General features: G+C 32.1%; 1 protein-coding gene across 8 annotated transcripts; it reads left to right on the forward strand.

Moving 5' to 3' along the window:
- Positions 1-13,024: 13,024 nt before the first annotated feature.
- Positions 13,025-53,766, forward strand: LOC110619352 (DNA repair protein REV1). 8 transcript variants are annotated; one of them, XM_043958005.1, is made up of 24 exons: positions 13,025-13,367; positions 13,590-13,734; positions 14,002-14,117; positions 14,203-14,279; positions 20,979-21,409; positions 22,635-22,781; positions 24,570-24,702; positions 24,783-24,871; positions 25,002-25,052; positions 25,136-25,339; positions 26,131-26,250; positions 27,369-27,461; positions 27,582-27,641; positions 27,738-27,824; positions 28,033-28,116; positions 28,268-28,340; positions 34,659-34,727; positions 35,008-35,109; positions 35,279-35,452; positions 35,522-35,592; positions 36,438-37,036; positions 37,286-37,346; positions 52,290-52,636; positions 52,754-53,766. In XM_043958005.1, exons 1-23 carry the CDS (start codon positions 13,162-13,164, stop codon positions 52,338-52,340), a joined length of 3,243 nt encoding a protein of 1,080 aa, XP_043813940.1. In that variant the 5' UTR covers positions 13,025-13,161; the 3' UTR covers positions 52,341-52,636; positions 52,754-53,766. The 8 variants fall into 8 exon arrangements, with proteins under 8 accessions (XP_043813940.1, XP_043813936.1, XP_043813937.1 ...); XM_043958001.1 differs by lacking the exon at positions 37,286-37,346 and having other exon boundaries at positions 52,754-52,848; positions 52,971-53,766; XM_043958002.1 differs by lacking the exon at positions 37,286-37,346 and having other exon boundaries at positions 52,754-52,848; positions 53,012-53,766.
- Positions 53,767-72,089: the final 18,323 nt, after the last annotated feature.

The following is a 72,089-nucleotide window of genomic DNA, read 5'->3' on the forward strand; positions in this document are numbered from 1 at the left end:
TAATAAATTAAAAATGAGAGTCTCAAACGTAACGATCTTTAAATTTTAAAAATGATGGTAAAAATTACTTTTAATTTGTGAAAGTACAATATGACTAATAAGTTAGACAAGAGAGCTTCCTTGTAGAGAAAGCATTTCGGAAGCCATGGGAAAAAAATTTTAACCAAAAAATATTATTTAAATTGACATTTTCTTCCTTTGACATTTTCTTCTTTTTTTTATGATAGGATAATTTGTTATGAAAACACTAATTCTATTCTTATTTTATAATACATGAAATTATTAAATAGTTTTAATTATACATCAAAAATCTTAAAAATCTAAAATTTATCATTTTAAGGTGGGAATTGTAAAATAAAATAAGTAAAAAACAAAATATAAAAATAAGAAAATTTTGAAGGAAAAAATATAATTACACTGAGTATACATATTCATTCGAGTTATAATAATAAATTGTATAAGAATATAATAAAACATATTTAAAATTAAAACATATTAATTTTTTAATTAATTAATTTAATGTATAACTAAATTATAGCGGAAAGGATTTTCCATATTCATTTTGAATTTACTAACCCTCTATACTTAAAATGATTTTTTTTTAAGAATAGTACATTAAAACACTTTAATGTCCTTTATACGGTAGAAAGGTCTTTAAAGTGAAAGAAAATAATTTCTCTCAACTTTATTTGAGTGTTATTCTCTTAGCTATAATAGTAGAGAATTAATATATAGAAAGCTCTTTCTGTTTGTTGTTTTTCTCATGATATATGTTTACAAATATCTAGCAAAAGCAAATATGTGGCAACTTATTATTATCCTGTTAGTTTAAAAATATTTTAAAAAAGAATATATTTATATACTGCTTTTTTTTAACAATACTCATATTTAGTACAGAAATAAAGAGGGCTTAACCAAATCCACCTCCAAATAGAGCCTAAATGAGAAAATAAGCCCACGCCTACCACCGATACCCACCAACTGCACCCATGCTAACATAGTCTCTGAGACGTCAATCACATCACTCGAAACATTAAAAATACAGAATAAAAAAACTCAACTACTATAATGATGACAACTCATTCCAGTATTGTAGTAGCAACCAAGGATAAGAGAATCACATCACTAAAGGCATGCATGCAATCCAAGTCGAAAAGGTAAAAGATTTTCAGTTAGACCAAAGTAGCTCAAAAGAAAACCAACACAACAGGAGACGGCACAATAGAGCTTAAGCTTCTAAATGGCCAATAGGAATGTGACTTATCCGATGAAGCGATGCGGTCCTAAGATGCAGCGTCACATGGCAAGGAGACCTCTCAAAACCATAAAGTCAAACTAACTAACCATCTTCAAAAATAGATCCAGAAATAGCCCTCAATATCAAAGACTTGCAAAAACAAAGAAAATAAAACTAAAAAAAAAAAAAAACCATTTCTCAATCTTGGGTGAGGGAAACCTAAAGACAGAGGTGGAATCCCTACTCAAAGACAGGAAAAAGACCAAAAAGCAAAAAAAATAACAAAATAAAAGAGACCAAACATAACCTTTGACCTAGAAAATCAGCAAAAACAATCAACACTGACTACTTAGAGCTTTCCCTTTTATACAACCTTTTCTCTCCCTTTTTCTTTCTATCACCCTTTCCTTCTCTGTCTCTCCCTCTCCCTAGGAGTCTTTCTTCTTCTTCTTTTTTTATGTTTATATATTATTTAAACAATATATAAATATGAAAATGTTATCTGATAGTCTAACTTGGGCTGAATGTATAATTTTTATTTATCTTGTTAGATTGTACATGGGTCTACATGTACCTATTTTTTTCATAGCATATATTAATATTATCTTATATTGAGTTTTGGTTCTTTTTTCGTATTTATATATTGTTCAAATAATAAATAAGTACATCATTAAAGAAAATGTTATCTGATATAGAAACTATTGTTTTTTCTCCACAAAAATCAATTGAATTCATAAAAGACCAAAACTCAATGGAAAATAATATTAATATACGCTACCAAAAAAATAGGTACAAGTAGACCCATGTACAGTCTAACAAAATAAATAAAAAGTATATATTCAGCCTAAATTAGACTATCCATGTCCATGTCCAACTAAATTCTTCGTAAAAGTCTAGATGAAAATAGAAGATCCTATTTGTCAAGATATTGGACCAATGCTTAAGGAGGATACTACAGCATCCAAATGGCAGATCTTCATACATAATCATCCTTAGGGGCATGCAATTCAAGATCTCACACACTGATAGGAAAAAGTGAGCATAACCTATTGTTGGAAAAATAGGATAAAATAATAAAACCTGAGTCGTGTTGGATACTATCCTTAAGGATTTATTTTGTAATCCTCCAGGATTAAACAGGTTCTGAATTTAGTTTTCAGGATCAGGACAACAAGGATTTATCTCTAATTTATAACCCAATAGAAAATATAGAGAATAGAAAGAATAAAATAGAAAAAAATGAGAGTGCATTTCTTTGTAAAGATGTAGGCTATTTATAGTAGAAAAAATGGTCATTTTAAGCGGTTATAAAAATTTTGAGATAATATAATAAAATCATAACGGTCAGATTTAATATTAGATTTAAATATCAAATCTGCAACAACAAAAAAAATCTTACAAAAAAAATCTTCAATGACCATAAAATCTTTTGAAATCTAAACTAATTTTACAACAATCCTCCACATTTCAAAAGATTTTTCATTGTTGGATTTAAAAATTTAGTGTATATGTTTCGAATTTGGTGTCTTTTTTATTATGAACCAGATCTAAATTAATAAGACTTAACATATAGAATAATGAGTGAAACTTTTGTTTCTATGAACCAAAAACTCTTTTTTGTATGCTAATATCCCATCAATCTCATAACACTACACAAATTTTGTTGTCAATGTTGTTTTGCGCTAATAGGCCATGCGTGCACCTGGTAGTTCATAAGTGCTCTAGAGATTATGTCACAATCTCATAGAAGCAGTCTCACTCCACACTTATATAGGTGATATAATCAAGTGTATACTGCAATTTATACACTACCCATAAGGGATATGAATATCATTAAGAGTTTTCATCTCATCCTCTCATTAATGCAGTTTAACATTTCTCACACCATAGGAAGGGACAACGACAAATAGTACTAGCAGAATTAACAAGTGACTTGTTATTATCTATATGAACCTTTTTCATGGGATCTCCAATCACAAAAGTAGGGTTTCTATCACTGTTAATTTCAAATTGGCTCAAGTCACATTCCCCTTGATGTTTTATCTATTAGTTTTCTCCCTAAAAGTTTAGTTAGATGATTGGCCAAATTCACTTCTGACTTTATATAATCAATGGAAATAGTTTCATCTTTCAGCAGCTGCTTAATAACATTATATCTCAAACGAATATGTCTATTCTTACCATTGAAAGTTTTATTCTTTGCAATGGCTATTGTCGCTTGGCAATCACAACACATTGATACAGATGGTGTTGGTTTATTCCTAACGGAATATTTGCTAAGAAGTTTCTTAGCCACTCAGCTTCAGATCCAGCAAATTTCAGAGCAATAAACTCTGACTCCATAGTGGATTTAGCAATGATATTTTGTTTAGTTGATTTTCATGTAATTGCACTACCTCTTAGAGTGAATACATAACCACTAGTGAATTTTATCTCATCTGAATATGAAATCCAGTTAGCATCACTGTATCCTTCTAATACAGCTGAAAATTCACTATATAAAATATTATAGTTCATGGTATCTCTCAAATATTTCATTAGTCTAACTAATGCAGTTCAATGATCGTCATTGGGAATATGTGTATATCTACCCAATCTATATACAGCATAAACTACATCAAGCCGTGAAAAATTCATTAAATGCAATAGACTCCTAATGATCTATACATATTCAGATTGAGCAATAAAGTCACATCTATTTTGCTTTACTTGACAATTAGGATCATAAGAGGTACTCACTGGTTTGATATTGAAATGTCCAAACTTCCTTAGAAGTTTCTCAACATAATACTCTTGTGATAGCATTAGACTATCATTCTTCCTTATGATTCTAACTTCCAGAATCATATTTGTCTCTCCCATATCTTTCATATCAAATTTAGAGGCGATGAAAGTTTTTTATTTATAAACTATATCGTAACTCGTACAAAAAATAAGCATATCATCCACATGTAAACAAATAATCACATATTCATCATTTATACGTTTTGTATATACACTTATCAACTTCAACAGAGGTAAAACCATCATTCAATAAAACTTGGTCAAATTTCTCATTTCACTGTTTGAGACTTGTTTTAAACCATATAAGGATTTAAGAAGTTTGCAAACTTTGTTTTCTTGACAAAAAATAATACAACTATCAAGTTGTACCATATAAATTTCTTCTTTCAAGTCTCTATTTAAAAAAGCTGTTTTAACATATATTTGATTAATAACAAGTTTATATATAGAAACTAAAGCAATTAATACTCTAATAGAAGAAATTCTACTTACAGGAGCAAAGGTGTCAAAATAATTTATATTTTATTTTCGAGAAAAACCTTTTGCTATTAGTCTTGTTTTATACTTTTCAATTGACCCATCTGGGTTATATTTTCCTTTGAAAATCCATTTACAATCAATAGTTTTAGCTCCTGAAGGCAAGTCTACTAAAATTCAGGTACCATTTTGAGTAATAAAATAAATTTCAACTTTAATCGCTTCTTTCCAAAAAAGAGTTTCGGAAGATTTAATAGTTTCAGAAAAACTTAAAGGTTCATTTTTAACAAGATAAATGTAAAATTCATTTCTAAAAGAAGTCTTTTTTCTTTGTCTTTTACTTCCTCTTAAATCTTAATTATTATTTCCAAAATCATTTTCATAAATATTTTCATTAGGTACATAGGAAATTTTCTCAACTTTTAAAGGAAAAATATGTTCAAAAAACTCAACATTTTTGGTCTCAATTATAATGTTACAATCAAGCACATCACTTTTCAAAACAAGAAAATCGATATACAGCACTATATTCAGCATAATCTATAAACATGCAATCAAAAGTTTTTGAACCTATTTTTTATTTTTTAGGATCAAGAAGCATTACTTTAACAAGACACTCCTATATTTTTAAATATTTTAAGTTAGATGTATAAGCTTTCTAAAGTTCTCAGGGTGTTTTATCAGCTTTTTTATAGGGTATCATATTTTATAGATGATAAGCAGATAATAGGTTTTGGGTCTCGGTCAGCCCAGCCTACTTTAGTTGCGGGTTGGGTGGTGTGTTGATGGGTACTTTGGGCCTGTCTCTTTCTCTAGAACTTGACCTCAATTTGGGTACCAGAGGCCCAGCGGTCATCAAGATGAATTGCGTATTCTTTTAGTCACTTAACCAAGTCAAACTAGACAATCAAATATTTAATTCATATATTATTAATTTTTTTGAATTTCAATCTAAATATTAGTATAATTTAGAAAAAAAAATGGTGGATTAATATTATACATAAAAGTTAAAAAATAATTTTAAAAAATTATTATATTATTTTTAATATTTTCAAACTGAATCATGTTAAATGTTATTTCAAACTATGTTTTAATACTTCATAACTAAAATATTTAATAAGATTATTTTTCTAACAATAGTTTTAAAAGTAATGCTAAATAGTAAGCATATTAGATAAATTTAAGAAAAACCATTTGATAATGATTTTAGTCAAAATAAAATCAACATAAATTATTATTATAAAATTATCGATAAAAATTAAAAAAATAAATAATAATATAAATAGTAATTTTTAAATATATTTAATAATGAAAAAAAATAACTTAATAATTTTATAAATTTTCAACAATATAAATAACGGTAGAATGTATTTGGTCAGACATTAAAATAATAGAGTTTAATTGACAAAAAATATAAAAGTATATAGTGAAATTATAATAAAAATAAAATACAGAATTTTTTAACGATTAATTTTAAATTTCGCTGATGTAGCGTTGTGACGTGATGTTGATGTGGCAATTCCATTAGCTTTTTAACTGCATAAATAATGGCAAAATATAATTGGAGTAACTATAAAATATCAAATTTTAATTGATAAAAAAAATACAGAATATAATTACAATAAAATTAATTGACAAAAAAAATACAAAATATAATTGCAATAAAATTAAAAGTGTTGACTTTTTTTTCCATAACTTTTATTTTAATTTAAACTTTTGTTGATAATTTTATTTGATTTTTTAAATTTTATTGACACACTGAAACTTATTTTTTTAGAATTTTTTTTTATAAAAAATTCTGAAAAGATATATATATTTTAAGTGTTTTTAGTTAGACTTCAAAGTCTTTAACACTGTGGTTCATTTTTGAAGACTTGTTTTTAGTTCTCTTTTTTGTAGACATTATAGTTTTCTCAGCCTACTATTAAGAGGGAGAGATTCTCCCCTTCTACACAATTATGGATTTGTTCTCATACTTCAAGAGTTTTTATTCTCTTCCATAGCTTAAGATCTTTTACCAACCAATTATATTATTCACGACTTTAAAGGATACAAAACTAAAATCGAGTTATATCCGCAAATTAAGGAGATTGATATGAATTTTTTTATATTTTAAGGCTCAAACAACATTCAGTCCGTTAAATTTTAAAATAAATTGAATCTAATTAGAAAAGTTGAGAAATCAAATTACTTATAAACTTAAATCAAATAAAAACAGATATTTAAAGAAAATTTGAACCAAACACATCAATTTAATCCAATGTAATTTAGTGGGAATTGAAATACAGCACAAAAAGTCTGGTAGTCACTGTACCACACAATGAAAAGCTTAAAGTACAGACAAATGTAAGAATGTAACAACATTACTCAAAACAAATATATATATATATTTATTTATTTATTAATATTATATAATGTTATATCACTAATATTATATAATGTTATATCACTTTTAAATATAATATAAAATTATATTATAAAAAATAGAGTCAATGAGAAAAAAACTTAATACTTTTGATTTTATTATAATGACACTCTATTTTTTTTATTAACTAAAATCTGGACTTTTTTAAATTGTTTCAATTATACTCTATCGGTATAAATTATTGCAATTACACTCTATTTTTTTTATCAAGTAAAATATGACTTTTTAAAATTATTTCAATTGTATTCTACCATTATTTTTAACGATTATTTCAATTGTACTCTACCATTATTTTTAACGTTAAAAATTAACGTAATTGTCACGTGAATTCACATCATTAAATTTTGGAGTAAAATAATTTAAAAATTTAAGATAAAATTACAATAAATCTAAAAGTATAGGATCTTTTAATAACTATTTATTTACAAAGAATGAAACTAAATTTATAATTTGAGATTAATTATATATTTTTTAACCACTTAATCAAGTTAAAATAGACAATCAAATACTTAATTCATATATTATTAATTTTTTTAAATTTACTCTAAATATTAATATAATTTAGAAAAAAGTGATAGATTAGTATTATACTTGAGAGTTAAAAAAATAATTTTAAAAAAGTATTCTAAAAAATTATTTTATTATTTTTAATATTTTCAAATTAAATCATATTAAATATTATTTTAAATTATTTTTTAATATTTCATAACTAATATATTTAATAATGTTATTTTTTAACGATAGTTTTAAATGTAATACTAAATAGTAAGTATATTAGACAGATTTAAGAAAAATTAGTTGATAATGATTTTAGTTAAAATAAGATTAAAATAAATTATTATTATAAATTTTTTGATAAAAATTAAAAAAATTGAATAATAATATAAATAGTAATTTTTAAATATATTTAGTGGTAAAAAAATAGCCTTGATAATTTTATAAGTCTCTAACTATACAAGTAATAGTAGGATGTATTTAGTCAGACATTAAAATGATAAAGTTTAATTAGTAAAAAATAAAAGTATAGTGTGAAATTGCAATAAAAATATAGTATAAATATTTTTAGGATTAATTTTAAAATTTGTTAAAATGGTGCAGTGACATGGCGTTAACTTGGTAATTCTGTTAGTTATTTAAGGGCACAAGTAATGACAGATATAATTGGAGTAACTCTAAAAATTTATGTTTTAATTGGTAAAAAACATACGAACGTAATTGTAACAAAATTAAAAGTATGTATTTTTTTTAATCATTAGCTCTATATACAATTGTACCATTTAAGTTGATTATACTTATATTAATATTTTTATTTTATATAATATTTTATATTTCTATTATATGTATAATATTTTTTGTATAATAAAAAATAATTTGATATAAATCATATATTTGAATTAAAATTAAATAATAATATATGAATAATTAAATAATAATATATTAGTAATCAATAATTAATAAATTTAGTATAAATATGTCTATTGGTATTAACAATAAAATTGTATAGTTTTATAATTTAAATAAAAACTCACTCTCTTTCATGTAGATAGACTATTCATATATAAATTTATATGTTTATTATATATACTTTAATTAATTTTGATAAAATTTAATATAAATATTTAAATAAATAATTATTGAACTCGATAATATATTAAATGTCCTTTATGTAATTAATTAAAGATAATATTTAATAAAAAATAATATTTAAAATTATAAATAAATAAATAAATAAATTTTAAAATATTTAATATATTATTATATAATATTTTTTAAAACTAAATAGTAAGAAAATAAAAGAATAAAAACACATTTTAGATGTGGGGATTCAAATACCAACCACTAACCAAAACATAAAGTAACCATATGTTAACAACAAAATTATAGGGCAAATTTTGACTATTAGCGTACGTCACATAAATGTGTAGTATAAGAAACTATTAGCTACCTAAACCATCACAAATTGAAAATTTATAAAAATAGGAGGGTAGAGTTAGGGATGGCAACGGGTAGGGTACCCGCGAAATTCAGGGTATCCAAATCCGAACCCGATTATATTTACAGAACCCGATTATATTTACAAAATCCGAACCCGTCCCAAATCCGTTTAATATTTTATTTTTACTATTCGAATCCGTCCCGAACCCGTTTAACAATACCCGCATAATACCCGAACCCGATTTTTTTAATTCAATTCGATGAGAAAAACTGCCAAATAAACTACACCTAACAGTTGCACAACCCAGCAGACCCAGCAGTGTGTTCAATAACAAGAACCAGCAACTCAGCAACTCAGTAACCCAGCAAATAATGATTTATAATCATATAATCAGATTAATTCCATAAATTCTAAAAATCAACCGTATTACATTAATCAAATAGCAAATAATTAGATTTTTTAATAGTATCCAAATAATTAGATAAATAGTTCCTAAATTCTAAAAATCTTTAATAGCAACTAAAAATTTTTCAAGAACATACACACAAAAGATCTTGATTATCAAAAAATTTAATTGTAAACCTGAAAAGAGTTCCAGGAGATGTCGCCGACGCCGATTGAGGAGGGGAAGGGTTGTCTCTAGCATCAGTGAAGTGGAGGAGAGATGCGTCAATTGAAAAGAGTAGATGTCACCGACTGGAGAGAGAGAAGGAGATATCGCCGATGCCGACCGGGGAGAGAGGGAAGAGTTGTCTCCAACTGGGAAGTCGGAGATGTCGCCGCTGGAGAGAGAGAAGGAGATATCGCTGACTGGGGAGATCGCTGACTGGGGAGAGAAAGGAGACGTCGCCGGTGCCGATTGGGCTGTCGGCAGTGGTCAGTGAAGTGGGGGAGAGGCGTGACTGAGAACTATGGGAAGGGAAGCGAGGGAGAGAGGCGCCGACGAAGAGAGGAAAGCAGAGTAAAATGAAAAAAGGAATTAGGGATTATGGTTACTTCACTTAGTTTTGTTAATATAGCTAATCGGGTTCGGGTAACGGGTATCCGAGCACCTATTCCCGAACCCTACCCGAATCCGAGACGGGTAGCATTTTTCAAATCCGAACCCGCCCAAATCCGTTTTGTAAAAACCCAAATCCGTCCTAATAGGGTTTGGGCGGATCGGATACCCGCGAAAACCCGCCCGACTGACATCCCTAGGTAGAGTAGGGGTGAGCAGTATTCGGTTCAAACCGAAAAACCCGATTGAACCGAACTGATTTAAAAATTTGGTTCGGTTTTTTATATATTTCGGTTCGGTTCGGTTTTTAATTTCAGAAATTTCGGTTATTTCGATTCGGTTCGGTTTTAATCAGAAAAAAATCGAAAAAACCGAACTGAACCGATTAGTGATAATAATATATTTTTTCAATAATATAGAGAAATTAAATCATATTAAGATTAAAATATTTTAATTAAATTTTAAAATACTAAAAATAAAGTGTAAAAAATAAAAAAATTATTAAAAATTGAAAACCGATCAAACCGAACCAAATCGAACCGAATCAGACCGGTTCGGTTCGATTCAGTTTCTGACCAAAATCGGTTGGGTTCGATTTTCATAAACACTAGAATTTCGATTTTCGGTTTATTTGGTTCGGTTCGATTTTAAACCGAACCGACCAAATGCTCACCCCTAGGGTAGAGTTTCTCTGTGCATAAAAATTCTCTCTCATTCAAATTAAGATTTTGACTATATAAGACTTTTAATAAATAAAATATTTTATTTAAAGTCTATTTAGTTCAAATTTAAAAATTTAAATTAGATAGATTTAAGTTTAAAGAGTTTGTTAACCACTTGAATTTGAATTTGAGCTCAAACTTGTTTAAATAATAAATGAGCTCGTTATGAATTGAGTTTGAACCGAACTCAAAAAATAAAGTTCGAGTCGAGTTCAAACTTGACTCAAGCTTTGATATTTTTTTATTAATTGAAATTGAGTTTTTTAAAACTTTACTCGATTTGGTTCACGCCTTTAATTCTTGAGGAGAAATGATTTTTCTCAAATCTAGTTTTTTTTCAGGGATTGGCAACTCTACTTTGAAAATTAGGTAGGTTTTCTTTCTATTTGACGCTGGTGGCTTGAGATATAGTATTGTTTTCCTATTTGTTTCGTTTTCATCTTTTTTTACGTTGGTAGTTCTCCTACGAGCTTCCTTGTTTTTGTTTAGTATGCATGGTTTGTCTTCTTCTTCCTAGTTGATTGCCTATTGATTTGGTGGATATTTGTCATTGGTACTCTATTGCTTGTGGACTGCGATAAGAGGTGTTTTGACAGAATCATGTATTCACTAGATTGGTTAATATGGGATCTCTGAATCTTTTTAAATTGAGTTTGTGAGTTATTTTATTGGGAAAATTATTTCTTAGTCCCTCAGGTTTAACGTAATTAATACTTCTGTCCCTCTATTTTGGCGACCCAACACTTAAGTCCCTCACTTTCTCTTCCGTCCAAATTCGTAGTCCTTCCGTCCATTTAAACCGTTTGGTCAAAGAGTCAAAAGTGAGAGGTGATAATTTTTTCCAGAAATACCCTTCTCTTAATGTGAAATTCCTTTTTTTTTTTTTTCTCTTTCATGCTTTCTCTCGTTGAAGGAGAAGGAGAAGGAGAAGGAGAAGGAGAAGGAGAAGGAGAAGGAGAAGGAGAAGGAGAAGGAGAAGAAGAAGAAGAAGAAGAAGAAGAAAAAGAAGAATAAGAAGTTGCAGAAAAGAGGGTAGGAAGAAGAAGAAGAAGAAGAAGAAAGAAGAAGAAGAAGAAGAAGAAGAAGAAGAAGAAGAAGAAGAAGAAGAAGAAGAAGAAGAAAGAAGAAGAAGAAGAAGAAGAAGAAGAAGAAGAAGAAGAAGAAGAAGAAGAAGAAGAAGAAGAAGAAAAAAAAGAATAAGAAGTTGCAGAAAAGAGGGTAGGAAGAAGAAAGAAGAAGAAGAAGAAGAAGAAGAAGAAGAAGAAGAAGAAGAAGAAGAAGAAGAAGAATGGGTATTTGGGTCAATTCACGTGTCCCAAACGGCTATTTTGGACGGAAGGACTGCGAATTTGGACGGAAGAGAAAGTGAGGGACTTAAGTGTTGGGTCGCCAAAATAGAGGGACAGAAGTGTTAATTACGTTAAACGTCAGGGACTAAAAAGTAATTTTCCCTATTTTATTCGTTTTTTGATGGACTGTTATTATATTTTAATTTTATAAGTTGTACTCACACTCTTTATTTAGTATTGTAATTAGCTAACTTTAACGGCAAAAAATATAAGTTATTGCATTGTTAAAAAAAGTGTACAATTTTTTAAAATTTTTAAAATTTTATGATAACTAAATAATTCTAATGTTTAAATTATAATTATAATATATAATTATAAATTATTAAAAATTAATAGAAAATTTGAGAGGTCAATTAAAAAAAAAATCTTCATTTAAGACTTTGTAATCAAAATTTTGAGAGATTAGTGAATAAAAAATGAATTCCAATAACCTATTTTTAAAAATATTTAAGGTACTAAATCTCATAACATAGTAGTATATTATCTTTTAAATTCATGATTTGCAAGTCCATAAATGTCATTAAAGGAAGTGATTACAAAGAGATGAATATAAAATAAAGTCAAAGTAAAAAATTTAAAGAATGTAGTTAAATTGATTTTTTTTATATAAATTTAAACAATTTAGTTAAACTCAAAAACTTTTTTATTCGACTATTAAATTAAATTTTGAGTGTGTAAATAAACCTCTTAATTTAATTAAAATACTTTATATGTTCTATAATTTTTATCCTTTTTTATTTTTGTATATTTCAAAATATTATTTACTTTTTATATTATAATTAATATATAAATAAACTATTATAATTTTATATTATTTATTACATAATTTCTCAATAATTGTATATTTTTTAAATAAAAATTCAAATTATTTCTTATTATTAAATTTAAATAAGATATTATTAATAATGATTTTATTGTCAATAAAATTTAATGTCCTTATGTTATATAAAAAATTGTATATAATTAAAAGTTAATAGAAAAAATTCATTCTCAAACAAAAATAATGTATGTGAGAAATTAGGGTAGAAAAAAAATAAAATGAATCAGAGCCGAGTATAAAATAAAGTCCAGATTCTCGACACTTGCTGGCACAGAGTAGAGAGAGGGAATACTAAATGGGCCTCCCGGATATTCTACCGGCCTATAAAAGAGGTTCAATTTTGCCGCTTCATTTGAAACAAGAGACACAAAGCTGAGCCTCGGTCTTCCTTCCTCTGCACTCTTTCTGAAAATGAGTCGTGAATCCTCTCGCTCGGCTAATTCAGGTCAAAGATCAAAGCGGAGCTTTAACAATTCCAGTTATTCAAACAATAGTAATAGCAGTAACAAGAAGACCAAAACCACCAATCAGAAAACCCTAGGAATGGCCTGGGGCGCCAATTCACTCTCCTCCTCCCGTTCCTCCTTCCGCACTTCTCCTTTCTCTGATTTTGGCAGGTTCTCTCTCTCTCTCTCTCTCTCTCTCTCTCTCTCTCAATTTGTCCGTTCTCTTTTCTAAATGATTTTTTTGTCGATTTTCTTTGGTAATTTACTTAGATTATGATAATTTAGAAGTTGATCTAACGGAACTATTGAATTTCATTTGTAATTGGAATATTGTTGTGTTTTAATTGGTACTTAGATGGTTTCAATTTGATCTTTTTGGTGATTTGGGTGCAGTTATATGGTGGAGAAGAACAGGAAACTTCAAAACCAGTTCAATGCAGAGGCTTCAAGTTCTTCTCATGGTGGTTCCAGTTCTGAGAAGCCGATATTTGATGGGGTTTCCATATTCGTTGATGGTTTCACAATTCCTTCGAGCCAGGTTCAATTTTTTGATAATTTCTTGGCATCTTGTTATCCTCTGGATGCTTGTTGAGAATATGGATAAAATGAATGAGAAGGGAATGCAAACTAATGTTTATTCTTGGTTCACAGTACAAAGGACATGATTGATATTTTTGTGTTGGGTTAATACTTATTTATTGTTAGCAGTGAAAAATGTAAGGTTGCAGTTTTCTTTTATTTCAAATTATTGCCTTTGAGAGATGATGTTGTTAAAATTGGTGTTTGACATTTTAAATTGCTTCAGGCACTGCGTGGTTACATGTTGAAGTATGGTGGGCGATTTGAGAATTACTTTTCCAGGCATCGTGTTACACATATCATCTGCTGCAATCTTCCTAATAGCAAAATCAAGAACCTGAGGTTCATAATGGTTTATTCTTCTTCTTCTCTAAGCCTAAACTGATAGATGTGTATTTTTATTTTATTGTTCATGATTGCAATGCAGGTCTTTCAGTGGTGGACTGCCAGTAGTTAAACCTGCATGGATTTTGGATTCTGTTGCTGCTAGCAAACTTTTGAGTTGTAAGTTCATGCATTTTGTTGATGTAATGATATCAGATCCAGGACCAGAAATGGAAAATAAGCGAAGTTACAGAAGTTAGTAAAAGAAAATGTAATGCATAGAAAATGGAATATTTTAGGGAAACAGTAAGATTTGGAGTTTTTTAATGTTTCTTCTACCTATAATGTTGCTTTGAAATTAAGGGTCTATTTGGTTTAGCTATTAGATATAAGTGTTGGCTGTTACCAATAGCCGGTAGCGGATAGTTGATTGTAACCAGTAACTGATTCTAGCCGATGTAATTTGGGTTTTTGGTAAATTAGATTATTATTGGCATATAAATGATTAATAAGGGTATACATCAATTTATTCTGTCAGTAAAATAAATATGAAAATACTAATTTATTATACAATACATATAATAATTAAAAAAAAATTTAAAATATTATTATTTTTTGTTGACATGTATAATTTTTAGGCAAAAGGCCTCTTTAAACTCTTGACCAATCTTTAAAAATTTTCTTAAACCCTTGATAAAATTTTTGGTCCATTAAACCGCTTAATTAAATAATATTGATTAATTAAACCATAAATTAACTGAAAAAGATCAACTTAAGCATAAATAGATCACATGCATCATATGTGGCTAACAGACATTAATGGACATCCAGTCTCTATCGTACTCTCTCTCTTGCAAGGTTGATGATAATGAAAGCCTCACAAGTCAAATCCGGTATACAACTTCAATATCAACATTGTTGGATTTTGTTTATTGATGTTAATGAAAAACTAAAACCAAAATAGTATATATTTTTTGACAGTATCCCTTGTTCTATATTACTTCATATGGTATAATTTTGCCTTTTTTTTGTCTTGTTATAGTGGATTATTCTCACTAGAAAAGTGTTGAGATATTTTCTGTAAATAACTTAGATTTGTAGTGATTGTGTGCATAATTAGGGATATGATTGTGTGATATGATTATACTATAATTATGGAATTAATTTATTCTTATAAGTAGTATATATATCCCAATTGACTTGAGGGGAATAATTAAGAATCTTTCTCTCAAAATCTCTTTCTCTCTTTCTTTTTTCGTCATTGTTTCATGGTATCAGAGCTAAGCGGCTTGGCCTATATGTGAGTGGCAGATTTGCCACCTTCATTTGGAGGTTTTTTGGAAGTTAGTTAATCTCACCACCCACCAGCCTCACCATTCTTAGATCGGCACCTCCCTGAAGCGTCGTCACCAGAGACGCCGCCACGTGCCTCCACACGTCGTCACTTTGTTTCTGCATCTGGTACACGCGCCAATGCGTGACCCCTATTCCGGCGACCTTTTCATGCTAACAACCCTTTCCCAGACTTGCGCCGGTGACTCCAGACCACTAGGTCCGGTCACCTGCCCAGCTCTCCTTCACCCATCCTTTGTGAACAGTACCTTCGGGACTGTTGGTCACGTCTTGAAGTAGGTTCCTTTCTTCAAACTCTCTCTCTCAACATGTCTCAAAAGCAGATAACCCTAAATACAATTCATATGGCCTAATCAAATAGAGTAGATTCACGTTTCAAACTGAATTCAGTCATTCTAAATGAAGCAGAGTACATAGATATCTATAGTTCCGAGCTACTCAGCAACATTCTTCTTCGAACTGCTCATTCTGGTAACTCTTTTGCTTATCTAACCAAGTCTTTACCTATCGATTCATGGATCCTCGACTCTAGTACTTCTGATCATACCTCTGGTAATTCCAATTTTTTCTCTACTTTTATTTCGCCTTCTACACCATCTAAACTCACATTAGCTAATGGTTCACAAACTCAAGTTAAAGGGATAGGTAATTTATATCTCCTTCTATTCCCTTGACTAATGTTTTATTCACCCCTCAATGTCCATACAACCTAATTTTTGTTAGCAAATTGACTAAAGATCTTCACTGTTTAATCATTTTTACGGCTGAATCTATGGTTGTGCAGGACCGAAGTATTGGGAAGATGATCGGAGCAGGATATGAGTTGCACGGATTATACTATTTTTCCACGTCTAACCCTCTAAGTGCTTTTGTGTCTACCACCTCTGCTGAACTCATTTATAGCCGTTGGGAACTCCCAAGTCTGAACAAGTTACAAAAATTGGTTCCTAGTCTCTTTTTCTTGCCTCCTTTAGAATGTGAGTCTTGTCAACTTGGGAAGCAAACTCGAGCTTCTTTTCCCAACCGGGTCAATAATAGGGTTACTTCTATGCTTGACATTGTTCATTTAGATATTTGGGGTCCAAGTCGGGTTAGTACAACTCTGGAATTTCAATATTTTGTTACTTTTATTGATGACTATTTTCGTTGCACTTGGCTTTTTCTGATGAAGAATCGTTCTAAGTTCTCTATTTTTCAAAAATTTTATGCTGAAATCTATAATCAATTTGGTGTTCACATTAAGGTATTGCGAAGTGACAATGTAAGAGAATATTTGTCTTTCTCATTCACTCATTTCTTATCTACTCAGGGTATTACTCATCAGACTTCTTATTCTCATACCCTATAACAAAATGGGGTTGCCGAATGAAAAAATCAGTGTTTGATTGAAACAGCCTGCACCTTACTCCTACATCATAATATTCCGTTGCGTTTTTGGGGAGGAAGCTGTCTTTACTGCCTATTACTTGATTAACCGAATGCCTTTCTCTATTTTGTAGCATCAAAGTCCTCATTTTGTTCTATTTCCTAATCAGAATTCCACCCAGTTATCTCTTTGTGTTTTCTGATGTATATGCTTTGTTCATGATCATACTCCTGGCAAAGACAAACTCCAGCCCAAATCGGTTAAATGTGTCTTTATCGGCTATTCACGGCTTCAAAAAGGTTACAAATGCTATGACCCCACTACTAACGGATATTTTGTGTCTACAGATGTCACCTTTTTTGAAATCTCTCCTTACTTTTCTTCGAGTCCAGCACATAAAACCTTTGTTCCTAGAGCTTTGCCTATACCTTCGACTCTTATCTCTCCTTTGCCTCAACTGTGTCCATCTCCCACATATATGCCATCTCTTGAGGTCTACACAAGTCGGCCTCACCCATCTGGTAATAACAATGATATTTCTCTCCCTAATGCAGGTACTTCTAATGACTCACCTTTCGTTCTATCATCACTACTTTGGTCATGCCTTCAGCAGCAATAACTACTCCTCTTGCTCTTCGAAAAAGTATTCGTTCTTTTTGAAATCCTCATCTTATTTATAATTTAGTAAGTTACCATCGTTTGTCTCCTTATTATACTTTTATTTCTGCTGTGTCTGCTGTTTCTATACCCAAGACAGTTAGAGAAGTATTGGATCATTCTGATTGGTGTAATGCTATGGTTGAGGAAATGATTGCTCTTCATAACAATAGAACTTGGGAACTAGTATTCTTTCCGCCTGGTAAATCTACTGTTGGTTGTCGATGGGTTTACACGGTTAAGGTGGGATTTGATGGCAAAATTGATCGCCTTAAAGTTTGCCTTGTAGCTAAAGGTTACACACAGATCTTTGGACTTGATTACAGTGATACTTTATCTCCAGCAGCCAAGATAGCTTCTGTTCGCCTCTTTATCTCATTGGCTGCAATTAATCACTGAACCCTTTATCAACTAGGTATTAAAAATGCCTTTCTTCATGGAGAGCTCGCCGAAGAGGTTTACATGGAGCAATCTCCAGGATTTGTTGCTCAAGGGGAGGCAGACTTTGTGTGTCGTCTTCGACGCTCTTTATATGGACTAAAATAGTCTCCAAGAGCATGGTTTGGACGCTTCAGCACTGTAGTTCAACAGTTTGGAATGTCTCGAAGTAATTGTGATCATTCCGTATCTTTTCGTCATAATGGTGATAGATGCATTTATTTGGTGGTTTATATTGATGATATTGTCATTACAGGAAATGATCATGATGGAATCTCTTAGCTTAAGCAACATTTATTCAGTCATTTTCAAACAAAAGACCTAAGGAAATTGAAGTATTTCTTGGGGATTAAAGTGACACAGTCAAAAATAGGTATTGCGATTTCTCAACGGAAATATGCTTTGAATATATTTGAAGAAATAGGTATGTTAGGCTGTAGACATGTGGACATTCCCATGGATCCAAATGTCAAACTTGTTTCTGAACAGGGGGAGCCACTTAAAGATCCTGTTAGATACAGAAGATTAGCCGGCAAACTCAATTATCTCACTATTACACGATCAAATATTTCCTTTACTATAAGTGTGGTTAGTCAATTTCTTCAAATCCCCTACAGTGGTCACTGAAATGCAGTCATTCGCATTCTTAGATATATCAAAGGAAGTTCAGGACAGAGTCTACTCTATGAGGATAAAGGTCACTCACAATTATTGGCTACTCTGATGCAGATTGGGCAGGTTCTCCTTTAGATAGACGATCTACTTCAGAATATTGTATTATGATTAGAGGGAATCTTATATCTTGGAAAAGTAAAAAAACAGGGTGTGGTTGCAAGATCAAGTGCAGAAGCAGAATATCGAGCTATGGCTCTAGCAATATGTGAACTCATTTGGTTAAAGCAACTCCTTAAGGAATTGAAATATGGTGATAGTAGCCAAATGAAGCTGATATGTAATAATCAAGCTGCTCTCCATATTGCATCAAATCCAGTTTTTCATGAGAGGATGAAGTATATAGAGGTGGATTGCCATTTTATTAGACAAAAGATTGAATTGGGATGCATTTCTACTAGCTTTGTCAATTCAAATGACCAACTAGCTGATATTTTCCCAAAATCTCTTTGGGGTTCACGAATCGAATATATTTGTAACAAGTTTGGAGCATATGACATGTACGCTGCTCCAGCTTGAGGGGGAGTGTTGAGATACTTTCTGTAAATAGTTTAGATTTATAGTGATTGTGTGCATAATTAGGGATATAATTGTGTGATATGATTGAGATATGATTAGGCTATAATTAGGGAATTAATTTACTCTTGTAAGTAGTATATATACCCCAATTGGTTTGAGAGGAATAATTAAGAATCTTTTTCTCAAAATCTCTTTCTCTCTTTCTTTTTTCATCACTGTTTCAAAAAGCATGCAGAGATTTGTAGTTCTTAAAATGAAGCTCTTTATCCATGGGCTAGAATTACTAATTTCCTCATAGATTACAAAATTATTATATTAAGCTTTTTTCTTCAATAATAGTTTTCCACTTCAGATAGTCGATCGCAATTCCCTAAGTTCTATTATTAATTGAGATCTGTCAAAAATTGAGAAAGAAAGTGAAAGAAAAACATAAAGAGAAAAAAAAATAGAACCTCAGCCTTTTTCCCTTTAGATCCCTTGTTCCTAAATCTATGAATGCTCTGTGAGAAAATCTTGGGAAGATGAGGTGGGAATTTAAGGAAAGAAAAAGAGTCTGGTGGTGAGGAAAAGCGCAAGAGTCAATGGGAAGAGAGTTGTGTGGATTACCATTCAATGGGAAAAATGGATTCTGCTTTTTCTGGATAAAGCATCTGCTGCATACATGGCAAGAATTTGGGGTGAAACGAGACGAATAGATTTGGTGGCTTGAATGAGATAACAATGCCATCAAGGGCACAAAGCTGGGAAGGAGAGACAAAATATTAGAATATTAAGAACTGAAGTTTTCATCTCTTTTTATTTCCTCAAGATCAAGAACAAGCTACCCTTAGAAAATTTCTATCCATTTAATGGGAAGAGTGAATGAAAGTTAACTTTTTGAGTTAATTGATCAATATTATTTAATTAAGGAGTTCGATGGATCAAAAATTTTATCAAGGGCTTAAGTGAACTTTTCATAATTTGTTAGGGGGTTTAAACATGCCTTTTGCCTAATTTTTATCATATAATACTGAATATTGTAACTAGTTTCATTATTATTTATAGTATTTTTAATTTATGTATTATGTATTGTAATTTTAAATAATTTATTAGTGTAAAAATTTTAATTTAAAAAAAATTATAATTAATAAATTATAAAAGGTAATATAGTCTAATTAAAAAATAAAATCAAGATAGCTACCAGCTGATTGGGAACAACTCTAAAATTAGATCTGATTCGAAATGCAGCTTATAGACCTCATATCAGTTGCCTATTAGCTATCCTTTGGCTTTTTGAAAATTTACCAACACAATTTGTTTAGTTGTTTGAATGTTTATCAACTGCATCCTATTATTAAACCAAACACCCTTAATACAGCAAGAACTGTTTTTTTTTCTTAAATTTTTAATTTCTTATAATGTGGTGGGCGCTTAGAATGAAATTGGAATGATTTCAAAGGTTTGTATTGGATGTGTGCTTGAGTTCATGCATGCCCTATGTATAACACAAACTATTACTTAACCAAAATGAAATTACCATTTATTATTTGGTTATTATAGATAACAAGTCTTAACTGCATTTTAAACATGAATTTTTTGATAATGGGAATTTTTTCAACATATCCCGCAATGTTTCAAAGATACTCAAAGTTTTCTATTATTTTGCAACCATTTAGAAAATTTAGGGGAACAATGAGATAAATGCAAGTAAATTCCCAATTGAGTTCCAATTTTCTTTCTGGTTTGAAATAAAGAGGTGGAGGCCTGGTGGGCTGTAGATAGTCTTCCAGTCCTCCTGGCTGGGAGTGAGTAAGCTGTGCTTGCTTCTCCTTTTCTTTTTTGAGAGTTAATATACTGGATCTTGATTATTATGGATTTTATTTTCCTGTTTCTAGGGGTTCCTTACCAACTTGAGCAGCTTGCTAATAACCAACCAAAGGTGTCGGCCTTCTTTGCTGCGCAAAACAGACTAGTTGCTGAGGATGCTCTGAATATTATGGACCCATCTTTGAAAGGTGGCACCTTGGCAGGTGTTCCTGTGAAAGATGGAGAGCAAATCAATAGACAATTTGAGGACCGTGATTGTCAGATTGAGGAGCCAAGTAGCAGTAGTGGAAAATCTTCTGAAGTGAGGATGGCAGAACCTATTAATACAGAAGATGGAAGCAGCATAAGCAATGAACTTCCATCTAGTCCCAGTCAATTCTCTGTGTCAGTCAAGGATAATCAAAATGAGAGTAAATCACCAGCCCCATCAATTGCTGGGCCTTCTAATCCACATCATTCAACTATTGAGGATCCCAATTTTGTGGAGAATTACTTTAAGGTACCGATGCAGAAAGATAACTATGTTGCTAATAAGCTCAATGCTTTTTACCTTTTTAGTCCCTATTTTTTATTCTTTGTTGACTGGCTATTTCTCTCTCACTCAATCTCTTTTATTTCAACTTCTTAAAACTATTTGTCTTGTTTTTATTTATTTATTTCTTCCCCTGTACTTGTTACACCTTCTAAATGAAGGCTCATTTGACATGATATTAGACTTTAGGCATAGTCTCTTTAACAGTGTATTGTCTTTGGCTGCTTTTGTAATTTAAGAATTTAAGCATTTATTATAAGTTATGTTGAATCCCACATCGATTGTGGAAAAGGGTGATGTGCCCCTTATATGAGCCATGGGCACTCCTCCCCCTTGAGCTAGCTTTTGGGGTCAGTTAGACCTGACTCAAATTTAACATGATATTAGAGTCTCCCCTCCGATGTTGAGTCTCCTATAAAATATGTCACACCAGTAAAATTCTGGGCGTGAAGAGGGTGTGTTGAATCCTACATCGGTTGTGGAAAGGGGCAACGTGCCCCTTATATGAGCTATAGGCACTCCTCCCTCTTGAGCTAGCTTTTGGGTGAGTTAGGCCTGACCCAAATTTAACAAGTTATAATGGTTTCCATTTTATTTTTTATACTCGTAGTTTTCAGGTGACTTATGAAGTCTTTGAAGATGATGAACGACTGTTAATTTCTTAGATTTCAGTTTATAGCATATGGCCTATTTTATTACTTATTTAAAACTGATAAGCTGTATAGGTGGTTGTCATTTTCTGATATTGACTATGTTAAATGCAATGCTTTCAAACTCTAAGATCTTGGAAAGAGAATATTGCCCAGAATCAAGCCTTCTAGAGTTGTATCCAGTTTAAAGCCAAATTTTAAATGCTTATACCTATTTCAGTGTAATTGTCTTCTTCACAATCTAGGTTCTATGCAGGAGTGATTATTTGTACCATATGTTCACTTAAAGTAACAATTTATGGACGTATGTATCTTGTTCCATAAACTAATGTGCTAAATTCAAATTCAATTACATGCGTGCTAAGAATTTACTAGTATTTCCTAAGAAGTTAATGTTATTAAATTGTGAATTTTCTTGATGGGTTGTCTTGTCACTTGATTATTGGTTAATAGTGAGGCATTATGCAAGTATTACATTACCATATATTATCAATAAAACTACCCTGTTTGGTGTTATGCCGACTAACCATTGGTTTGTGCAGAGCTCAAGATTGCACTTTATAGGAACCTGGAGAAATCGGTACCGCAAGCGTTTTTGCCACTTACCTAATGAGTTTAGTTGTAGAAGCGTTTCTACTGCTAATGCTTCTGATAATTCCCAGAAGACTACTATCATCCATGTTGACATGGTATTATCATTGAACATAATCATAACTTGATTACTTTAATGTAAGGTAGTTTGATATCCATGTTCTACGTAATTTGGAATCAGATGTCTAAACTTAACAACCAACTTTTACAGCAACTGTTAAAAGAAATAAAAGAAGAAAAGAGCACAAAAAGAGGAAAGATTAAAGAAATAGCGAATTTCTTTTCATAATAATGAAATTGGAGAAACAAACCTTTTGAGGATTATTGAACCCAGTACAAAATATCTTTAGTTGAAATTATTAGTCTAGCAAGGTAAAGGAGAGAAAAATGTGCAGTCAATTTCCAATTTTGAGAAACAACTTTCAAAATTATAAAAATTAAGAAAAAGAAATGAAGGAAAGAAAAAGACAACACAATTACTTATCCTAACATTTAGCATGAAAAGTATGAGTATGAAAAATATCTGAGTCCTTATTGTTTAAAATATGCACACTTGTAGCTTGTTGACAGCAGAGTACACACTTCCTTGAGTTACTAATAAAATGGTATGAAACTTTTACCATACTTTAATCCTCAGGTTCTAGAATTTTACTGTATATTAGTCTCTTATTTCTAAATTTCATTAAACCTTAGTCCTTGAGTTTCATTCCTACAAATGCTTCGGCCTCTCAAATGCTTAAGTTTTTTATTGATGGTATTGTAAGAATTAAACTGCATATTTTTAAGCTTGCTTACACTTTATTCCTTGAGTTTGAATATTACAAAGTACTCTTGTCTCTCTAACTTCCAAGTTTCAATTGACAATAGTTATTATAGGACTAAACTGCATGTTCTTGAAATACCAAGAGCTCAAGTGTTATTTCTGCAAAACCTCAAGGTTGTTTTGTAACTAGTCCCAAAAAATGAATAATGAAAACTATGAAACATGATAATCTTAAGCTGTTATTTTGTAACTATGAGCAGGAGCTTTAGGCATGCTATTTTTATATTTCTTAAAAATATTCCCATTTTTTTTCTGCAAAGGTTGTTCTATAAAAAACTTTGGGACAATTTGAGAGGCGATATTTCTAAATGTTGACAACGCATTAGTCATGTATTGTATACCACACAATAAGATGCATTTTGAAACATAAACGCACTTAATTGTTTAAGTGGTAGAGGAATGACTGAAATGAAATATTCAAGTTTTTCAGACTTGGCCAGACCTTTGAACTGGTGAGGTGAAGGCTGAGAGTTATAGGCCAAAGGTTCAACTGGAGTGACTTTGGGATTGAACAGGAGTTTGCGCACACACATAGATACACACACATAAAAGCAAATTAAATGATATGCAAAATTAAGAAATCCTATAAGTGAATTTTATGCAAAATTAAGAAATCCTATAAGTGAATTTTAAAATAATTGTAATTACATTTCAGTAAACAAATTCTCTTATAGTAGATATTTTGAAAATTTTATTAGAAAAAGTAATATTTTATAATAGGAGAAATATTTAGAATAAAGGTTTACATGAAAATGAAGATATTAATTATGATGAAAAATAAAACGGGAGTATGTTAATATGTTTTATGTATAATAAACAATGTAAATGTAATTTTTTATGTTATATAAATAAATGTAATAAGGATTTAAATGATTTTTCTAGGACATTAGGTAAAAAGAATTAAACAGTAATGCACATCAAAATGAATAGTCTGGCTAGAGAAGTTGCTTTCTATGTTTGATTTTCAATCTATGAGATTAGATGTATTTTCTGGATATATTGCATGAGTATCTTCCCCAATTTTTCCCATTAAGCAGTCAAAGGACACTAATTTCATGGACAGGACTGCTTTTTTGTCTCGGTAGTCATCAGGAACGATCCTGAGTTGCATGATAAGCCTGTTGCTGTATGTCATTCAGACAACCCAAAAGGAACAGCTGAAATTTCCTCTGCAAACTACCCCGCCCGAGAATATGGTTTGTTTTGTCTTGACTTATTTCTCTTTCAGCATTTTATCTTGTTAGAGTGTGTTTATTTTGTAAAATGATGTATTCAGGAGTTAAGGCTGGAATTTTTGTTAGAGATGCCAAGGCTATTTGTCCACACCTTATCATTTTTCCATACAACTTTCAAGCTTATGAAGAGGTAGTTTATACATCTAAGCATTCAACTATTAGTTGACTTGCAAATTGATTGAGAAGAAAATTTATCAAAAAAAAATTCCTACTCCTTTGCATTTTTGTTGGGACCATATAATATGTTGCCTAATTTACAGGTAGCTGATCAGTTTTATAATGTCTTACACAAACATTGCAACAAAGTCCAGGTCTGCTCTTGAAGCAAATTCTTAGAATTCATACAATTATTTCAGTTGCATTCTTATTGATGTTTCTGCTGATTTAATCCCAGGCAGTAAGCTGCGATGAAGCATTTGTGGATATCACAGATTTGGGAGAAAAAGATCCTGAGGTTTTAGCTTCAACAATAAGGAAAGAAATTTTTGAGACTACAGGATGCAAAGCAAGTGCTGGAATAGCTGGGAATATGCTTATGGCTCGCCTAGCTACTAGAACTGCTAAACCTGATGGTCAATGTTATGTCCCACCTGAAAGGGTAATGCTTGTGGATTGCTGCATTAACTTAAATTTTCACTTCTTATCATGGGTTTTACGTATTAGTTGACTATTGAACTTATAGGCTCTTACATGTTGGATAGTTCTTACAGTTACATTACAATGATTTTGAATTTGCTTCTGAATGTTTTGGTCATCTTTTAATGGAAAATTAATTTACCTCTGATTTTTAGCATGATATTGTTGAGATTTTGAGTTCTGTGAATCAGAACTACTTTGTTCTCAAATTTTTAAAGAAAATTTATCCTGCTAAGTGTTTGGAAAAAAAAAAAAGATAACAATGGCAGTGTCTGAATGGTCTATTTCAGTCCCATTCTATCACACTTTCGTATATCGAATCTATCATTGAAAATTTGTTCTTGATTTTGAAATTTGGACAATTGTATACATGGACTAATAATTTTTTTGGGATTCAATGTCCTTTGCTTCTTAGTGACCTGGCAATTATTGATTTTATATGGTAGATGACATGTATTTTATTTATTGTTAATTTTTGTTTGCGATAGCTAATTGGAAGATGACTTAAAATACTTCCCTCTTCTAAATCTACTGATGTCTTTTGAATTTGCATACCTAGGATGTTGATCTTATTCATTTTCTCAGCTTGCATGCAAGTTTTAACATTTTCGGACTACTGGGTGAATATATGAATTTTTTATGCTTATGTGGTTTGATTATTTAATTTTGTTAGACAAAAGTGGTATTCCATCAAGGTATGTATATTCTGTATGGTTGCCATTTCATTAATTACAGTATTTTTGTTTATTTTAGGTGGATGAATATTTACAGGAACTTCCAATTAAGGCACTTCCAGGAATAGGGTATGTTTTAGAGGAGAAGTTGAAAAAGAAAAATATTTCAACTTGTGGGCAACTGCGCCTAATTTCTAAGGTTAGAATTAGCAGAAACATTATTTTCTTTGTCATGGTCCAAAAGAGTTTGGGTAATTTGTTAATTTCATTGGATTTAGAAAGTTTGCTCTGCTGTTATTTCTCTTGTTGTCTATCTGTTCTTAACTTCTATTTCTTTTAGAATTTTCCTAGTTTTATGACAAGCTTGAAGCTGGTCTTGATCCATGTTTAGTGTAATTTTCCCCTACCTCACCTTTCCTTTCCTTTAAAAAAATTTTACATTGATGCTTTTCCTTCGCCTGTATTTATCATTCACAAAGGAATGGAAGCAAATATATTGAATCAGTAAATGGTTGATGTTCAGCGTCTAAAATTATTAGGATGGACATAAATGCTCTAAGTACTACCATTAGACAAAAAAGGATATTTTTTTTCTTTTCTTCCTAGCCTTAGTAAAATGATTGTCCTAATAATCACTAGTCAAGGAGGTGATTAGATTGATGAGCTATTTGTTTATGTCAGATAATCTAAGAGAAGCTTTATAGTATTGTTGGAAAGTTGTAGAAAATTATGACAAATTTGAGCTACTGGAGTTGACTATGCAGATGTATGATTGCTCATGATTCAGGTATTCTATATTACAAGCATGGTGACACTTATTCTTGCTTGTTTCTACATCATGTGCTAGCTTGGGCAGTTAGGAATAGCCTTTTTAGCATTTTTTGAGGAGTACTAAGTTTAGTGTTCTCCAGAATCTTCAGAGATTACTCTGTTTAAAATGGAGAGTATGTTGTGGCAGTAAAGATTGTGCTTTGACCTTATACTTTCTTTCTCACTTCCTTTTCCTATAAAAGAAAAAGTCTTATTCATGTCGGCATGATGTGGTCCTGCTGTGTCTAACTTGGCCTCAGTCTTCAGCTGCATATTTCTAGTAATTGGTTATAGTAATAATTTTGTTCCTTCGGAGTTGTCTTGAACTAGCAAGAGATTATCAATTATCTATCTGCAGTACCTTGCTTTACCATTTGCCCATTCTTGTAGAAGCTACCAATCGCTTTGCCAATTGAACTTCCTATATAGTAAATGATTTTTCTTTATTGTAAATTTGCGTAAGAAGGTGTTCAAGTATATGATGCCATGTTTTCATGGAATTTTTAGGATTCTCTTCAAAAGGATTTTGGCAAGAAAACTGGAGAAATGCTCTGGAATTATAGTAGAGGAATAGATAATCGGCTGGTTGGAGTGATTCAGGTTTGACACTCGCTTTCTAGTTGTTTGTTTTAAGTTTGGTGCTCTTGTTTAGATCAGTATTTATTACTTGTGCTTTCTATTCACCATATTTGAGCACTTGTGATAGTTGATCATCTGCAGGAAAATAAGTCTGTTGGTGCTGAAGTAAATTGGGGTGTGAGGTTCAAGGATTTGCAAGATGTTGGTATCCTTGTGCACTATGGAAGTTCATTTTCATTTTTATTTTATTTTCTATTTTATGACTGAATGACTTGGGAAATGAATTGATTACTCCAGAGTCAGAATTTCCTATTAAAACTTTGCGAGGAGGTTTCATTACGCTTGCGGGGATGTGGTGTGCAAGGTCGGACCTTTACCCTTAAGGTATTTCCTCACCACTCTCTGGCCCACCTTTTTCTGATAAGGGGAAAAATTATGACATTTTATTATTGAAGTTGGGTACGTCTCTAGGTCTCTTTTTGGTTGGTCTCCTTGATTTTTCTTTCCAAGAGGCTATTGTGCCTTTATCGATTCTTATTTCTTATGGCATGAACTAATTGAAGTGTTCTGGTCTCATATACATTTATTGTAGATAAAAAAGAGGAGAAAAGATGCTTTGGAGCCTATAAAGTATATGGGTTGTGGGGATTGTGAGAATCTGAGCCGCTCAATTACGGTAGTTATGAACCAAAACTTTTTGTTTGTCATGTGGGGTAACATGTGCACGCACATACTAAAAACATGTAAAAATATGTGTATGCACATATACCATCTAGATATGCCTGTTTGCTTAGGGTCTCATTATTACAATGTTGAGGACATAATAGGTTCCTGTTTCTACTGATGATGTTGACGTGCTTCAGAGGATAACAAAACAACTTTTTGGGTCTTTCCACTTAGGTAAGTCAGTTTCGTCAGTTGAAATATTTTGTGTATTTTGTTCTTAATGGAAATGACAATTCTCAATATAGGTTCTGTTTTTGTTTTTTTTTTTTTTTCCCTCTGAACATGAAACATAATGCTTTGGGCTTAGAAAAGAACAATGAACCTCAAATGGAAGTCTTATTGGTTTATTTGGTTAGGCTCAAATGTAGTTATCATGTATAGAGGGACTAGGATTTGAAAGAAAAGGAATGATGAAGCAGAAAGAGTAGGAAGCTGTGAATTGAATAAGTGTTGGCTAAGGAATAATCTGGGTTTTGACCGAGAATTAGGGGCAGATCTGAATTGCAGTTAAGTAGTTATTGCAACAGAAGCTAGAAAGTCCATGATTTTGAAGGGAAAAATCCATAGTTGCTGTAAATCGTAGTATAAATAGAGGAATTGTAACTGAACAGGTAGTTAAAGCAGAATAATATTGAACTTACCTCTTTTCTTGATCTGCGTCTAGGCTTTCTCTTTCCTCCTGTATTCTCTCTTTCATGTGATTTGTTTCTCTCGTTTCTAGCTGTAATTACTTCTTATCCTACTCAAGTCCTGATTTCCCTTTTTCTGAGCTCTAATTTTTAGGGTTCTTGAGTACCAGTAGTTTTGACGACTGAAGAGGCAGTTTAATGTAATGTTTTCCTCCTTTCTCCTTAGATGAAACCAGAGGCCAAAGCTTGCCCAGAAATCAGAAAATATCTAGTGAGCAAAGGAGAGATGAAGTTTCCTAATCTTTTTTTTCCTCTCTCTTTGGCGTCATATTCCTTACCTTTTCTATTTTATTTTATTTATAATTTTCAGCGGAAAGATTCTTGGATATTGAGTATATTGATGTTTTTTTGACTCTAAAAGCTTTAACAATAAAAGTTCAGAGTTATACTTAGCTGTGGAAGTCTCCTCTTTGCCATGCTATCTGTGGAATTTGCAGTGCTTGATGAAAGCTAGTTCATGAAAAATGTCTAGTACAGAAGTTCTAGTAGCTGGTAGTTGTTGTCCGCTTTTCTTTTTTTGCATATATATATTGAAACCGATGATGAAAATAAGAAGAAGAAAGCAGAAGGTTTGAGAGAAAATATTTGATTATTCCCCTCAAACCAATTGGAGTATATATACTACATATAAAAGTACATACTAGGTAAAAAAATAAATTAATTCCCTAATTATAGCCTAATCATATCCCAATCATATTACATAATCATATTCCTAATTATCATTACAAATCTAGGCTATTTACAGAAAGAATCTCAACACTCTCCCTCAAGCTGAAGCGTACATGTCATATGCTCTGAACTTGTTACAAATGTATTCGATTTGTGAATTTCGAAGAGATTTTCTGAAAATATCAGCTAGTTGATCATTTGAGTTGACAAAACTAGTAGAAATGCATCCCGACTCAATCTTTTGCCTAATAAAATGACAATCCACCTCTATATGCTTCGTCCTCTCATGAAAAACTGGATTTGATGCAATATGGAGGGCAACTTGATTATTACATATCAACTTCATTTTGGCCAGTATCGCTATAACTCAATTCCTGAAGGAGTTGCTTCAACCAAATGAGTTCGCATGTTGCTAAAGCCATAGCTCGATATTCTACTTCTGCACTTGATCTTGCAACCACACTATGTTTTTTATTTTTTCAGGATATAAGATTCCCTCCAATATAATATAATATCCTGAAGTAGATCGTCTATCTGAAGGGGAACATGCTCAATCTGCATCAGAATAGCCAACAATTTGCGAGTGACCCCTGTCCTCATAGAGTAGTCCCTGTCTTGAGCTCCTTTGATATATCTAAGAATGCGAATGACAGTATCCCAGTGTAGTCTACTGTATGGAGTTTGAAAAAATTGACTAACCACACTCTCAGCGAAGGAAATATCTGATCGAGTGATAGTGAGATAATTGAACTTGCCAACTAATGTTCTGTATCTAGCAGGATCTTTAAGTGGTTCCCTCTATTCAGGAACTAGTTTGACATTTGGATCCATGGGAGTGTCTACATGTCTACAGTCTAACATGCCTTTTTCTTTCAATATGTTCAACGCATATGTTCATTGAGAAATTGCAATACCTGTTTTAGACTGTGCCACTTCAATCTCCAAGAAGTACTTCAATTTTCTTAGGTCTTTAGTTTGGAAATGACTGAACAAATATTGCTTAAGCTGAGAGATTTCATCATGATCATTTCCTGTAATGACAATATCATTAACATAGACCACCAAGTAGATGCATCTATTGCTATTATGACGAAAAAATACGGAATGATCAGAATTATTTCGAGACATTCCAAACTGTTGAACTACAGTGCTAAATCGTCCAAACCATGCTTTTGGAGACTGTTTTAGACCATACAAGGAGCGTCGAAGAGGACATACTAAGCCTGACTCCCCTAGTGCAACAAACCTTGAAGGTTGCTCCATATAGACTTCTTCGGCGAGCTCACCATGAAGAAAGACATTTTTAATATCCAGATTATGAAGGGTCTAGTGATTAATTGCAGCCAGTGAGATAAGGAGGCGAACAGAAGCCATTTTGGATATTGGAGAGAAAGTATCACTATAATCAAGCCCAAAGATCTGTATGTAACCTTTAGCTATAGGGCGAGTTTTAAGGCGATCAATTTTGCCATTAGGTCCCTCCTTAATTGTGTAAACCCATCGACAACCAACAATAAATTTGCCAGGTGGTAAAGAGATCAATTCTCAAGTTCCATTATTATGAAGAGCAGTCATCTCCTCGACCATTGCATTACACCAACCAGAATGATCCAATGCTTCTCTAACTGTCTTGGGTATAGAAACAGCAGACATGGTGGAAACAAAAGTATAATAGGAAGGAGACAAACAATGGTAACTCACAAAATTATAAATGAGATGAGGATTTCGAGAAGAGCGAATACCTTTTCGGAGAGCAAGAGGAGGAGTAGCTGTTGCTACTGAAGGCATGACCGAAGTAGGTGATGATGAAACTGGAGGTGAGTCATTAGAAGTAATCAGGGAGAGAAGTATCATTATTAGTAGCAGATGGGTGAGGCCGATGTGTGTAGACTTGAAGAAATAAGAGTTGCAGGTATAGGCAAAGCTCTAGGAACAAAGGTTTTGTGCGTTGGACTAGAAGAAAAATAAGGGGAGGTTTCAAAAAAGGTGACATCTGCAGAGACAAAATATTTTTTAGTAGTGGGATCATAGCATTTGTAACCTTTTTGAAGCTGAGAATAGCTGAGAAAGACACATTTAACTGATTTGGGCTGGAGTTTGTCTTTACCAAGGGTGTGATCATGAACAAAACATATACATTCAAAAACTCATACAGACAATTGGTTGGAGGTTTGGTTAGGAAAGAGAACCGAATGAGGACTCTGATGCTGCCAAACAGAGAAAGGCATATGATTGATCAAGTAGCAGTCAGTAAGAACCGTCTCACCCCAAAACATTATGATGCATGAGAAAGGTGCGGGTGATTTCAATCAAATGCCCATTTTTTCGCTTGGCAATACCATTTTGTTGAGGAGTATGAGCACAAGAAGTCTGATGAGTAATATCCTGAGTAGACAAGAAATGAGAAAAAGAGGAAATATATTCTTGTGCATTATCACTACACAAAACCTTAATGCGAATATCAAATTGATTATGTATTTCAGCACAAAATTTTTGAAAAATGGAGAATAACTTAGAGTGATTCTTCATTAAGAAAAACCAAGTGCAACGAGAATAATCATTAATAAAAGTAACAAAATACTAAAATTTCAAAGTTGTACTGACACGACTTGGACCCCAAATGTCTGAATGAATAATGTCAAACATCAAGGTGGCCCTTTTATTGACTCACTTGGGAAATGAAGTCCGAGTTTGTTTCCCAAGTTGACACGACTCACATGCTAAAGAAGACAAAAAAGAAAGACTAAGGATGATTTCTGCAATTTGAGAAGACTAGGATGTCCCAAACGTTATGAATAAGCTCAGCGGAAGTAGTAGAAACAAAAGCAACTGGAGAGGTGGTACAATCCTTATGACTTAGATCCTGTTCCAATCATTCTCCCAGTACTCCGGTCCTGCACCACAACAGAATCAGCAGTAAAGGTTATTGAACAGTTAAGATTTTTGATCAATTTGCTAATGGAGATTAAATTATGTGGACGTTTAGGAGTGAACAAGCCATTAGTTAAGGAAATAGAAGGAAGTTGTACTTTTCTTATTCCTTTAACTTGAGTTTGTGAACTATTAGCTAAGGTGACTTTAGATGGTGTAGAAGGTGAAACAAGAGTAGAGAAAAGATTGTGATTAGAAGCACCAGAGTCGAGGATCTATGGACCAACAGGTGAAGACTTAGTTAGATAAGTAAAGGAATTATCGGTGTGAGCAATGCTGGAAGATGGAGGATGTTGCTTAGCTGTTTGGAACCGCAAGTATTCTTTAGTCTTCTCCAGTTAAAAGTGATTGAATTTAGTTCCTGAGATTTATTGGTAGGTTGTGGAAGCAGGCCTTCTTCATTAGATTGGGCAAGATGAGCTGCTGACTTGCTAGTATTATCAGGTTGATTAGGCCGTGGTGGTCGGCCATGCAATGCCCAACATGCATCCCGTGTGTGACCTTTCTTATCACAATAGGAGCAATGGAATTTATTCCCTTTACCTTTGCGATTTTCTCCTTGTCCTTGATTCCCTTGCTACGCAACCAAAATTGAGGATTCCATATCTGTAGCGTCACTCTTACTAAGGGAAATACGTAAGAGCCTAGCTGATACATCTTCTAAAGTTGGAATAACTGGACCAATTAAAATTTGATCTTTCACAGAGCAAAGGTCAGATTGCAATCCCATTAATGCCAAAACCATAAAGAATTTATCACATTGTTCTTCTTGCACATCAACATCATCAGTAAAAGGCATAAGAAAATTAAATTCATCTTTCAGAGTTTCTACTTGACCCAAGCAATTAGTTATATCTTGATGATTCTGTTGTAAGTGAACCATATCTGACACAACCTTATAGATGCGTTGTATGTCATTAGTATACAATATTTTGACCTTAGTCCAAACCTTACAACAAGTTTTATAAGACTGAAACAAAGCTAGCAATTTTGGATCTAACAAATGCCATAGAAGACTACTTAGTTGAGCATCAATCTTAACTCAGTTGGTTCTATCAGTGGCTGTGATATTAGTGGCATTTTTTGTTAAATGATCATCATACCCCTGTCCTAAAAATCATAATTTTACGGATGCGGCCCAAGACACATAATTATTATTTCCTTGCAACTTCATCGTAGAAATGAAAAGAAAGGTTTAGGAGACTGAATCTGTATTGAGGGTGTTCTGGTTCTCAGACATATGGAGAGAGATTCTAGAACAACAAGGGACTGAATAGGGACCTAAATCTGCCAAAAACGGAGGATCTGTGCTTGTGAACAGTAAATCTGACATTACTGATTTTCAGAAAGTCTCCTAAGCAAGGTGATAGATCTGCCACTCACAGGTGAACCAAGTTTCTTAGCTCTGATACCATGAAACCGATTATGAAAAGGAGAAGAAGAAAGCAAGAAGTCTTGAGAGAAAATACTTGATTATTTCCTTCAAGGCAATTGGGGTATATATACTATTTACAAGAGTACATGCTAGGTAAGAAAATAAATTAATTCTCTAATTATAGCCTAATCATATTCCAATCATATTACATAATCATATTCCTAATTATCACTACAAATCTAGCTTATTTACAGAAAGAATCTCAACATATATATATATATATATATATATATTGTTGTTGGGGATATAGAAGTCTTTACTCTTATAATCTTTAGTGATGAAAGGTAAGAGGAGTCAAGCTTTTAGCTGTGAGTGGAAGTCTCCTCTCTGCTTTGCTATCTGTGGGAATTTGCATCTTTTGATAAAATGCTCAAGTACAGAAAAAGTGCTCAAGTACAAATTTTCTAGGAGCTGATAACTGTTCTATTATAAGATACTAAGTTTTAGCATTTTTTAACTTGGTTTTGATGATGACATAAATCACGTCTTTGAAGCATACAACTTTGCTCCTTACTTAGGAAAGACTGTACATTGAAACTGATCTTGATAATTTTGGGCTTATTGCGTAATTAGAATGATTATCCTACCTTCATTGGTTGCTTATAAAAACATGATCCTTCTTCCTTTCGGTTCAAAAGTACTTTTTTATTTTATTTTATTTTTTGCGGTGCTTTGAGTTGTAATCTGTGAAATAAGAATGCACTCCATGGTTAATTTCCTAGTTTGAGATGGTTGAACTATTGCTGACGTTTTGGTTATTTCACATAGATGTCAAGGACATTCGTGGTGTAGGCTTGCAAGTTTCTAAGCTTGAAAATGTAGACATTTCGAAGCAAGGTATATGCTGTATAGCTTTGTAAATAGCATATGCGAGCAGTGTTTGAAACGTTCTATTGCCATTTGCAAAATGTTAGAGTAGTCCCTCCCTCCTCTTCCCCCCCTCCCCCCCTCTAACAACCAAAAAAAAAAAAGAGAAACGAAAATAAAAGAGATGTCTATTTGTCTTTTGTCTGATTAAATCTGAGGGGAATTTGTTCTCTAAGCTACAGTCGTTAGTTGTTATCCCCTCTGCTGGTTATGATATTCACATTGTCTTGTTAATTTTCTTGGTTTCAAGGATTGGAAAGAAAATCTTTAAGATCATGGCTCACCTCTGCCTCGGCAACAACAGGAGGACAGGATAGTATCAGTAACATATCTAACGAGACGAGTAATATAGGTAATTTGGATACTTATACAATGATTCTTATGTATATATAGGATCAGGAACAACTCACTTTGTAAGTTAAAATGGTTTTTTATATGATCTCGTTCCTTTCTCTATGATTCCTACTTTTACAAGATCAATAATTTGTATGATCATGAAACTTCTTCCATTCATGTTTCAGTGCCACCTCCTCTTTATGATCTTGATATGGAAGTTATTGAGTGTCTTCCCCCAGAACTCTTTTCAGAACTAAATCAAATTTATGGGGGAAAGTTAGTAGAATTCATTGCTCAAAGTAAAGGCAAAAGTGAAAACAGCCGTAACTCTCCATGCATCCCTTATCACGAAGTAAAAGGTAACTTTTCTTGTCATATATCTGATGCAGTACTAATATTCCAGTCACATGATGGCCTTATTTTCTTAGCAACAACAGGTTGCGGTGAGAGACCTCTTGCATCTACTTTTATCCCAAACATGGTACAGGTGGAAAACATGGTAACATCTTTACTTTCCTTTCCATGTGTGCTACTTTAGTCTTTTCATCATCCATGAAAAATTAGCCCTTAGTCATTCCAATTTTTTTATGTCAAAAGTTTATTATTTAATTATTAGAAATTTTATATGTTCTTGCCATGTGTTTGATAATAATGTCTGTAAGGCTTGTATTTTGTACACATTTTGAGACGTGACTTTCGAAATTGTATTATTTTTAAGTTGTGATAAAAGGATGAATTGCCCAGTTACTCATGCAAGTCAATTATGTTTTTTTCCCTTTCTTTTCCTTAAAAGATAAAAAGGTTTTTGGCTGGTGTATGGCTTACCTTAGAGACCACATCCATTGATTGGATCCTTTTGAAGCATCAATTTCTTGTTCAATAAACTGTGACAAGATATCGCTTCTTAGTGGATGAAAATCTGCCCTTTCAGAAAAAGCACATCAAGGCAGATTTGTGTCAACTGGTGCTGTTGCATACATAGTAGAAAGTGAACTTCAGAATGCAGTATAGATAATAAGTTATTATACTGAACTTTAAATATTTTTACCTAATTGTCAAATTTCTTACAAGATTATTCTTTTTAACGTTTCTTCTTTTGTTAGGCTCAGAAGGTAAATAAGATGGCAGGAAATTGGTATTAAATTTTTATTGATCTTATCTTTGACCCTCCCCTAATCCTTATGCGATGTTGGCTACCTTAAAGGATGATATTGCCTCTAAACTGTCCTAATTGCCCGTTTGAAACTGGAAGAGAATTCAGGCTGTGATCAGTTTTATGCATAATGCAATCATTAACCTTTGGCTTACACCTTACATCTGGATAAACTTTTGTATTTTTTCCAGGCAAAGCAACATATATCTGAAGAAGCACCATCTGCGCCACCTTTTTCTGGTGCTGGATCTAATAATGGGGCAATTAGAAGTTCAGGCCTTCTGAACATTGATTTAATGCCCTCATCTCTAAGCCAGGTTGATACCTCAGTGTTGCAACAATTGCCAGAAGAATTGAGAGCTGATATTCTTGAATTGCTTCCTGCACACGGGAGACGAGAATCAATTTCAGCATCATCCTTTGTCCCTCTTATGGAAAATGCTCAGGAACCATTGGTGGTTGCTGAGAATCAATCCGTATCTGTTAATTCAGTTGTGGATTGTGATCTTTGGAGTGGAAATCCTCCGCAGTGGGTTGATAAATTCAAAGTTAGCAATTGCTTGATACTAAGTACCCTGGCTGACACATATTACAAATTGGGTTCAACTGGAAATTTATCTTCTATGCTGCAACACACAATTTCTGATTATCTATATAAAATGGATGAAAGTGATGATAGTTGGGATGATGAAGCTACTCATAACTTGTGTGAAATTCTCAAGCAGTATATTGCACTAAAGATAGAATTTGACATAGAAGAGATTTATGTATGTTTTCGTCTTCTTAAAAGGTATAATATCAATGTCTTATTGAGGTATTCTCTTTCTGCCTTTTAAACAGTGCATGTGCATGCGCACCTTGATGCATTATATTTTGGGTTATCAATGATAGTACTGCTAATGTTAGAAGTTTATTTGTTCTGGAAAACAATTTGGCTAATCATTCCACATTTAAATAGATTGAAGCTTTATTTTTGCTTCAGGTTTACCGAGAAATCAACATTCTGCTTGTATACTATGTAGCTTTATTTTTGCTTCAGGTTTACCAAGAAGTCAACATTCTGCTTGCAAGTATACAATATTGTCTTTCCATGCCTTCAGGTTAGCACTTCCACTTCCCTATTTAAATTTTCAAATGTATGAGCAGCATGTTTACTATGGTGTATGCAATCTACTCTATTCAGCCATATATTTGTGGACGAGGACTTCATGTTACTCTAGCTAGTATAACCTTCTCCTCAACGTTGTAATGGAAGAATTTTCGCTAAAGATAAAGAAAGAAAGATTACAATGTGGAGAACAAGGGGTCCTATTCTCTCAAAAAATACGAGAAGGAAACCTAGGAGATAAGCATAGAACAATAGACGCTTCCAATCTTGTTGAGTGATAATTCTTTCTATCCTAATACTTCCTAAGACTACCAAAATAATAAATAAATAAATAGAGGCACATATCTGAATAACTTCAGCTTCTTTAACCACCAAACCTTTTCTATTTTGATCAATGAAGCTATAAACTGTGGATGTTCCCGTTATCTTAAAAATTACCAAAGGATTTCATGTTAGTCAATCCACGTCATAATACAAATGAGAACAAGATCGTTATGCTTGCAACATATGAAACACCAGGAGCGGGATTTGTTAGGCTTCACTTCTTGCAAGCAACAAGTCGGAAGTATTCACCTTATAGATAACTGTTGACATACAAAAACCTTGCGATGTGTTATAGGTTATAGGAAATAAATATATTAATATAGGCAGTAAATATTGATAGATGGGTCAGTTGCTTAATCTTAGGGATTGTATAATTATAGACCTGATTTTTCTTCCTGTTTAGATACAGTCTCTCATGTATAATATTGATAGATGGGTCAGTTGCTTAATCTTAGGGATTGTATAATTATAGACCTGATTTTTCTTCCTGTTTAGATACAGTCTCTCATGTATAGATAGATTGTAATCTCTATTGTAAAATGCAACAAATATTATCTTTCTACACGGTATCAGAGCCTCATCCATAGAGATTTTTTTTTTTTTGGAGACTTAGGGCTCTGTTCATTTGGGTTACTTATATAGGGTAACATTTAGATCTCACCGCCCCCCTAGGAAGGACGCCAGAGCGTTGGAGAAGCATCCCAGAAGAGCCGACGGGCGTTCAGCCGGCGAGTGGGCCTCACGCTGCCACAACAACCTACCGCAGCTCCATGCGCCGGCGCGTGAAGGCGCGTCCCTGCTCCATTGCTGCTCTTGTCACCATCGCCGGAGTCGCAGCACCGTCTCCTTGTCAGATCTGAGGTTTGTTTGACCATTCAGGTGTTGGGTGGAGGTGTTTTGGTACTGTTCATATTCGGACACTGTTCACCGGGTACTGTTTACTTCTGATTCTGTGTTTATTTTTATTGCTTTGGGTTAGCTGTCCTTATGGCTGAAATCAAAACCACCGTAACTGATGTGATTTCTGCGGTGACCAAAATCACGGAACACAAATTAAATGGATCTAATTTTTTGGATTGGAGTAAGACTCCGTATTTATTTACGAAGTATTGAAATGGATGATCATCTTACCAAGGATCCTCCAACTGATGAAACTCGTAGAGATTGGATGAGGGATGATGCTCAATTGTTTTTGCAGATCCGAAATTCTATTTATAGTGAGGTGATTAGTCTTATTAATCACTGTGAATTTGTTAAAGAGTTAATGGACTATTTGGAATTTCTACATTCTGGCAAAGGGAATATTTTCCGTATTTATGATGTGTGTAAGGCGTTTTACCGAGCTGAGAAAAATGATAGAACTTTGGCATCCTATTTTATGGATTTTAAAAGAGTGTATGAAGAACTTAATGTATTGATGCCTTTTAGTATAGATGTGAAAACTTAACAAGCTCAACAAAAGCAAATGGCTGTTATGAGCTTTCTTGCAGGTCTCCCTCCAGAGTTTGAGATAGCTAAATCTCATATTCTTTCTAACTCTTAAATATCATCGTTACATGATATATTCACTATGGTGTTGCGTATAGAGTCTCCAATTCCTTCACACTCCACTAGTGCTCTTGTTAGCCGCAATGACAGTGGCCGACAGAATAACAAAAGTGGGCAAAGGGGAGGTTTTAATGGTGGTAAAGGATCTCAGCGTTTTGGAGAAACATGTTCTACTTCTGACTCGGGAATCATTCGTTATTACTGCCGCGAACCTGGACATACTAAGAAGACATGTCAAAAAATTATAGAATAAAAATCAGCGCAGACAAATGGCGCATATGGCAGTTGAGGCCCCTTCAGATAAGGGGATTTGGATATCTGCAGATGAGTATGCACAATTTACACAATACCAGACATCTCTGAAATCCTCTAATTCCTCCTCTATCACTGCAATTGTCGAGTTAGGTAACTCTACTGCATGTCTTGTGTCTTCATCCTCCAAATGGGTTATTGATTCTAATGCTACCGATCATATGTCAGGTAATAATCAAGCTGATATGTGATAATCAAGCCATCCTCCATATTGCATCAAATTCAGTTTTTCATGAGAGGACGAAGCATATAAAGGTGGATTGCCATTTTATTAGGCAGAAGATTGAGTCCGGATGCATTTCTACAAGCTGTGTCAACTCAAATGATCAGCTAGCTGATGTTTTCACAAAATCACTTCGAGGATTACGAATAGAGTATATTTGTAACAAGATTGGAGCATATGATATGTACGCTCCAGTTTGAGGGGGAGTGTTGAGATTATATCTGTAAATAGCCTAAATTTGTAGTGATAACTAGGGATATGATTGTGTGATATGATTGGGATATGATTAGACTATAATTAGGAAATTAATTTATTTTTTTACCTAGTATGTACTCTTGTAAGTAGTATATATACCCCAATTGGCTTGAGGGGAATAATCAAGTATTTTCTCTCAAAGCTAATGCTCTCTTTTTCTTCTTTTCATCAAAGTTTCACTTGGAAATTGAAGTGATGCGGTTAAGAAAGGCATCTTCTTGTCTTAAAGAAAATATGTTCTTGATTTGTTGGCAGAAACAGAAAAATTGGGTGCTAAGCCTTATAGTGCCTCAATGACCCCTAACCTTACCACAGAAGACAGTGAGTCATTTGCAGATCCTGAAAGGTATAGAAGATTAGTTGGCGAGCTAAATTATTTAATGGTGACTCGTCCTAATATTGTATATTCAGTAAGTGTGGTAAGTCAATTTATATCTTCCCTACTATTGTCCAGTGGGATGCTCTGAGACAAATTCTTTGTTACTTTAAAGGGGCACCGGGGCGAGGCTTATTCTATGGTAACCATGGACACTCAAATATTGAATGTTTTTCTGATGTTGATTAGGCAGGCTTGAAGGTTGATAGGAGGTCAATTACTGGATATTGTGTTTTTGTGGGAGTAACCTGGTCTCATGGAAAAGTAAGAAGTAAAATGTGGTCTCCCGTTCTAGTCCCGAATCTGAATATCGAGCTATGGCACAAGCCGTTTCTGAAATCTTGTGGGTACGTCAACTATTGGAAGAAGTTGGGTTCACAAATTCAGTGCTTGCTAAGTTGTGGTATGATAATCCAGTAGCTATCGACGTTGCCTCCAATCCAGTATTTCATGAGAGGATAAAACATATTGAGATTGATTGTCATTTTGTTCGTGAGAAGGTCCAACAAGAGATAACATCAATAGAACATATCCGAAGATTCCGAACTGGAGAACAACGAGGAGATATCTTCACTAAAGCTCTCAATGGGACTCGAGTTGATTATATATGTAACAAGTTGGACATGATTAACATCTATGCTTCAACTTGAGGGGGAGTGTTATAGGTTATAGGAAGTAAATATGTTAATATAGGAAGTAAATATTGATAGATGTGTCAGTTGCTTAATTTTAGGATTGTATGATCATAGGCTTGATTTTCCTTCCTGTTTAGATACAGTCTCTCATGTATATATAGGTTGTAATCTCTATTATAATATACAACAAATATTATCTTTCTACATGGAAGAAATCAGGATGTCAACAAGGAAATCATACAGTGGCATTGACGGTTAGGACACCCATTCTTCTTTGTTTTGGAAAAACTTTATTTTGATTTATTTTTCAAGGCTCAATGTGATTCTTTAGTCTGTGATGCTTGTGAGTACGCTAAGCATATAAGAACCTCTAATCTCTCAGGTAACAATAAGAGTATAATTCCTTTTGTGACCATCCACTCTGATGTTTGGGAACCTACTCAAATGGTCTCACTATCTGGTAATCAAGTGTTTGTTACTTCTATTGATTGTTGCACTCGTATGACTTGGGTTTATTTGATAAAGGCAAAGAGTGATGTATTTTCTTACTTTCAATTTTTTTTACAAGATGATTTGTACTCAATTTGATGCTTATATAAAGTTTTGAGAACTAATAATAGCATAGAATACATGGATGGACATTTTTTTACTTATCTAGAGTCTAATGGGATACTATATCAAACTAGTTGTCCTTACACTGGTGTTCAAAATGGTGTTGCTAGAAGAAAAAATAGGCATCTATTAGAAGTAGTCCGATCTCTCATTTTCACCATGAACCTTTCAAAAACTTGTTGGAGAAATGTAGTCTTAACCGCAGTTTATTTCATTAATATAATGCCTTTCAAAACTCTAGCCTTTAAAAGCCCTTTAGTGGTGCTACAAGAGAAAAATGCTCATACTGTTCCACCAAAAGTGTTTGGATGCACGTGTTTTGTTTATACTAAAACAGGTAGAAAGCTCGATCCGAGGGTTCTTAAATGTGGGTTTTTTTGTTACTTTCCCACACAGAAGGGTTATAAGTGTTACCACCCTCCATCTGGAAATACTTTGTCAGTGTGGATGTTATGTTTAAAGAGACTGAACCTTACTTCAGTACTACCCCATCACCTATTCAGAGGAGAACAATGAGAAAGAAGAGATGATTCCTAATCCTATAACTCTAGAGCGTTTTACTTTAGAGGAGACTACTATAGGAGACTAATGGTGATCTGGAAAAAATAATTGGGCGTTTGGATAAACTAGATTTAAGGAGATACTTAAGAAGAGACACAACAAAAAAAGCCATTGTGCAACCTACTTAGTATCATGAATCTTCCTTTTCTCCATTTGGTGAGTCATCCCTAAGCCTTAAGCTCATTGATGATCTAGATAAACCAATTGCTTAAAGAAAAGGAGTTAGGTCTTGTACAAAGCACTTTATTTCTAATTTTCTCTCTTATGTTTCTTTGTCACCATCCTATAGAGATTTTGCCTTGTCTATTTCCTCTGTGTTTATCTCGTAGGATTGGAAGGAAGTTTTGAAAGATTCTAATTGGAAGGGTGCAATGATTGAAGAAATGAAAGTCTTGAATAAAAATGAGATTTGGGAGTTGATGTCTCTTCCATCTAAAAAAAAATCAGTTGGCTGTAAACAGGTTTTCACTGTGAAACACAAAGCAGATGAATAAATTGAAAGATTTAAGGTCAAACTAGTTACAAAGGGATACACTCAAACCTATGGAGTGGATTACCAAGAGACGTTTCCCATTGTTGCCAAAATGAACTCAATCAAAATTTTGCTATCTTGCGCTGCCAATTTTGATTGGGACCTAAAACAATTTGATGTGAAAAATACATTCCTCTATGGAGACTTGGAGAAGGAAGTGTATATGGAAATTCCTCCTGGATTTGCTGATGAGAAAACACAAGCAAAAGTGTGCAGGCTAAAAAAGGTTTTATATGGGTTGAAGCAGACACCCAGAGTTTGGTTTGATCGATTCAACAAAGCTATGATTTTTTTTGGCTATCAACAAAGTAATGCTTATCATACTCTATTTATCAGATATCGCAAGGGTAAAATTACTTTCTCATAGTCTATGTTAGTCTATGTTGAAGACATAGTAATGACAAAGAATGACACTGAAGAGATGACTCGGCTGAAAAAGCTTTTGGCTCAGGAGTTTGAAAATAAAGATTTGGGAAAAATTCAATATTTTCTGAGAATCGAGGTTGCCAGATCAAAGAAGAAAATCTTTATTTCTCATAGAAAATACATTATGGATCTTTTGAAAGAAACTAGTATGTTAGGTTGCAAATCAGCAGAAACTCTAATTGAGAGCAATTACAAGCTATAAGCAGGGATTGATGAATCAGTGGATATTAGCAGATATCAGAGGTTGGTAGAGAGACTGATTTATTTTTCGCATACTTGACTAGACATGGCATACTCTTCTCATAGTCTATAAAAATAATCGAGTATCATCCCTCATCCAATTTTTTTTAGTGTCATCAATTGGAGGATCCTTGGTAAGGTGATCGTCCATTCCGATGCTTCATAAATAAATACGAATAGTCTTACTCCAATTCAGAAAATTAAATCCATTTAATTTGTGTTTCGTGATTTTAGTGATAACAGGAATCACATATACTACCGTATTTTTATTTTCAGCCATGGAAATAGCTCATCCAAATCAAAGGCATCCAAATCAAAGGCAACAAGAGGCATAGAAAAAAAAAGTATACTACCGTATTTTTATTTTCAGCCATGGAAATAGCTCACCCAAATCAAAGGCAACAAGAGGCATAGAAAAAAAATAAGGAATGTGAACAGTACCTAAAATGCAACCCAAAAACACCTCCACAAAATACGCAAATGGCAAACTGACAAAACTGAAGAGAGGACTTCGGGGCAACACCGACGATGGTGATCGGAGCACATATGAATAAGCGACGCGCCTCCACACACTGGCGAGAGCTCTCCAGCGTCCTTCCTAGGTGGGCGATGAGAAACAAATGTCACCTTATAGGGGTGACCTAAAAGAACTGGACAAAATGGAGCCTTAAGTCTATGTTTTAGAGGAAAAAAATTTAAATCTTTTGTCTACAAGGCTATGATACCATGTAGAGAAGTAATATTTTTTGTATCTGTTTCAATAGAGATTACAACATATTTATATGTAAAAAGTCTATCTAGAAATGAAAGGAAATCCTTTTATCAAGCCTATAATCATGCAATTCCTAAAATCAAATAACTGACAAATTTATCCATATTTACTTCCTATACTAACATATTTGCTTCCTTTAACAATAATTATATTATATCCAAATATATCTTAAACATATTGTTGCCAATGGTGAAAATAGAGAAGAGAGAGAAATAGAGGGAGGAGAATTGGATTGAATTACTTGATAATTCCCTCAAGCATTGGAGTTCATATACAACTTGCGAAATTCATCAATTAGGTAATACAATCAATCAATAGTAGCACATGACCAAAGAATCATAATCCCAACATTCACACACAAACATCACAACATTATCACACATGTAACTAGCATTCTATTGCTTCCCCTCAAGTTGGAACATATAAATTGTGTGTGCTAACTTGTTACATGTGTTTAATCCGAGGACCTTTAGGAATTCAATGAGGATGTCGACTAATCATTTGATAAGGCTGAGGGCTCAAAAACAAGAAATTTTAAGGTATATTTCAGGAGAAGAAGAAACAGAGTGCACACAATTGATAGTCATACAGCTTGCAGATTTTGGGAATAATGGGTAAGGACAAGTGGCAGGAATTAGTTACAAGGGCAGATTCCCCTCCAGTTTCTAAGGAGGAATTGGGCAGAGAATCAGGCATCTTTTCTCAGTCCATTTTTTCTCTATTCTAGAGAGGGAAGAAGGTCTTCCTTTTGCAGAGAGTGCCTTACTCTTGGGGATGGTTACAGCCATTTTTTGTTTTATTTATTTTGTATGGTAAGGGCAGTCTAAGAGGGAGTCATCATCTTCCTTCTCGAGAAACTTGATTTGTATTTGCGTTTGAGAAGTTATTCAACCGATCAATACAAACGGTCTTTCTTTCTCTCTTGTGTCTCCTTGATAAAACTCTCACTCTTTACTCTATCAAATTGGTCCAACCTGTCGGATCCTCTTATGACAAAAACAAGGATGGATTCTAGAATGGAACAGGTAGAGAAGAGTGTGACGGATTTGGAAGAAATAGTGGCTTTGGAAGAAATAGTTGCTGCCATTACATTGGGACAGGAGCGGATGAGAGCAAGAACACAGGTTCAATAAGCTAGAGCGGATGAGAGCAAGGAAAAGGTACCGTCGAGACTGGGGATTCTTCGAGTCCATCTCCAGCGATGCAGCCGATAATGGAGAACTCGGTGACGAGGGAAACAAATAGACCGCTCCTGCTAAGAAACGTGACAGCGGTGGCTAAGAAGGTGGAAATGCCAGATTTTGACGGAACAGACCCAGTGGGCTTGGGTGGCAAGGACAAAACAATTTTTTGAGATTTAGAGCATCCCAGAAGAAACCAAAGTCTCTTTGGCACTGGTGAGTATGGAAGGTGCGTCGTTGCACTGGTTGCGGTGGCTGCGTCAAAAAAACTCACAACTCACATGGAACCAGCTGCGTGAGGAGCTGCGAGAGAGGTACAATGATGATATTTTAGAAAATCCATATGAGCATTTTGTTGCTTTGAAACAGCTGGGCACTGTGGCAGAATATGTGGATGAATTTGTTGCTCGCGCATCGCTGGTGCCCGACATCTCCGATCGCTAATGCTTGGGTTTTTTTTTTAAATGGACTGAGGGAGGATATTAGGTTACGATTGAGGTCTCATGAAACTACTGACCTCTATAAAACTATGAAACTCGCTCGGGAGATTGAACGATAGAGGAACTCTTCGAGCAAGAAGAAAGGGATGACGTGGGACGGTAACACTCAGAAGCAGAAAGGAGTGAGTCACAGTTTGGGCCAAAGAACGCTGGGAACCCAAACCCAAAAATACAACCACGCAACACCGGTGACCCAAGGGATAAAAACCCTAAACCACTGCCTGGAGGTCCTGGCCAGAACAAGATACGGGGTACACGACAGTATTCTCATCAAGAATACTAGGAGATGCGCTCAAAAGGATTGTGTTTCAAATGTAAGTTATTGTACTCGCTGTTGCATGAGTGCCCGAGCAAATCCTTGCAGGCGATAATTGCCGGAGATGAGGAGGTAGAGGAAGGGAATTTCGCTCAAATGGAAATCACGGAGATTGATGGTTTGGGAGTCGATATAAATGAAGCTCATTTTTCCAGGATGGAGTTGCCGATGTTCTCTATAGGAGGCATACAACACCCAAAAACCATGAAATTTCATGGCTGGGTAGCTGGGACTCCGGTTGTAGTACTGGTAGACAGCGGAGCAAGCCATAATTTTGTGTCATTGGAGCTGGTTCAACGACTCAAATTGGAAACTGCCGGTACACCCAAATTTGATGTCAAGCTGGGCGATGGGTGTAAGGTACCTTCCACAGGAGTCTGTAAGAAATTGAATCTCAGTCTTTCTGATTATACAGTTGTCTCTAATTTCTACCAGTTTCCTTTGGGGGGAGTCGATTTGATCTTGGGGGTTGTCTGGTTGGAATCTTTGGGGGACATTCGAGCTAACTGGAAGAAAATGTATTTGAAGTTCCAAGACGGCAATAAGAAAGTCTGCTTATCGGGTGATACCTCTTTGAATAGAACTCGAGTGTCATTACGAGCTATCCGAAAAACAATAGATGTGGACTATGCAGTGGTTTTGTGGCTATTAAGTACTCTACCATTGACAGATGCAGAAGAAGTTATCCTGTCGGAAAAACAACAGATGGAGCTACAAAAATTGTTGGACAAGAATAAGAAGATCTTTGAAGAACTCCAGGGCCTTCCTCCTCGGATAACTGTAGATCATCGTATTCCGCTTCAATCTGGAACAGGGCCGGTCTTAGTGAAGCCGTACCGATATGGACATACACAGAAGGACGAAATAGAGAGATTGGTAAAAGAAATGCTCTTAGCTGGCATCATTCAGCCTAGCACTAGCCCTTTCTCGAGTCCTGTCTTGTTGGTGAAGAAAAATGATGGAAGTTGGCGATTTTGTGTAGACTACCGCCAACTAAATAAATCAACTGTGCCTAACAAGTATCATATTTCAGTTATTCAGAAGTTGCTAGATGAGCTACACGGGGCGAGATATTTCTCTAAATTAGATCTAAGATCTAGCTACCATCAGATAAGGGTTGCTGTTCTGGATATACACAAGACAGCTTTTCGCGCTTATTCTGGGCACTACGAATTTCTAGTGATGCCATTCGGACTGATGAATGCACCAACCACTTTTCAAGCAGTGATGAATGACATTTTTCGACCGCAATTGAGGAAGTCTGTACTCATTTTTTTTGACGACATTCTAGTATACAGTAGAATACCTAGGGCACATGATTTCAGAGAAAGGAGTGGAAATGGACCCCGGAAAAATTTCTGCCATTGTTTGTTGGCCGACTCTATGATCTGTTAAAGGGGTGCGGGGATTCTTGGGAATTACTGGATACTAACGAAGGATCATAAAAGGGTATGGGCAAATGGCACAGCGCTGATCGAGCTGTAAAAGAAAGAAAACAGTGGAGTGTTCAAGTGGAGCGATCAGGCACAGCTAGCATTCGATTCACTCAAGAAAACCATAATTTCCTCTCCAGTCTTAGGTATGCCCAATTTCTCTGTTTCGTTCGTAGTGGAATGTGATGCCTCAGGAAGAGGAGTGGGAGCTGTCTTAACACAACAAAATAGACCAATCGCTTATTTCAGCAAGGCAGTATCGGGAAAGTCATTAGCTCACTCAGCATATGACAGAGAACTTATGGCCTTAGTTATGGCTATTCAGCATTGGAGACCTTACTTGATGGGGCAAAAGTTTACCGTTAAGACTGACCAGCGAAGCCTTAAGCACATACTAATGCAACAAGCTACCATTCCTGCTCAACAATACTGGTTGTCAAAGCTAATGGGATACAGTTTTGTAGTGGAGTATCGATCTGGAAAATCCAACAAAGCTGCTGATGCCCTATCAAGACAAGAGGAAGAGGTGCAAATTCTAGCAATATGAATACCTTTTTGGGCTGATTGGGAACAGATTAATAAGGAGGTATAGGTTGATAAGCAACTGAGGAAGATCATCGAAGATCTACAGACAGACTCTCTCCGGCATGCTCATTACTCTTTGATACATGACCGATTGTATTATCAAGGAAGGCTAGTGCTACCAGCTAATTCAGAATGGGTATCAAAATTAATCACCGAATTTCATTCTGCTAGTCAAGGAGGACACTCAGGTGCCTCTAGGACATACCGACGACTGGCCTCAAATTTTTATTGGAAGGGCATGATGGGGGATGTCAAGAAATTTGTGGCAGCCTGCCTTGTCTGTCAAACTCATAAATACGATACACAACACCCGGCCAGACTTTTGCAACCCCTTCCAATACTAAATAGAATATGGGAAGACATCTCCATCGACTTCATAACAGGTTTGCCATGCTCTAATGGGTTTGATTGCATTTTTGTGGTTGTTGATCGCTTATCTAAATTCAGCCATTTTATACCACTTTGTCATCCTTACACCGCCAAGACAGTAGCTGAAAGATTTGTAAAGGAAGTAGTAAGACTACATGGGTTACCAAGAACCATTGTGAGTGACAGGGATCCGCTATTTTTGAGTAATTTTTTGGGGGAAATGTTCAGGTTGCAAGGAACACAACTCAAATTTAGTACAGCATGCCATCCACAAAAGAATGGCCAGACAGAAGTCATAAACAGGTGCCTTGAGACTTATTTGCGATGTTTTTCCTCGGAACAGCCGAAAGGGTGTTCCAAATGGTTGTGTTGGGCAGAATATTGGTACAACACCAATTTTCAATCTTCTGCGGGGAAGACTCCTTTTGAGATTGTTTATGGGAGATTACCTCCTGTTATTCAGCAGTTCTTACCAAGAGAAACCAAAGTAGAAGAGGTAGCACAGCAAGTTGCAGACAAGGATGAAATGATAAGGCTATTAAAGTATAACCTATGTCGAGCTCAGCAGATTATGAGTAAAAGTGCCAACAAGCATCGTAGGGACTTAAAATTTGAAGTTGGGGATGCGGTTTTTCTCAAATTGCAACCACTTAGGCAACAATCAGTGGCAAAAAGGGCATCCGCAAAGTTATCGGCCAGATATTTTGGGCCTTTCACCATTCTAGCAAGGGTAGGATCTGTAGCTTACAAGCTTAATCTGCCAAAAGAATCACGTATACATCCAGTATTCCATGCTTCTCAACTAAAACGAGTAGTAGGTAACCATCCCGTGATTGCAGCTATCCCTGACCATCTGGAGGAGAATGAAGAACTCTTGGTGGAACCCAAAACTATTTTACAACACAAGCAAGATCAATTGGAAAATCAAACAATGGAACAAGTTTTGGTGAAATGGAAGGGGAAGGGGATTGAAGACGCTACATTGATGAATTTATTAGACTTCTGGGGACAATTTCATTACTTCAGTCTTGAGGACAAGACTAATCCTTAACAAGGAAGTAATGATAAGGCTGAGGGCTCAAAAACAAGAAATTTTTAAGGTATATTTCAGGAGAAGGAAGAAATAGGGTGCACACAATTGATAATCATACAGCTGGCAGATTTTGGGAATAATGGGTAAGGACAAGTGGCAGGGATTAGTTACAAGGGTAGATTCCCCTCCAGTTTTTAAGGAGGAATTGGGCAGAGAATCAGGTATCTTTTCTCAGTCCATTTTTTCTCTATTCTAGAGAGGGCAGAAGGTCTTTCTTTTGCAGAGGAGAGTGCCTTACTCTTGGGATTGGTTACAGTCATTTTTTCTTTTCTTTATTTTGTATGGTAAGGGCAGTCTAAGAGGGAGTCATCATCTTCCTTCTTGAGAAACTTGATTTGTATTTGCGTTTGAGAAGTTATTCAACCGATCAATACAAACGGTCTTTCTCTATCTTGTGCCTCCTTGATAAAACTCTCACTCTTTACTCTATCATCATTCTTTAAATTTATGAAACTAGCAGTAATACATCCAACTCAATCTTTTGCCTGATAATATGAGAATTCATCCTTGTGCGTTTTGTCCTTCTATGCAAATGATATTAGAAATTATATTTGATGCTTGATTAATAACAAATCATAATCACAAAATTCACACATACATCACAACATTCACACATGTTCAATCATTAGCTAAAATGAGGGGATTGTATTATGTATTTTAGGACAAGATTATGCAGATTATTAAGGATAATTTATGCACAAATTATAAGATAAATTGTAGATTAATTTTAATATTTCCACGTTATTACGTAAAAATTATGTTACATATACTATTTTTTCCTTGCCTTTAAATGTCCGTTATTTAGTATCTCAAAAATGCCAAAAACAAGATATATTATCCAAATCAAATGTAGAAACTAAATACTGAGCCATGGGCTTGGCTTTATTAACTTATCTCACTGAAGCAACTTTCATGAGTTGAGATGTGATGTCAAATAATTGATATTAACTTATGACAATGAAGCGGCATTGCATATTGCCTCAAATTTAGATTTTTCCATAAAGGATAAAACATACAAAGGTATATTGTCATTTTATTAGATAAAAAGATTTAAGTCAACAGAGATCACTACTAACTTTGTGAATTCAAATGACCAAATGATGGACATACCATTAAATCCTTAGCTAAGATCAAGGGATAGTATTATGTATATTAGGCTAGAATTATACAAATTATTGAGGATAGGATCATGCATAAGTTATAGGATTAATTGTAGATATTAATTGTAATATTCTCTTATAGTCTTCTATACAAAGCTAGCTAATGCAGAGCCAATACATATTAGGAGATTTGGGTTGAGAAAAATATTCTCAAACTAGATGGAACTTCATTTGAATTCGAGGTTGAGTTTTCTCTAGCTGGGGAGAATGATGAGTATTGGAATTTGATTCAGTCTGGAATATTGAGGAATTGTACTCATTATAGAATTAGAAAGTTTTGAGTCTTATTATTCAGGATTTATGTTTAGGAGTTATTGTCTTATTTTATTTATGAAATTTGGTTGTGTTGGGATTTTTAATCCTAGTAGTTATCGGACTAGTTATTTTACTACAAACTACAAATTTGTCTTCTAGGTACTTTATTTACCTTTTAGCCAATACATATTTGGGGATTTGAGTTGAGAAAAATATTCTCAAACTAGATGGAATTTAATTTAAATTTGAGGTTGAGTTTTCTCTAGCTGGGGAGAATGATGAGTATTGGAATTTGATTCAATCTGGAATATTGAGGAATTGTACTCATTATAGAATTAGAAAGTTTTGAGTCTTATCATTCAGGATTTATGTTTAGGAGTTATTGTCTTATTTTATTTATGAAATTTGGTTGTGTTGGGATATTTAATCCTAGTAGTTATTGGTCTAGTTATTTTACTACAAACTTCAAATTTATCTTCTAGGTATTTTATTTACCTTTTATTATTATGATACTATTGACAATTAAATAAAGATTTTGAGAATTAATTCTCAGGAGATCTTTTTCTTTTATCTTGAGAATTTGTTTCTTTTGATCTTATTTGCTTGTTCTGCATGTTCTACATACTGATTGCTTGAGGGAACAATTAAGCAATAATTCATTTCTTTCTCTTCTCTATTTTCATGACACATATAGGTAGCATCTTAATGCTAACGAGTAAAATTATGAAGCTAAGGGAGATGATTATTTTCTTGTCAAATGTTTTACTTTTATTGCTTGAGAATAATTTAGTAATAATGCTATTAGTAGTAATTTTTGCTTTTGTGAGAATTAACAGATTGGATATCCTTATTTGTATCATATGTTTGTGAGGTTGCCTTTATCAATATTGTTGGCCGGTGTTTCACATTCCGCAGGACACTAGTACTTCCAAATTTCAAAATGACATACTATCACAGAAATTCTTCTATTTGTTACTAATTTTTGAGTTTCTATCTAATGCTCAACACTTATTGACCATAGGACTAGAGTAGTTATGATCGGCATTCTTTTGACTTGCACATATTTATGGTTGAGCTCATGGAGGTTCTTGCTGGTGTTTTTAAGTTTTCCATATGAAGAAATTAAGGTTGTTACTTATTGCTTGTCGCCTTTATGTCACATGCATTGGGTTTTTTCATAGACATGGCTATATGTCTAACTTGTTTCATTATGAGCTCAATCTTTAGGCATCTGTTGGAGAACATTATGGAGGAAGTTTGCATATTTCACACGAGTAGTGCTTCTTTTGATGGGATTCTTTGCGCAATTATATTTATATTTTCAAGTCTCAACAAAATTCTGCTATGAAGGAAAAAGAAAGAATTAGCTCAGCCAGCTGAAGGAAAAGAAAGAGCATGAAGAAAATATAGAAAAGAAGCATCTGAAATGCTGAACAAAGAAAAGAAAACCCAAGTGGTGGGGTGAGAGAGGTAGAAGGAAAGGAGAAAAATAATCATATATGTATCTGGACTGGACAAGATGAGGAATAGTATGAGTGGAGGCATGGGGCACTCACAACAGCCCAGATAACCAGGTCAGTTTCCCTCCTTCCTAGCTCACCCTGTCCCTGCGATATATTTATATAAGTATATATATTTATCTTTTTTTTTTCCCCCTTTCCTGTGGGCTTATAATGGCTGAGGGGCTGCAGAAGGTGCACCTGGCGCAACATCTCAGATTGCCTTGTGAAGGTCGCCTCCCTGGAGTGCGCTTAGGCAATGTGCCAGCTCGAGCTTTATTCTTTAGGTGCGTCTTTAAAGAAAACGCCTTGGACAATATGTTGCATTTTTTTTTTCTAACATGTGAAGTTTTATTCGTAACATTTGGTATCAAACAAATTTGTTTACCATGGTTCTTGATTCCTTAAGAGGAATGGTCCTTTTGATCCTCTGCATGTTTCGGAATGAAGATGGACTTCTGTACTTCAGGTTAGAACATGAGACTGGTTTTTCAGGAGATTAGCAAAGTAAAAGCATCTTTCAAGATTTTGTACATGATGCAGACAATCAACTATTTGAGGTTTGCTTCTTACGCAGTATATATCCAAGAATGGGGAATATATTTGTACAACTGTCCTGGCTTGAGAATAAAACAGGTCGGAAGATACCTGCGGATCCCAGATAGGCATTGTATTTCCATCGGGAAATTGCCTATACATATGATAGTTACAATAACTAATAGTAATGTCAAAACTGTGGTGCATTCTGTTGGGTTGATAGGCAATGGCAATGCTCGGAAAAAGCCTTGCCTTGAAAACAGTTGTCTTGGCATAAACACCTCTCAGTTATCACTGGTTAATTGAAAAGCCAGATTGGAATTTACAGTGCTATGGTTCGCTTGGAATTGGTAAGCTAAGTGGAGAGTCCTAATTGTTGGCTATCAAAAGCAGTTTTGAGTACCTGATGGAATTGATTATGGGCACCGTCCTGATCGGCAGTCCTCTGATATGCATTAGATATGATATGTTTCAATTGAAGATAATGCGCAAGTCCTTGGATCAGACACCATTGCTGATTCCTCTGATTTGAAAATCGATTTGGACCAAAAGTCTATTTTATTCATGACCTTGCTGAATAAGTGTCTCTACCAGCTTATAAGTTTTAAAAATAAGTTGGCTCGTTAGTTTATAATATCTTATGAGAGGATTCAACTTTTTATTTTAATACTTAGAAGCATTAAATTTATAAGTTGTTTAAACAAAATAAGTTATTATATTGCTTTTATTTAATTTTAAAACTTCACATGTAATATATTTATTATAAAACATGTCAACTATTTATTAGTTATTTATAAACATTTTAATCAAATATATAATTATTTAAATTTTTAAATGCTTATACGTTTTAATTAGTTTATAAGCATTAATTTATAAGGTTTTAGACAAACGCCCTTTAAGTTTGTTTGCTTCTCATGTCTTGCGAGATTCAAAGTTGAAACTATTATTGAAGGGAAAAAATGAATGGGAGTTTGAATGTTCCATTTGTATAAGGAATTTGGTGCTTTTCCTCTTCCACTTTTGAATGTTCCTTAATGAGTAAAGCTTTTGTGATTGTGAGTAGGTGGTATTGGAAAACTTCCTAAAATTAGTTTTCATTGTGACGTGTTTATGGGGAAATTCTTTGGCTGATCGTGTACAGGTTTACTCAGAAGTGTGGAGAGAGGAGAAATGCAAAGAAAATGTTTGATTAAATTCCAGTCTTTATATATGATTTATCAATTCAATCATTTAAAAGAGAGAGTTGTTAGATTTAATTTTGGATTTTTTAATTAAAATAAAGAATAAATTAATCTCGGCATGTTTGCTGTAAGTCTGATAATTGGAAAGAAAAAAAAATAAAGAAAATGTCATGTAAGAGATGGTTTATCAGTCAAATATCAACTATGAAACAGTTATGCGAGCAGTAGTTTATTCAATTAGCAACTAATACTATCTATGAAACATAATTTTTATTTAAAATATTAAAAAAGTATAATCTTTCAAGTAAAATTCACTTTTAATTATTTTTTAATAAATATAACAAGTTATATTTTTAGTAATTATTTAATTTAGATAATGAATTTAAATTATATACTTCTAATTTAATAAATTGAAAAAAAATTGAACGCAGAAAAATAGTAGGAAATAAATTAAAGTATTTTTTATAATTTTTAGAAATGTATTTAATTTTTTTTTATGTATAAAGTATTAATATTTATAAATGTATGTTTATCGGTGATTGACTATATCTAATCAAATGTGCGTTCGGAACAAGGTTAAAAGTTAACCTGTATACTTTAAGGGAGTAATTATTGTAGAAGTAAAAAATAATAAATATAATAATAAAATTTTATATTTATCTATTGACAACTTTAAAAAAAATAAAATTGATAAAAATGTAAAACATATTATTTAAAAAATTAAAGATATAAATAAAAAAATGTTATATTAGCAGTTGTTAAGTTTTGTTAATCTAATCCTCTAAGGTTAAAATAACATAAAGTTGATGTATTCTCTAGTTAGCATTCAAATGCCATTAATAAGATGTTAATGGTTAGGCCATCTCCAACGCTGCGCCATTCTTCATTTTGGCGTTGGAGATGGCCTTCCAACGCTGCGCCAATATTCAACGCCATTTTAGCATCGCTACAGTGTCACGCCGCCATATTTGGCGTGAGACTGTAGCAGCACTATTTTTTTTTTTTTTTTAAATTTATAATATAATTTAAAATTTATTTTTTTTAATTATAATATAATTCAAAATTTATATATATTTTTAATTAAATTTATTTTTTTTCACTCTTATAATTTATTATATTTTTAATTTATTTTATATTTTTATAATTATTAAAATTTAATTTAAATTAAATTAATATATTCACAATTATAAATAATATTTATAATAAATTAATTTATTTATAATATATTACATAGAATAATATAAATAAATTAGTAAAGTAACACATATATTATAATTGAACCATATATATTAATTCAAAATACAATTATTCACTGTACATTACATATTTAATTTTATTTTTAATTTGCTAATTAATGTTTAATTAATGTATGTTTATAATTAATGTTTAAGTAATGTTTTTTTATAATTATTATTTAATTAATAATTTTTATAATTAATATATTTTTTTATTTATTTATAAAATAATTAAATATTTAAATATTGGATGGAAATATAAAATATATAAATATTTAGAATGAATATATAAAATTATATGAATTTTTTAAGTGATATATATAAATAAAATTAAGGTAAAATAAATAATATAATATTAAAAAGAGAGAAGAATATAAATAGAATATTCTTTTTGGTATTAAAATTGATGCAGAAGATTGGAGTAAATATTGCACCATTTTAGTGCAAAGCACCAAAATGGTGCAAAAAATAGTGCATAGGGTTGGAAATGGCCTTAGGGGAGTAATAATTATCCCTTATTATTATCATTTTATTACCTGTAAATCTCTAATCTCATACATTATGCAATAGATTTTACGTCCTTAAACTCCTGCTTTATGAATTAAGGTATTCCGATCACTCAATTTTCAACTTAATAGGATTAGTAATTATTTTAATTAAAAATAGAAATTAATGTGTTGGGTTAATAAATTTTAATCAAAATTTTCTTTTTTTCCTTGACTGAAAAAAAATAAAAATAAAAAAATACTTGGCGAGATGAGTTGCTTTGATAAAAAACAAACTCGCGAAATCCGTCCATATATGAAAGGGAAAAAAAAAAAAGAAAAAATAAATCCTTCAATTATTTTCATGCTCATTTCAACATACACGTGTTTTTAAATCTCGTGAGTTCGTCACCACGCGTTGATTTTAGTTCACAGACCATCAATATTGATTATAATATTTTTTGACTTTGGGTGGGTTTTTTCGTACAACAAAACTAATTGTGAAAGTAATTAATAACTTTTTATATAAATATAAACGGAAGGAATTATAATATCGGAATATAATATATAGACTTCATAATAGAATAACCTTCTCCTTTTCTTATTATTATAAAAATCATAATAATTAAATGAGAAAAATTTAAAAACTTGCTCATTTCCATAATATCTTATTTATATATAATTAGTCGCAAGCCATGATCCAAATTGACACTGTACTTCTCAAATATAAAATTATATTATTAAAATAAAATTATATAAAATAAACACGAGTAAAAGGGCCAATTCTTTAGAAGCATGTTGCTAAATGATAATTACAATGCTGTTTTATTAGCAAACTCGTCTCATCAAGTGTTTTTATTATTATTATTATTATTATTCTAATGGTAAATCCCTTGTCAGTTGAATCTCCACCTTGCCATATTCAAGAAATTACATCTGATATTCATGATTATCTAAATGTATTCAAGAAATTATATACTCATGAGTTATGTGAAAATTTAGAGGTATCTTTTTCTTTTATTAGGAGGAATTGTAATTCCTTCGCCAGTGATCAATATGATTTATCTCTAATCTTTGGTCCAGTGAAGCCTTCATTTAATGAAATCTCCCCCTTTTGAAAAATAAAAAAAATAAAAAAAATTACTATCACAAGTAATTTAAAGGAAAATTACTAATAAATCCTTAAAATTTTAGAAAATTAATTGCTTTGTCCCTGTAATTCTTAACATCAATTTAATGTTCTTTTTTATTATTTTGAAATGCAACTATTTAGTCATTTTATTAATATATCTATTAATCAAAATACTAAATAATTTATAATAATGAAATGTGAAGGATCTCGTAGTGGTTTATTTGAAATATTAAGGGTTCAATTTAAAAGGAATTTGTGACGTTTATCAAATACCTTACTGAATCTATCAAAATATATATAATAGGATGACTACATAATTACATTTCAAAATAGTAATGGCTTCAAGAATTATAAAAGACCAATTAAACATTTGCCAAAAACTTAGAAATTTAATAGTAAAGCAGAGGAGAGAGTAAGTAAAATTTGCAAAACCAGAAAAATATTTATATTATAATAAAATTAATACAGATGCAATATAAGAGTCACCTAAAAAGAGACATGAACTGTCACCACATAACATTGTCATGTAATAAGAATATGATAAGTAGATAAAATAGTTACACTCGAAGAAAGGAATACTCAAATACTTTAATATTGGGTTCATCATCAAGACTCACCATTCTCTAGATAGATTGAGTCTCAGCCTGTCTTAGCCTAAAAGCTGCTAACCCGTTAGCAAGCACAATTCCGTAGGCTTCCGTCACGCCTATAATCACAGAATTCACGACCAGTTAACTTAGTAAAATCTCTTATCAAGTAACCGGTTACATCATCGCTGAATTATCAGTAAATATTATATTTATTTATATCTTTTTACAGTATAAAAAAGAGAAACGATTTTAAAAATAAAGGTACACTAAATTTTTACACTATTTAAATTCTATGTGATTCATTACATTCCCTCTATTTTTCAATATACTAACTTGAATATCGAAGTGACTGTCGTGAACACCCACTATATTATGTTATCTTTCTTACGGGTCTAACCAATCACAACACAACTCTGTTTTCTGGCCACATAAACAAGTTTAATTTTTAATAATATTTTATAATATTATTTTATACATGATATTAAAATAATAAATATATCAAAATAATATAAATAAATGATAATGTATGAATATAATAGTATTGTAAATTACTCTGAAAGTGTTATTAAAATTTTTTGATTATTATACTTCTAGGAGGTTGTTAATAGTTCTTATAAACCTCATGTTTTAATTTCTTCTAAAAGAAATTTAATAAGAATTATTAAAAAGCACCTAATAATGTGCGTAAACACCTTAAGTTGAGCCTTGAAAATAATTTTACCAAAATTTACCACCTAACCTAATAAAAGAGTTAAAAAATTGCCACATGGCATTAGTTTTTTTTTTATATTTTAATTAAAAAATTAAAATTTTATTAAACATTAATTGATTTAAATAGTTTAAAATTTTAAATATTAAAATCTCAGTTGTTTCATAAAAATATTTATGACATTTTTTCACTATATTTATTAAAATGTTTAAAGTTGTTAAGTTTTGCTTTCGAAAAAAAGTTGTTAAGTTTTCAACTTGATGTATTATAAAACAATTATATATCCATAAAAAATAAATATTAAATTTCCTAAAGATAAATATTAAATTATAAATTATTTTTCAACATATTTTGATAATTATAATAATATAGTGTGATTAAGAATTTTATTATTAGAAAAAAATTATATTATAATTTTGAAAAATATAAAAAATACGTATTAAATTATATTTATTGAAAATAATAATATCCCGCTTCAAGTTTTGTTCAATTATTTTTAATTTTTGAATGTTATTCTAGTTTTCTAAAAATCCGAAAATACGATGCATTATGATAGTTGTGAAATTTTCTGCTTATAACAATTCTTATTAGTTGAGATTGATTTATTAATTTTTCCTTAGAAATATGTTTATTTGAATTCAATAAAACAAGTAATCAACATGTTCATTTCTTTTATGATTTTACTTGTTCCTTTTTAGTTTTTTATTATATCTTCAACCTTAAAGTTGTTGAATCTTTAAACCCAACAATTAATATTTCCGACCTTTAAATCAAAATTTTTAAATCTAACAATTTTATTAAAATGAATTAATAAATAATTTAAAAAATATATGTGAAAAAACAGCCATTATTTGTCTTTTAAACCCAACAGTATTATTAAAATAAATTAATAAATAATCAAATCTTTTAAAACCCAACAATATTATTAATTTTTCCTTAAAGTTATTAGGTTCCATCTTATTTGTCTTTCAATCTCGTTCTTCAATTATCGACATTTTTCTATTGTATGGCTATAATTTTTATGAAAGCGATAATACTTTACCCTGTCTCTTTTCTCTACCTTATCAAGATTGAACTTGGATGGCCACATGATTTTTTTTATCATTTTTCCTGATTCACATCAAGATACAAGTTCGTAAATCACTTAATGAAGTATAATTCTTATACTTACTCTATTCATTCCTCTTTCACGAGGTGGGATAACCTCTGTGATTTCCTTCATGTCCTTGTTTCTCGGACTTTTGACTTTATTTCTGACTTACCTTCTTGTCTTCTTTTAGTGCCTGGACTTCATCATTCAACCTAATATACTTTTGGACTTTATCTATCAACTGTTAATATGTTGCGGCTGAATTTTTAATTAGGGAATCCATGAGTTTAATATTACGAGTTCCTTTCTTCAATACCTCACACGCTATCACATGATTTAATTCATCTACCTGTATGGCTTCAACATTGAAACAGGAAATAAAACTCTTTAAAGACTCACCTCACTTTGGCGGAGCTTTCGCAGATCAAATGAAAGTTTTTTAAGAAGTATATAAGTAATAAATCTGGATTTGAATATCTTAACAAACTATGTAAAGTTTTGAATTAAATCTGGGTTTAGGTGTTGGTACCATTCCTGAGTCAAATCTGTGAGTGTTGATGGAAACACTCAATATAATACAAAATCATTGACGTCCTAAAATTGCATAGTCGTCTTGAAAATAGCCAGATGACTTCTAGGGTTCATTCCGTCATACTTGTCTAAGCTGGGCAGAACTTAGTGAGAAAGGTTTCTGCTAATATTTCTTTCGAAAGAGGCAGAACACCATCTAAACTGAAATTCTCTTCTTGTTCCTTTTGGTATCTTTGCATGGTCTGTACTAGCTTCCAGTCCACTCCTTTCGGAGTCTCATCCGATTCATCTTTAGATTTGGACCTTCCTTTAGGCTACAATTCGGCTACTTCTGTTTAGGCCCTTGAGGTGTCTACATAGGCTTCATCCCTTCTTCTAGAATCCATTTTAGACGTCTCTTTCCCAGCCTTATACTGCCCGAGAGTAGTCTGTAACCATTGAATATACTGGAGTATCTGCTTGTTGTTTAAATTATTAAGGTCTGCTTCATTAATCATTGAGGGCGTGTTTTCTCTATTATCTGGGGTAGAAGAAACGATGACTCCCTTGTTAGTAGTATATTAACAGCAGCTATAGGAATACCGACTATTTTGAGTGAGAGAAGATGATAGGAAATTTGTCATGATCCAAAAGGGGATTTAATGGATTTTCCAGTAACGGAACCAAATGATGTTGCGAAAATTAGATTGATAATGTGGTCGGAATGGAATCGTACTGCAATTGGCCAGAACCTGTAAGGGAGATAACATGAGGTGGAGGTGGGTGCCCACGACAGCCACTCTAATGCTAAAGTTAGTATACTAGAGAAGAGAGCGAATGCAATGAATGACTTAGAATTTTAGTGTAAGAGAATATCATATCTTGGTATCACTGTTCTTCTATCTTTATACTGTAAGAGATAAAGATGAATATGGTATGTTTCTGATACATCGGCGATAATGTAGCCGTCTGCTTGCTACGTGGCATCGCTAGCCATTAAGTGGAAATTCCACAATCACAGATGTAATGGAGATATGTTAGGTTGTGCCTGATAACGGTAACTTTGTATCAAAACTTGCCTCGCCAAGAAAATGGACGAGTCTTCTTACAGTGACTCGGAAGTTAAAGTATCTGAATCTTCTCTTCCTTGTACTAGTCTACATTTTCTACGCATTAAATTTTTTGGCACGTGTCACTACTTAGTAGCGACAAATTACTGTTTTATTTTGAATGGATATTATGTAAAAAACGTATATATTATAATATAATAGTATTGTAAATTACTCTGAAAGTGTTATTAAAATTTTTTGACTATTATACTTCTAGGAGGTTGTTAATAGTTCTTACAAACCTCATGTTTTAATTTCTTTTAAAAAAAATCAATAAGAATTATTGGAAAGCACCTAATAACGTGCATAAACACTTTTAAGTTGAGCCTTGATAATAATTTTACCAAAATTTACCACCTAACCTAATAAAAGAGTTAAAAAATTGCCACTTGGCATTAGTTTTTTTGTTATATTTTAGTTAAAAAATTAAAATTTTATTAAACATTAATTGATTTAAATAGTATAAAATTTTAACTATTAAAATCTCATTTATTTCATAAAAAAATATTTATAAATTATTTTTCAACATATTTTGATAATTATAATAATATAGTGTGATTAAGAATTTTATTATTAGAAAAAAATTATATTATAATTTTGAAAAATATAAAAAATGCATATTAAATTATACTTGTTCAATTATTTTTAATTTTTGAATGTTATTCTAGTTTTCTAAAAGTCTGAAAATATGATTATGATAGTTGTGAAATTTTCTGTTTATAACAATCCTTATTAGTTGAGATTAATTTATTAATTTTTCCTTTTAAATATGTTTATTTGAATTCAATAAAATACATTTCTTTTATGATTTTACTTGTTCCTTTTTAGTTTTTTTATTATATTTTCAACCTTAAAGTTGTTGAATCTTTAAACCCAACAATTAATATTTCCAACTTTCAAATCAAATATAACAATATTATTAAAATAAATTAATAAATAATTTAAACAATACACATGAAAAGCAACAGCACTATCGATTGCTTAATATCAAATTAATAGATTAATCTGTTAACTGAGGTACAATTCCAATTATCATGAGATGTGCTGAAGGATTCTAAACAAATTAATAACTGGACCAATTAATCTTGAATTTTACGATAAATTTAGACCAGACTTAATTTTTACTATCGACGTCTGATAAAAACTCACAATTACTTTTCAAAAATAAAATTTCAAGACGCACAATTTTCAAAAATATAACTAGAGCAAGTCTGGTAACAAAATTCGATATATCGTTTAGGAATTAATTTTATATTTTAATTATTTTTTTTTGATATTTTAAATAATTTCGTAATTTTGCATATTATGATTTTATTTCTATTATAAATAGACTCACTTATCTATTAAAAATTCACTTTTTCGATTTTTGAAGAATTTTAATAAAAATATTTATTTTTCGATCTATTTTTTCTCTTATCTCATTTTAACTAAATGATATTAATTAAAATTTTTGATGGAGTTTAATTAGTTTTTTATCAAATAAGGACTAAAATCTTCAAATCATTTAGTTTCTAAATAGTAATAATAAAAATAGTAATGCTCACCTAATCCACATGTAAACAGAAAAGATTGTTTCCGAACTCCAAAGAGGTTAATGGGAATAGGAGGTAAGATTAATTGGGGTTAGGTTTAGAGAAAATATATATATATCCTTTCTCTTTTTGTTAGGTGGTCAAGAAACGAAACCCAAAGAAAACACTACCAATAAAGGACAATCAGCGTAGTGGTTCATATTTTGCAGACCAAACACTAAAATAACATATTTAGTATTTTGACTAAATCCCTTCAACTTTTAATTTCTATAGTCAAATCTTGGCTTTTACGTTTTCAAAACCCCAAACACGTCCCCACCTTAGCCTCTCTCACCATTATTTCGTCAACACCACCTTGTATATATATTTGCATTCTCTCAGAGAACTTAAAACAAACACTTGTAGGTATCTATCAATAAGAGTTTTAAGAACTCTCGATCTCTCTCTTTCTCACCATTATTGGGTCATTCTTTGTTGCTTCTAAATCAGGAAGGAACGAGATGGTTAGGTATCGTTCTCTTGTGTTGAGTTTGAATGCCATTTCCATCTTCTTCTTGTTGTTTTTGTTCTTCGCGTGTCAGCAATCCATGCAAGTTGAAGCCTTTCGGGCGCTGGAAGATGAGCAAACTCCTGCATTGATGAAGGGTTTCAGAATCAGCCAAGCTTACTCTGGTCCTAGCCGTCATGGGCGTGGTCACTGATCTACAATTTTATATTCATATAGCCCATTGTATAATCATTTTTCTTTTTATTTTTATCTCTTCTTTATTGTTCTTTTAATATTTTTGAAAATGAGGGAAAATTAATTTATAGGACAAACAAGAAGTAGTTTGTCAATTTTATTTTTGAATATTCATTTTTCTTTTTTATTTTTTCATATTATCAAGTTATTATCATTAATTAATTTTATAAAAAGTTTGATGTTTCATTTTCTTCTTGCATGCATGCAAAACTCTTGCAAGCAAGCTAGCTAATATAATTAATATTTGTTCACAGAATCAACTGTTTCTAAAGAGAATTATTTAACAGAATCGGTGTATTATCGTTTTCAAGAAAATGGTACGGCTCAAATCTGGATTTACGAGGCGATTATACACCTTTAGGCTTTAGATAGAATCAGCTCAGGCTAAATATAAAAATTTTTAGCTTATTATTGCATTATAAAAAATAAATAATATAAAGGTTGGAGGGTGACAGTCATAGAATTAGTCCGATAAAGAGTACACCTCACTAAATTTAAAAAATTTTAAATTTTACATTGTCGATGTTTAATTTTTAATTAAAAGAATAAAAAGTTGGAGGGTGTATCGGAAAATAATATAATTAAAGGGAGTTAATAATCCTCCATTAATTATGCCTTTGATTCAAAATGGAGCCACGTAACAGAAGAAAATATGGAAAAGCAGGAATTAAATTGAAGGGGAAGCAGGATATCATTGACAAAATGCGTTGAAAGCATTGAGTTTTTCAAAGGAGGCTGCAAATTCTCTACGCTTTGTATTCGTCGCCTAAAGTCAAACTCAATCCAAATAAATAATCCCAACCACCTATTATTTTTCCTTCATCAGCATGCTTATTAAATTTTAAAAATCCAAAAGTTACCTCATTTCACTGGTCCATTAATTTTTCATTATTAGGAATAAAATAAAAAAATCTTCAACTCAATAGAAATATCTCCAACTTTAATAGATATATTCTAAATTAACTATTTAAGTTGAATTTAACCGTTAAATTTAATAAAAATATTATATTATCTAATGTGTAAAAATAATATTTTAATATAACGGATAATTATAAATATTTTAAATTTTATAAATTTTAATAATTATATCCTAATTTCTTTTAATAAATATATTCTAAATCAATTTTTCAATTTAGTTTGATTTTAATTTTGATTCGATTTATATTATAATTTGATATTATATATTTTTAAAAATTGATAATTAATTTTTTAATATTTTTTCATTAATACGTGCAACTTTTACATGAGTATAGATTATAAATGTTGTGATAATATTAATTCTAGTAAATTAAGAAGCACCATTACCTCTACTTAAAAAATTAGTTATATTTATTATGTTCATTCTAATTAGATTGAAAATTACTAATCAGTTTAATAAATCCAAAATAACTAAATTCATTAGTTAAGATATAAATTGTAGTCATAAATGAGATTGATTTTAGCCATTTTTTCGATTAATTAGACTGATTGTTGTCTTTTAGCTCTATGAAAGTGAATATGATAAGTATAATTAATTTTTCAAGCAGTAAAAATCGTGATTCGTAATTTATTAATGGTATTGTTATCACAATATTTATAACCGATAACTACGCAATAAGTTGTAAGTGTCAATGCAAAAAAAAAAAAAGTTATCGATTTTTAAAAATGTATCATATAAAATTATAAATAAATTGAATCAAAGTTAAAATCAAACAAATCAAAAAGTTGGGTATATTTATTAAAAAACAAGTTGGGTATAATTGTAGAAATTGGTAAAATTTGAAGTTTTTTTATAATTATTTATTTAGGTTATATTAAAATATTAATTTTTGGTGCTGATCAGGGTGAGTAGTATTCAGTTTAAACCGAAAAAATTAATTGAACCGAATTAATTCAGAATTTCAATTCGATTTTTTATTCATTCTAGTTCGATTTGATTTTTAATTTCAAAAATTTTGATTATTTTCAGTTCGATTCAATTTTGATCAGAAAAAATTAGAAAAATCGAACCGAATCGATTGATGATAATAGTATATTATTTTTGATAACATAGAGAGACTAGACCATAATTAAAGTTGAAATATTGTAATTAAATTTTAGAATATTAAAAATAAGGTGAAAAAAATAAAAAGTCTATTAAAAAGTCCAACTAATCAAATCGAACTGAATCGAACTGAATCAGACCGATTTGTTCAGTTTAATTTCTATCCAAAATCAGTTCAGTTCGATTGTCACAAATACTAAAATTTTAATTTTTGATTTATTCGATTTGGTTCAATTTTGAATCAAACCAAATGAATGTTCACTCCTAATGTTGATTAAGACGATAATGTGACATTTTCGTTAAATTTAACGGTGAAACTTATGGTAGAGTATGAATAAATTTAGGTTGTTAATTTAGGGTATATTAATTAACTTTTATAATTTGAAATATATCTATTAAATTGCAAATAGTTTAGGATTTTTTTGGCTATTATGTAAATCAATATTTGTATTATATAGTTAGTTACAACAAAATTTCATCATTACAAGAAATACAAATATGTCAATTGATATTGTTTGTCAATTCGATAGTAATAAATTTTTTAGCCAAAGTTTAGTTGTCATATATATAACAATATTTATCTAATGGAGAATCCACTGTAAGGAAACATTTAGAATGCGAGAACAAATACTGAGAATAGCCATAATTGAAGCCCTAATTTTCTATAGTATGGTAGATAACAAACGGCAAAGAGTATTATGATAACAGAATCAGTTTCATATAAAATTGGTTGAAAGCCCACAATGTATGCCATTTTAACAGTTGACAGGACAAGACGTGCCTTTTCTACCACAACAGAGAAATACTATACCCATATAGCAGTACCATGTACAATCTTGCCTACACTATCTCTAGCTACTATAATAATAGCAGCCGGGAAAAATTGATCCAACCATGCCACATTATTACTAAGCTTGATACATCCTATAGGAAGAGAACAACAAATAGTAATTGAGCAAGATCTATGTGATTGAGAAGAGAATCAATAAAAATACCACTCTGCTGAAATAGGCTAAAATAGACTGAAATCAATAGAGATATGATGTGATATAGCAACATAATTTGATTGTACAAATTCAAAAATATCTTTATTTCTTTTCTTCTAGATATACCTTAAGGTAAGTGTAGTCAGGATCAATAACAAAGAGCCCTCTGTGTCCATTTGAACCCTTTCCAATAAGGTTTTTCACCATATTGTAAAACTAAAAAAGCCCACAAGACCAGGTTTATAACCATAAAAATTAATAAGCCAAACTACATGAGTATATGGGTACCAAAAGAAAACATGTGCTAAAATTTTTAACGAAGACTGAAAAATGGAGTACCTAGGATCATGCAAAATACCTTGCCGAACCAAATTAATAGAGATTGGTAATGCATCTGTGAAACTCGCTAAAGAAAAATTTATAATTTTGGAGGGACCTAAAGAGACCATATATGCTTCCACGTACCTGGATGTATACTAGAAGAAGAGGAGGGCATAGATATTATCTATTGAGCAAATGAGCTACACATGAGCCACTTATAATCGAAGCATATATTATACTAACCATTATGTATAAAGTGCTAAACAAGAGAATCTGGCATACCAATAGGGGCTACCATGATGGAGAGAATAGCCATAGCTTGCTAATGAGTGAATAATTGCTTCATTACATGATGATCCCAGTCCAATACCCTATGATCACTTAAATTTTCCACCCTATCAATGCCACCAAGACTAGGTAATCTGAAGCTATCTAACCTGGGCCCCCATGGATTTGATCAAACAAAAGTATTTTGACCATCCCCTATATTCATTCTAGTATCCATTTGAAGGACTCCTCTACCAGCCAATAGACTTTGCCAAATCCACAAGTTGTGGTGCCTTTGGTTGGCCTGTCAAAAAGAAAATCGTGAAAAATATAACCCTTCCAAAACCTTATCCATAAGCGGGACAGATTATAGAAAGGCCTCCAACATTGTTTTATTAAACACGTAAGGTTGAAATTTTTAAAATCTTTAAATCTTAAACCACACCAGAACTTTGATCGACATGATTTCTACCAAATGACGTAATGCATTTTCCTAACTTCTTCATCCTCACCCCACTAAAAATTTGACAATAGATTATTGAATTTTGCTGAAAACTATTTGGGATACTGAAAAATAGCCATCGAGTAAGTGGGAATAGTAGATAAAACATATCTAACCATTATAACTCGACTTGCTTGTGATAAAAGTTTCTATATCTAAGCTTTGAGTTTTCGAGTGGATCCTATCCTCCACAACCATTAATACTTATTTTCTAGAACATTCCAAAAGCACCACTAGACCCAAATAACGATATGAAGGTAATAATTCATACATATGAAACTTACTGAGAAGCTTGTGCTTAAGACAAAGTGGTGTATGTTTACTAAACATAATGTGATACTTTTAGAAATTAGTTGATTGACTTGAAGCCATGGTATAGGACTTAATTATACCCAAAAAATAATCTGCTTCTTGTCTTTTCACACGAGCAAACAATAGAGTATCATCTGTAAATAAAATCTCTATGATTGTTGTTGCTAGAGCACACCGAGAGACTTTGATACCCTGAATGAAACCTTTTGTGTGAGCATCCAATAATAGGCAGAAAAAAGGCTTAGAAAACAAACAAAAAAAGATAAGAAGAAAGAGGATCCCCTTGACTGGGTCCCTTAGAAGGGCGAAAAGGAGTACTGGAAACACTATTAACTAGAATAGAGAAAATCACAGTTATAAGACACTGCATTATTAAATGTATCCACTACAAAGCAAAACCTATTTTTAGTAGTAGCACTAAATGTAGAAAACCCCAATCAATCTGATCATACACTTTATACATATCCAAAGTCTTTAGATAAAGAAAAACCTCTTAGGTAATCACAATATTATCCTAAATGGCTTGACTAGGACTAAAGGCATTTTGATTATAAGGAATTAGATAATACATCCATAGGTTCAGTCGATTGACCATAGTTTTGGAGATGACTTTATTCGCAAAATTGCATAACATAAACTAATAGTAGTCCTATTAAACTAATTGCATAAATTGGTAAATGCTAATTAAATTATGATATTTTAGAATCAGAATAGTAGTAGTCCTATTAAGCTCCTTTAATAAGTACCCATAATCGTAAAAACTGCGAACAATTCGACACAAAGATGGACCACCATATCCCAATTATGCTGATAGAACAAACCAAAGAATTTGTCTAGACCTGAAGCTTTAGTTGTACCCAATTGAAAAATCGCTGCCTTAACCTCATCATCAGAGAGCGAAGCGAATAAAGTCTCAATAAGTTTTGGTGTGACTAAAGTGGGCATCAAAGATAGAACCTGATGACAACCTCGCAACGGCCCTGCCTGAAAAAGACCTTGAAAATAATTCCAAATTAAAACTTGAATATCAGTGTCCCATTCCACCTAGCCACCTGAAGTCGACTAAAGACAATCAATGCGATTACGTTGTCTTTGCTAAATTTTTTAGAGTCACAGAAATGAGCATTTTGATCCCTTTCTTGAAGACATTGCATTCAAGGATGTTGTCTCCAATGCGCTTCATCTCACTGCCAAATATCATGAAGCTGATGCATCAATTGAGTCTCAAGAGTAGCATTAGCAGGATTAAAAGGTTTAGCATATAGGTCTTCCAATTATTTATAAAGTTGTTGCATTTTCCCAAAGTCATCCTTAAAAAGCAACACAATGCTAACGACTAAGCTGAGGTCGACAAAACTGCAGCTGCCGCATAAAGGAAAACATAGGTGAACCATGGCATGGAATATTCTAGGCACTCTGTACCACATCGGTGAACCGAGGATGTCACAACCACTTTGCTTCAAAGCCAAATAAAAACATATGTCTTTTAAGTGAAGGGTCAAGTAATAAAATCAAACAATGATGGTCTGATTCAAGCAAGGACTTATCAATAACTTGAGTCCGAGAAAAGCATTCTTGCCACTTAGTGGAGACTTAAGTGGGATCAAGATGTTGTTAGATAGCTGGATCTCCAAAGAGCTTATTAAACTAGGTATAAACAAAACCTTTCTATCCTAACTCCATCAAAGCATTTGAATAAATAAAATCATTATAACCCATTACTTGAGAAAATCATACCTCACATCCTCCTAGTTTGTTCTCTTGGCACTTAATTGCATTAAAATTGCTGATACAACATCATGAAATATCATGGGAACATTGAAGGCATTGTAAATCATTCTACAAAAGAGCCCTATTACTTCTATAAGAATAACCATATACAAATTTCATTTGTCATTTTAATTCCGTATTAACTAATTGTACTTGACAATCCACAAAATGTTATGAAGTAATTCATGATTTCAATAAAACTAAGTCATTTCATCATAACGACAAATCATAACGACAGACCTCGCCTTTCTCGATAGATTAATAAAAATGGAAAAAAGATACTTACAGTATCATTGCATTGCATATATGCACTTTGATTCTTAGTCTCTATAATAAACGATGGATATTTAGGGAGAAGCTCTTTCAAAGCTTTTATTACCAAGAATTGACTAATACCTTGGCAATTTCATACTAACAATGTCATGGTTTCCAATCACGAGTTAAAAGTACAAGTGCAATTTGAGGGACCCAAAAAGCACTAAGTGGAAGCCTAGCAATTGTCTTCATTAGGAGAAAACTATTGTTGCTACGTTAAAAGGATGATGAAGCTGAAAAGTGGCATATAACTATGGTGCTTGCATGAAGAGGGGGACCAATTGCCGTCCTCGAGTCCACACTCACTTGTCCAGATCTCTCACCGTCCCTGTCAATGTTGTAGCACCGGAACTGGTACAATACTCAGATGTCGTGCACTGAAAATAGTATATGGCCTTCCTTAATTATTTATTGAGACAAACGGAGAAATAGATCGCTAGGCAAACTAAGCAACAGTGTCCCACTTTCACAAGCAATCTGATCCCAACACTAAATTCCATTTTCAAGACTCCATAGATCTCTTCATCCCATTTGCTACTCTAAAACCCAACAAATCCCATCACTAGATCACCATTTCCTTTCTCTGCTCCATCCTTCTTCCTTTTTCAATTCCCTAAAACTGACACACTTCTCTTAATTTATCATCACTGTATGAGCTTCTCGCAGGTTATAAGTTGTAAAAATGAGAGTTAATAATAACATAAGGCTCAAACAGTTTCCAAACGAAAGCTTTATCCCTACTGGAACTCTTTCACATCAATCACGCAACTTCTTCTCCACCTTTGGTTAGAATTTAATTTCTGAGACAAACATCACAAACCCAATGACACATTTTTATATTCATTCTGAAATTTATTTGATCTTGGACTTACGTTTGTTTCAGGGAAATGATAAACTCTCTAATTTATTGGCGGAAAAATATAATAAATACTTTTAACTCCATAGGGTGGAAAGCGTTAAAAAAGTGATTGTGCTTAACATTTTTCTTTATATAAAATATTATTTTAAAAGAATATTTTTCATATTTTTTATCATTGATTTTTCAAAAATTTAATTAACAGAAAATATATTTTTAATAAAAAATAAGTCCCACACTTAAAATTTTATATCATTGTCAAAAAATAAAAAAAACAACAATAAAATTTATCAATGAAAAAATGTCAATAAAAATAATCGCTAAAGTAAATTATTGATTCATTTAATCACTAATAATTTGAAATAATAATAATGAAATTACTTATTATTTACGGATGAAAATTTATAGTTATATTTTTGATTTTTTTAGTGCATTAGTATATTTAGATTTATTAATATTTTTATATTAAAATTAAAATTAAATAATTTTATTAAAAAATATTTTTTATAAAAAATATTTTCTATACAAAATAGTTTTTAAATATAAATTATATACTACAAACAAACGAAGACATGAAAAAATTAATATTTATGTGTTTTTTAATTTTATCAAATATTTTAATCTTAGATTTAGGTCTTTAGGTCTTAACCATTTTAAATGGAGTGTAATTATTATCTAAATTGAAAATTAAATTTTAAATTCAAGAGCAATTGGACGCACAAAACTAAACATTTGTGGTATTTTGTAATTATAACCAAACATTATACCTTTCGATTAAAAGTCATAAATTTTTGCAACTCTATCAAAGTTCAAAATTGATTTAGAGGAACTTAAAGTTCATTTACTAAATGTACAAAATCATAGTAACCAAACGGTTTAAATATATAATTATGATAAGTAAACGATTACTACTTTAGTAATTAAATAAATTGATTGAATTAAAAAATATGACACATCAGTTAAAAGGGGAAAAAATAAATCAACTCATTCAAAACATATACGCTTGATTTGAAATAGATGATTTTTAAAGAATTGAAATGGATTATTTTTTTTTAATTTATTGTTTGGCAAAATTAATAATTTAAAAATTTAATAAAATTAAATTTTTATTATGATTAATTTTGAACTGAAAATAAATTCTATCAAAATGACCAAAATTTTAGAAGAAATAATTTTAATATTGCTATTTACATTAGAATTAGAGTTAATGATAAAAAAATCTGTATTTTAAATTTTACTTTAATTACATCTTATATAATTTTTAATTAAAATTTAATTTTTTAAGATACCGTTATTTGCACAGTTAAAAATTAAAAGAATCCCC

This window comes from Manihot esculenta, chromosome 7 (assembly GCF_001659605.2).
Source record: "Manihot esculenta cultivar AM560-2 chromosome 7, M.esculenta_v8, whole genome shotgun sequence".
NCBI lineage: Eukaryota > Viridiplantae > Streptophyta > Magnoliopsida > Malpighiales > Euphorbiaceae > Manihot > Manihot esculenta.

Coding starts and splice junctions, on each gene's coding strand:
- LOC110619352 (XM_043958000.1), top strand. CDS start 13,162: ATGAGTCGTGAATCCTCTCGCTCGGCTAATTCAGGTCAAAGATCAAAG. Junction 26,251..27,368: donor AACTGCGCCTAATTTCTAAG/GTTAGAATTAGC, acceptor TGGAATTTTTAG/GATTCTCTTCAAAAGGATTT. Junction 35,110..35,278: donor TAACGAGACGAGTAATATAG/GTAATTTGGATA, acceptor TTCATGTTTCAG/TGCCACCTCCTCTTTATGAT.